The sequence below is a fragment of the Protopterus annectens genome, chromosome 7.part0 (assembly GCF_019279795.1).
Source record: "Protopterus annectens isolate FY-2018-M chromosome 7.part0, PAN1.0, whole genome shotgun sequence".
Taxonomy (NCBI): Eukaryota; Metazoa; Chordata; order Ceratodontiformes; family Protopteridae; genus Protopterus; species Protopterus annectens.
In genome coordinates, this window is record NC_056739.1 from 469056386 (window position 1) to 469128474 (window position 72089).

A 72089-nucleotide genomic window follows, 5' to 3' on the forward strand; every position below is an offset into this window, starting at 1 on the left:
AAGGCTCAAAACACAAACCTACCTCCATAGGTATCAGAAGGGATAAGAACCTAGATGTAATGCTACCCAATGCCAGAAGTCTAAACAGCAAGATGCATGCAGTCTAAACTCACCCAGTATGGAGAATGTTGATATCTGTGCTGTAACAGAAAACTGGGTCAAGGCTCACAACAACACCCTAGCACTACCAGGTTACACCTCATACTGTGCTGCACAGCCTCAAAACATGTAACAAGCTACAAAAGGAGGGTGACTAGCAATAATTGTCAAGGATAACCACACACCCATGTTGGTACCACAACAAGAAACAGCATGGACTAGCCATGGTCAAGTAACAGTGGCTAAAACTGCCTCCCAGTTTATAGCCTGCTACAGACTACCGTCCCAACACCAGGAACTGCACCTGGCCTATGTTGGAATACATGAATATATCAAGTCCTCCAAACCACATTATATTGGGTGACTGATACCCAGACATAGACTGGGAGCATTATACTAGCTCCAACACTGTAGGACAAAAGTTCATAGAATCCATAAACCAAAATGCCCAGGAACAACGTACCACTCCCACAAGAGGGGTAAGCATACTGGATGTGATAATCAGCAACATGGGTACTGGATGGCAAGATGAGAAGTGTATTGCTCACTGGTAAGACCAGACCATAGAGTAATCACACTGGATATACACATCCTGACCACAGTCCCTGGCCAGAAAACCACAGTGAAAAACATGTGTAAAGCAAAAGCTGCACTCCTCCAAACTGATGTGGAATCCATTAAAGGCCCTGTGCAGGTGCAAAATATAGGCCACACCTCAGAACCTGTTATACAGGCATTCCATGAACACAGCCAGGAATGCTTGGATTATGCAATCCTAAATTAAAACAAGACACAATGCCATACACGCAGGCATCTGGCATGGTGGACTCCAGCCATTACCAAACCATGCAAGAGAATGAGGAAGCTACTACATGATACAGCAAACATAAAAAAAGAAGTAATCACTGATCAGTAGTATGGCAATGAAATATGTCCACACATACAATCCACTAAGGCCAGCTACAACAAGTTGAATCTGTGAATCTTGAGGCAATGTTACACCTGCCCCAAGTACACAGACAACCCTCAACTACCCCCAAGAAATACAAATATATGTGAGAGAGCAACCATTTATCCAAACTGGAGGTTGAGCTCCCTCAACTCAGTACTCCCAAAACTAGTCAGGAGGAGAAGGTAACCACACACACCACAAACCCAGTCCCACATAGACCTATCAGAACTGCAAACCAAAGACATAAACACAGAAAAACATTCCCGGAGGCCCGAATTACAAACACACCACACCAACAGAGGACTCCAAAGCAGACACCCAATCAAACAACCTCCAAACATAGCACATGCAACACATAGTACACAAAGCTGGTGGGCCAAACAGTCACAGGCCAGAAGGAGAAACAACATGCCTGATACAGTTGTAATAGGTGACTCCATAGTGAGACACGCTGCTGTCCCGCACACCAGACTGAACAAGGGAAAGGGTACAGTAAGCTGCCTGTAGGCTGCTACAATACGCCACATAACACAAGTATGCAGGTCACCCCAAAGCAAGTAGAAATATGATGCAGTCATAGTCCATGCTGGTGTGAATGACCTGAGATGTACCTCCCCGGACTACATGAAAAGAGACATAGATGAGCTCTCTGATTATGTAGTCCAGGCCGGTATGACACTGACCATTTGCAGCATCCTACCCTCACCAAGAATGATGCCACAGTACAAACACAGAATGATCAGTTATAACAAGTGGCACAATTACTGGTGTCATTCCAAGGGGATCCAAGGTCTGTCTGCTTGGGATGTCATGCTTGACAAGCCACGCAGCTGTTCCAGGGATGGCTTGCACCTGTTACCCCTGGGCGTCTGGATATTGGATAAGGCTTTTGCCACCTCCATAGAGCCTTTCGTAGGCAAGGCTGAAAAGACTAACCCACCACCCTAGAAAACATAAGTGGAAAGAAACATAAGGGTACTGCTGACCAATGCCAGATGTGTAAACCTCAATATGCATGCTCCCAAGGCCCTCCGCAGTATGGAGAACATTGATGTCTGTGCAGTGACAGAAACCTACTGCAAGCCTCCTGACAGCACACCAGCACTACCAGGTTATACCACATATCATGCGTTATGGCCCCAAAACCTGGAACAAAACATAAAAGGAGGGTGAGTATCCATATTCAGCACAGACACCCATACGTCCAGGTAACTGACAATGCACAAGGCATTGGAGTCCACCCATGTGCAACTAACTGTAGGCAAGATGCTACAGACCACACTCTCACACACAGGAACCCCACCCAACTGTCCTGAAGACACTGGACAGTATGAATGTCCCACCAAATACCAAACAAGGTACTCACAAATTATCACATAGGTGGTAAACCATTATGTATGGAAGGAGTAATCAGGGACCTAGGGACACAAGTGGACAGTAACCTGTTATGTGACACTCACATTGCCAATGTGGCTAGGAAGACTGTCTATATTGGACACCGTATTATGAAAGGATTCACATCTATGTCAACAGAGGTCATTATGCCCCTATACTGTTCTCTTATCAGACCCATAATCTAGTACAATGCTTCATTTGGGATGTACCTTACCTGACACCTGCAGCAGTTAGAAAGACCTCAAAGGTACCTCACCAAGAGGATAAAGGGTCTCAAATATATGTCATATGCTGCCTGGATGTAGACACCCCAGCTGAATGCAGTCACATACTGCCTACACAGAGGCATTGTATGTCTGTTGTACAAGGCCATGTCCAACACAGGAGTAATGGACATGCTCCACCCCATAAAACTCAAAGCCATCAGAGCTGTGAGAGTGAGAGATGTCAACCTCAACACATAATGAAATAGGATGTGCTGGAGGGACAGATACATAACCCAGAGGCTCCCCACACTCTGGAACAGAATCCCACTCCATGTTAGGCAGAGCCCCTCAGTGACACTCTTCAACAGGAATCTTGCCAAGTGGATGGATGATCGTAGATTTACACTGGGGGTCTTCACTGTGTCACGTCCAGACAGAGGCACAGCAAAGCAAATCATAAATGGCCATAATATTCACATAGCAAGGGGTGGCGAAAGCCACACACCCTCTGGCTAGGCTTACAAATGCCCTAGGGTGGATAGCCTAGTATGAACCTATGGACCTATGAAGATACAAATTGTACAGGACACTAAGGATAATCCCAAGGCTTCCTCAACTGATGGTAGGAACCGTGTTGGGAATTCACAGATATGCTCTGAATCACACAAATATTACAAACAACATACCAAACACACACACATATTGCCAACATACATCCTGACAGGTGCAGTGCAACCCCCAGAATGCAAAATATCTACCCCAGCAGACTGCTGGCCCCCTGACATTGCAGATGCTGAGGTAACAGACAGCATCTACAAAGCAAAACACACAGCAGCAATGGTATGAGATGGTGTCCTGGGCTGAGTCCAACATGGACTCCAAGAAGAATGGAATGCCAAATCACACTACTGCTCAATGTCAGCCTTACCACAGGATATGTACCCAAAGAGCAGTGTACAACAACAGTGGTCATTCTCAACAAAGGTGTTGCCTGAATGGATACTGAAAACTACCACCCCAGAATCCTGAGAAGCTTGGTCTGCACAGCTATGGAAAGGATCAGCATGTACCGCAGACATAAAGATATTGGGGACCTACTGACACCGGACCCTACCCAGTGTGGCTTTCTTAAGTGCAGATCCTGCCCCTAAACATGTTTGACTCATTTGAAGCAGTCATTAAGGTCATTGATGAGGGCAATGTGGTCCACACAGCATAGCTGGACCTTGCAAAGGCTTCCATACAATACCCTACGTGTTCATTATAGATATGCTCACCAGCTTAAATATAAACCCCTATGTCAGTAGAGGGGTTGCAAACCAGACCAAGGACAGAACTGACATGGTCAGACATGCTGCAGCCATGTCAGACTGCAAACCAGATATAACTGGCGTCCCACAAGGCTTGGTCCTGGGACCTCCCTCGTTTGGTATATATGTCCCATAGGTACAGGTCAACATGGAAGGACTGTGTCTGAACATGTTTGCAGAGGACTACAAACTGCCCACCATATCTGACCCTCCAGCTGACACAAGCATCCCACAAAAGGGCCACATAGAAACAGACAACTGGTGCCATAGCCATGTCAGCAAGCTAATTGCAGAAAAGTGTATAGTCAACCCCCGTGGATATACAGTAAGTGCCCACCAATTACCACATAGGTGTTAACCCATTACGTACTTAACATGTAATGAGAGACCTGGGGACACAAGGTGATAGATATCCTGCATTGGACAAACATGTGGCTGTAGTGTTTACAGAAACATACCATATACCCACCTAATCATGAAGGTTGTCAGATCTAGATAAGGGGAGGTCATTGTGGCTCTGCAGTCATCCTTCATCAGTGTTACAATTGACTACAATAGCCCCTGTGGGATGTAACTCAGCAGACACCTCCATCATCTGTAAAGTCCCCAACAGTACCTCACCAGGAGTATCAAAGAGCTTGAACAGATGCCATGTGTTGCCTGATTAAACAAACTGCAGCTACACACACTGCCATACTGCCCACCCAGAGGCAAGCTGTGCCTGATGTATAAAGCCATGTCCAAGCTGGAATCAATGAACATGCTGCACCTTGTACAATCTGAATGGCAGTGAGCTATGCACATGAGAGACCTGAACCCCAGCACTGACAAACATAGGACAAGCTGTACTGCATGATCCATAACACAGAAGCCACCCCCACTCATGAGTAAACTCCCAGTACAGGTTATCCATAGAGTCACTCATCGATTCTCCTCAAGAGGAATATTGATGAGTGGATGGGAGATGGTAGGTTTACCCTGGGTATCACTGTTATGTCACAGGTAGACAGAGGCACAGTATACTAACCATGACATATGTCATGGCAAACTCCACTTACAATGTGTGTCGAAGGACAAACACACTCTCCGACTAGCATTAGAAATGGCCTAGGGCACATCGCTAGTGTTTGCAAATGTACACCTATGTTGTGGAATACACTACCAATGTTGGACAAGCCTGGTTTAAGTAGTTCATGTCTGAACATAATGCAACATGGTCAGATGTGCACAACTGGCCCCTAACCAGGCTGTTGTGCTCACTATGGAAATGTAAAGCAGTGATAGGACTAAAGCCCAGGATACTGTCCACCACAGTGAAAGTACTGAACCAGTACACTATACGGTACTACAGTGTTAGGTTAGTATGAAAGGATGTTGACAACTGTATGCAAAGTCTCCCATGCAAACTCTGCAGGCACAGTATAATCCCTGTTGTGTTCACACACAAAGCAGTTGGACAGTAACTACACAACATGACACACAACACACAACCATAAACGGGAGATATTTGTTGAAGTTCACACTCATCCACAAATGTGGTGGGCTGCATAGTTCAACATATGGAAAGCTCACACTGGGCATGCTTGCACACTTTGATAAATGAGACATATGTCAGACAACATGCCATGGGAAGGCTGAACTGGGCATGCTCACACACTAAGGCCAAATCTCAGTTTAGCAGTTGGCCACACATATCTGGTATTTGTACGTGTTATTCCAGGAACCAACCACATTACAGCAATCTGCCCAGTGCACACAGTTAAATGACTACAGAGACATACGTGATATAGTGGATCCCTCCCATATGCAAACATCTTCCACAAATACACAAGTTGTTCATACAAACAGGGAATGCTATGGCAATAAAGACCTGCAAACAGTCTATCAGCAACAAATAATGTGCATCTGACAATTAAACATATGGGTGTAGAGGTCAACACTAGGCTGTTTGCCCTAGGGAATGACAGCTTAGCCAGAGTGTGCTTGGCATCTGCCTCCCCAGTACAGTAGGCTACTGTGCCACTGTAAAGTAGGTCACATAAGGCACCGTGTGAGGCTAGTGTGCTGTGCCTCTGTCAAGCAGAGACACAGTGGAGATCCCACGGTTTGAATTTGCTAAGCCACAGCCATGTTGTTGGTGTGTGCTGGAAAAGGGTTGCTGAGGACCTCTAACAGTAAGTGGGCATCAATAACAGACTGAAAGGAGCCTTATCTGCATTGTCTGGACAATTTCACTGTCAACACTGTATCGTGATGATTATGAGGGATTGAAGTGTCGTGCCGGTACTGTTCAGAGATGTCCTCCCTCTGTGGGCTACTGCTCTGCAATGTATTAGCTCACTCTGTCTGTTGGACAGCTCATATATGGCTGGTGTACATCTGACAGGTGTCCTGTTGTGGAGCAGTCATGGGTATATTTGGGATAGCATGATCAATGCAAACCTTCCACATGCTCATAGAATGCAATTGTCAAGGATTATGCAGAGTGGCCTGTATACTCCCCCAGCATGGGTCCTTTGAAGTCTTCCACCCCAGTCTTCATAAGTGTAAAGTCTGCTTTTGATAAATACAGTTTGTTTGCAGTGACAACCTTGCCTGGGGGTGGGGTGGGATATGGATGGCCAGTGAAAGGTGGGTATGGTCAGATATCAACAATGGTGGTCTACCTCTGGTGTGGAACAGTGAGTAACCATGTTGTAGATGGTCAGGTGCAATATGTATTCCCCCTTGTGGCTGTGGTGAGTGGTTCTGCCATAGCACATGGACTCACAAATTGTAGTGGCTGTAGGGTAATGTTGTAGAGGCCTGAGTAGTTTCCACACACAATATGCCTGTACCTGACGTTAACAACTGGAATGATGTATGTGAACACCTGCATATCTTGGCACTGTTCCCAGGGAAGCAAAGTGTGTGTCCTGGATGTGGGAGGGGTGGTCAGGACTGGTTGTGTTGTGTGTTACAGGTCCTGTGGTCACGAAGCATGGTATAAAACATAACCTGCCAGTGCAATGTGCATATCTGACCCTGACGTAGGTGGCTGCAAATGCATATATATGCTATCCCCCACCTGACAGGTAGTACTAGATGTACATACCTCTGTAGAAATAATGATGTCAGCACCCTATAAATACTGCAGGTGCAGAATAGCTGCCCAGTAATTCGGATAGTGCACTCTACTACTGTGTCTCCCTCAAGTGTCAAAATGTAGTTAGGTAGGGGTTTGAATCTTGTAAATGCTCAGTGTGTGTGGGTGAGTGGGGTTGGTGTGTGTGCAAGTCTGTGTGAGGGAAATGTCCCTTTTGGCAACTGGAAAAACACACTACAGGATGGACATTCCCCTTTCGAAACACTGATGATGTCAGCACCCTATAAGTACAGCAGGAGAAGGGAAACCTTCCAGTGATGCGAATAGCGCACTCTGCTAATGCGTCCGTCTCGAGTGTCATAACAGAGTTAGGTAGGGGTTTGAATCCTGCACATGCTTAGTATGTCTGGAAGGGGTTAGTGTGTGTGCAAGTCTGTATGAACGAAATGTCCCTTTTGGCAACTAGGAGAACACACTACAGGATGCACATTCCCCTTTCTAAACACTGATGATGTCAGCACCCTATAAGTACAGCAGGAGAAGCCAAGCCTCCCAGTAATGCGAATAGCGCGCTGTGCTAATGCGTCTGTCTCAATTGTCAGAACATCATTAGGTAGGGGTTTGAATCCTGCAAATGCTCAGTATGTGTGGAGAGATTAGTGTGTGTGCACGTCTGTATGAAAGAAATGTCCCTTTTGGCAACTAGGAGAACACACTACAGGATGCACATTCCCCTTTCTAAACACTGATGATGTCAGCACCCTATAAGTACAGCAGGAGAAGAGAAACCTCCCAGAAATGCGAATAGCGTGCTCTGCTAATGTGTTTGTCTCAAGTCTCATAACATAGTTAGATAGGGGTTTGAATCCTGCAAATGCTCAGTATGTGTGAAGTGGGTTAGTGTGTGTACAAGTCTGTATGCAAAAAAACGTCCCTTTTGGCAACTAGGTGAACACACTACAGGATGCACATTCCCCTTTCTAAACACTGATGATGTCAGCACCCTATAAGTACAGCAGGAGAAGAGAAACCCCCCAGTAATGCAAATAGCATGCTCTGCTAATATATCCATCTTGAGTGTCGTAACATAGCTAGATAGGAGTTTGAATTCTGCAAATGCTCAATATGTGTGGAGGGGGTTAGTGTGTGTGCAAGTTTGTATGAAAGAAATGTCCCTTTTGGCAACTAGGAGAACACACTACAGGATGCACATTCCCCTTTCTAAACACTGATGATGTCAGCACCCTATAAGTACAGCAGGAGAAGGGAAACCTCCCAGTAATGCAAATAGCGCGCTCTGCTAATGTGTCTGTCTCAAGTGTCATAACATAGGTAGGTGCTTGAATCCTGCAAGTGCTCAATATGTGTAGAGGGGGTTAGTGTGTGTGCAAGTCTGTATGAAAGAAATGTCCCTTTTGGCAATTAGGAGAACACACTACAGGATGCACATTCCCCTTTCTAAACACTGATGATGTCAGCACCCTATAAGTACAGCAGGAGAAAGGAAACCTCCCAGTAATGCAAATAGCATGCTCTGCTAATGCATCCGTCTCGAGTGTCATAACATAGGTAGACGTTTGAATCCTGCAAATGCTCAATATGTGTGGAGGGGGTTAGTGTGGATGCAAGTCTGTATGAAAGAAATTTCCCTTTTGGCAACTAGGAGAACACACTACAGGATGTACATTCCCCTTTCTAAACACTGATGATGTCAGCACCCTATAAGTACAGCAGGAGAAGAAAAGCCTCCCAGTAATGCGAATAGCGTGCTCCGCTAATGCGTCCGTCTTCAGTGGCATAACATAGTTAGATAGGGATTTGAATCCTGCAAGTGTATGTGGAAGTAGTGTGTTTGCAATTACATGTGTGAGAGAACAGGCCCTTTTGCCAACCAGTACAACACACCAGCTGCTGCATATTCCAATCTCTACACAGAGATGATGTCAGCACCCTACAAGTACAGCGGAAGAGGGCAAATCTCCCAGTAATGCAAATAGCACGCTCTGCTACTGCGTCTCTCACTACTGTCATAGCACAGTTAGTTATGGCTTTGGATTCCAGACATGCCACGTGTGTTTTTGTCACACAGAATGCCCATGTGTGTGGGTTGTTGTTCACAATAATGCATGACATCGATTAAACCAGTAATGGCAATGGACACAGATGATATATGTGTGTGCCAAATACACATATGTACCTGTGACCTTCAATAGTTACCATGTCTGACGCCTGCCACGTGAATACATGGTATTTGCACTAGATAACATTATGACTGTGGTCTTCTGTGCGGGTGCTGCATGTGGTATGTGTATATACAGTGTGATATGTAGATGGTATCAACCTAGCAGTGAGGGATACACATCTGGTCTGGGGCATATAGTCTACATGTTGTTGATGAACAGGTGCTGCATGTTTTCACCTGTTGTGGGAGTGGTAACAAGTTGTTCCATAGCAATGCAGTGACTACATGCTAGGAACCTTTCAGCTAGGGTGTTGTAGCTACAGTAATTCATCAGCATTCAGTAATACATCAGCATTCCTGGTGAGGGTATGATGCCAACCAAGGTCAAGGTCATACCAGCCTGTGCCACATGCTCAGAGAGCCCTTCCATGTTCCCTATCATGTAGTCCAGGGAGGTACATCACAGGTCAGCCATAGTGGCATGGACAATGACTGAGTCATATGTGTCCATGCCTCTGACTGACCTGTATGCTTGTGTTATGTGGTGGACCATAGTGCCCCACGGGCATATCACTGTGATCTTCACCTTGTCCAGCCTGGTGAGCATGACCTCACTGTACCAGACAATAAAGGTACCTAACACAACTGTAGCAGGTGTGTTGTCTAGCCGTACAGGCTGTGACTGTGTGGCACACAGGATTTGTGTGCTATGCGTTATGCATGATGTGTTCTGGCATAACGTATGCCTGTGTGCCAGCTGCAGAGGTGTCTGCCACTCAGGCAGGATGCTATTCTTAGGCTCCACGAATGGCCCAGTGTGTTCACGTGCTTGTATTGCTGTCAGTGTAGGTCTACATCAGACTGGTATTGTAGTCACTGTAGTATTTCATGCCACCTGACAGGTTATGCCAGTACTGGGTTCAGAGTGCTTACTCCCCAGTTTGGCTATGTGTTCCATCTCATACATGTGTTGTACTTCCATGTGTAGGGGAGAGGGTTGACTGTGTACATGTGGCAGCTGTGACATTGCCACATGATCCACATATTCCACAACTGTACCACAGAGGTGACTGACAACTGACCTTTGCACATGCTACCATAGTATTGTGATTGCCATGGTGATTAACAGCACATAGGGTCAATGGGGAACAAGGTACATAGGTTCATAGGTTCATACTAGGCTATCTGCCCTAGGGCATTTATAAACCTAGCCAGAATGTGTTTGGCTGTCGCCATCCATTGTAAATTTATCTTGCTATGCCCTTTTTCGAGGTTAGTATACTGTGCCTCTGTCTAACAGTGACACAGAAGTGATACCCGGGGTAAACCTACGATGTCCCATCCACCCATCAAGATTCCTTTTGAAGAGAGTCAATGAGGGGCTCTGCCTAACCTGGACTGGGATTTTATTCCAGAGTGAAGGGAGCCTCTGGGTTATGAATCTGTCCCTCCAGCATGTCCTATTTATTTCAGTGCTGAGGTTCAAGTCTCTCAAGCATGTAGCTCGATGGGATTTCGATATTCTGAGGTGCAGCATACCCATTAATTCCGGGTTTGACATGGCTTTATACATCAGGCACAGATCGCCTCTGAACAGGCAGTATGCCACTGAGTAGAGCTGGAGTTTCCTTAACCGGGCAGCATATGGCATCTGTTTGAGTCCTTTGATCCTCTTGGTGAGGTACTTTTGGGGTCTTTCCAGTTGCTGCAGGTGTCTGGTAAGGTACATCCCAACAGGGGCATTGTACTCAATTATGGGCCTGATGAGGGATGAGTAAAGAGGCACGATGTCCTCCCCTGATCTAGATGTGAATCCCTTCATGATGAGGTGGGCTATATAAAATGTTTTTCTAACCACTTTGGCCACGTGGCTGTCAAATGAGAGATTGCTATCAACTTGGGTCCCCAGGTCCTTAATTACTTCTTCTGTACTTAATGGATTACCACCTGTGTGGTACTTTGTGGGCACTTTGTTTTTGCCAAAGGGTATGACTATACACTTTTTGGCATTCAGCTTGAGGCCATGGCTCTGGCACAAGTTGTCTGTTTCTATGAGGCCCTTTTGGAGGATGCTTGTGTCGGCTGGAGAGTCGATTATGGCGGCCAGTTTGCAGTCATCTGCGAATTTGGTCAGCCACAGTCCTTCCATGTTGGCCTGTACCTCCGATAAATATATACTGAACAAGAGAGGTCCCAGGACTGAGCCTTGTGGGACACCACTTGTAACTGGTTTGGAGTCTGGCATGGCTCCAGCAATTCTAACCATGTGGGTTCTGTCCTTGAGCCAGTGTGCAATCCATCTAGTGACATAGGGGTTTATATTTAAGCTGGTGAGCTTCTCTAGAATGCCCGAGTGGGGTATTGTATCGAAGGCTTTTGTGAGGTCCAGGTAGGCTGTGTGGACTACCTTCCCCTCATCAATAGCCTTGGTGACTGTTTCAAAGAAATCAACCAGGTTTGAGAGGCAGGATCTGCCCTTAACAAAGCCAAACTGGGTATGATCCAGTGTCTGTAGGTCCCCAATATCTTTATTTATGAAGTCCATGATGATTCTTTCCATAGCTTTGCAGACCAAGCTAGTCAGGCTTATGGGGCGATAGTGTCCAGGATCCATTGAGGCACCACCTTTCTGTAGAGGGACCACTGTTGTTGTATGCCACTCTTTGGCCACATATCCTGTAGTAAGGCTGGGATTGAACAGTAGTTTTATGTTTGGGTGTAGCTCTTCTCGGAGTTCATGTAGGACACAGGCCGGGACACTGTCTGGTCCCATTGATGCAGTGTTTATTGCTTTGGAGAGGGCGGCTCTTACCTGAGCATCTGAGATGTCAGGGGGGCAGCACTCTGCTGGGATAAATATTTGCCCTTTCAGTGTGGAGGGGGGGGGGGAAGTTTGAGCTGAACCTGTCAGCTAGGATGTTGGCAATGTCTGTGGGTTTGGTGTTTCTTTTGACATTTTGGACTACCTCTGAGCATATCTGGGAATTACCACCCAGGTTCCTAACATAACTAAAGAAAGTCTTGTGATTATCCTTAGTGTCCTGTGCAATTTTCTCTCGAAGCTGGCCTTAGACAATCTTATGAGTGCCCGTAGTTTTTTGCTAATACTGATCAGTGATGCCTTCCCTTTTTGGGATTTTGCTCTATCATTTAGTAGCTTCCTCCTTCTATTGTATAGTTTGTTTATGGCTGGGGTCCACCAGACAGGACGTCTGCCTTTGGAGGATTGGGTCTTGGTTTTATTCGGGATCACATGATCCATGCATTCCTGAAGGTGTCCATAGAATGCTTTAATAGAGGAATCTGCGGTCTGGTCCATATTTTCCACAGGCCCGGGGGCTTTGAAGGTTTCCACCTCAGATTTGAGGAGTGCGAATTTGCTTTAGAGAAGTTGTTCACTGTGGTTTTCTGGGCAGGGGGTGGGATCGGGATGTGAATATTCAGTGAGATTAGTTTATGGTCTGATCTTACCAGTGAGGGATACACTTCTGGTCTGAAGCATAGAGTCCCCATGTTGGTGATGGTCAGGTCCAGTATGTTTTCCCTTCTTGTGGGAGTGGTAACAAGTTGTTCCATAGCATTTGAGTTCATATATTCTATGAATCTTTGGGCTAGGGTGTTGGAGCTAGAGTCATGCTCCCAGTCTATGTTTGGGTAGTTGAAGTCACCCAATATAATGGTGTTTGGAGAGACCTTCATATATTCCACTGTTCTCAGGAAGGCTGAGTGTGGTTCTTGGGTTTGGGAGAGTGGTCTGTAGCAGGCTATAACCTGGAAGGCAGTTTTACCCATTGTTAGTTGCACATGGATAGTCTCTGATGCTTGGTGCTTTGCCACCAACCTGGAGGTGTGGGTATCTTTGATGAATATCAATACTCCCCCTCCTTTTGTGGTTCGGTCCAAGTTTTGGGGCTGAAAAGCATGGTATGAGGTATAACCTGGTAGTGCTGGGGTGCTCTCAGTAACCCTGAACCAGGTATCTGTTACTGCACAGATATCGATGTTCTCCATGCTAAGGAGAGTTTCGAGTGCATGCATCTTGAGGTTTAGACTTCTGGCGTTGAGTAGCATTACTCTTAGTTTCTTATCCCTTGTGATACCTATGAAGGTGGGTTTGTCATTTGAGCCTTGCCTAACAAAGGCACTATGGGGGTAGCAAGAGCCTTTGCCAATATCCGAAAGCCCAGGGGTGACAGGTGCAAGCCGTCCCTAGCAAAGCAGGTGGTTCAACAGAAGATGAGTATGTGAGGGTGTAGTGCCTGTGATTAGTTAGCAGTGGCATATATGACTGCTCACGTGGACAAATGCCAGGTAAGTCATATGCAATGTGTCACAGGCAACGTACATGTGAACAGGACAAACAGTGATGTTCTGTCAAGTGAGACATGGACATACATATAGTAAGCTATGCAGATGTCACTAGGAGTCCACAGAAGCTCTGTAACTATGCATTGCAGGTGGGATCAGTATTCCAGGGTAATTGCAAGCAAACATGCATGCAAACAAAGCTACAGTAAGCAGGGCTGCTTGTAGTCCATTGTACAACAAACAAGCTGTACCACTTCCAGTAGGTAACACTGCAAATATGCAGGCACTATGCACATGTACATGGAAATACACAGGTCAGATGGCTAGGGTCTAGTCTCAGTGCACACAAGTGTACAGACCATGTACCGTCAGGATGTACAATAACTGGATGGAAACCCATGTGCTCATGCCTGCAGTAATACACATGTCAAATAACAGACACTGAGCCTTCACTCAGTGGTTCCATACTTAGTAGGATGTATGCTACCTGGCCTGCCACCACAGTATCCCTGACATGTATGGGGACTCTCCCTCCTGTGACAGTTAGTTTTGTGTGTTGGGGCTGTCTAGCATGGTATGAGATGTGAGCTTGCAGTGCTAGGGTGCTCCTGTGTGTCCTGTACCAGTTGTGTCGTACTGCACACATATCAACATCCTTAAACATCCGCATTGCAGAGTCCAGTGTGGGCAACATGCCACTTGCAGTTTACATGTCCATCATTGCATATTAATACTTTCATTACCTTATCCCTTGTGCTAGCTATGTATGTAGCCTTCTGTTGACATCCTTACCACCAGTATGCCAACATGTGCAGATGATACACTATGGTACTTACCATGGGTGTAGACAACAGTACATGACAATCATACCCTTACTGCATCAGGCATGCTGTGATATACCCACAATTATTTCAGCACACAGTACTGTTAACAACATGATACTATTACTACATGTCTATGTAGTCACCCTGTGCATCAGCAACATGTTAACCTGTACCTGCACTGATGTTACAGATTGCAGGAGGTGGCACAGTTTCATCATATGCACAGGGTGTGAACTTGGTATGCCTGAGTCAGCCACCGATACCACCAATTGACATGTATGTGTATGTGTGTTGGTGAGGGACAGCAGTACAAGGTGGGGCAGTGTTGATGCAGTGTGTGCATGTATGCGGTAGCCCTAGGTGTTATCAATTCGCATGTGTGTATGGATGCACACAGTTCCACCTCATGGCTGCCATATACTGGTGTTTGTGGACAGCCACAGACTGTACCTGCCAGGTCATACAGATCAGTGTCTCTGGCCACGGACACGGTACCTGTGCCTTGCAGGGGTGCTACGGACCCTATCTGGTACCAACCCAGACTGGGCACTGTCATCAGAAGCAGGTGTTCATTGACTGGACACATATCCCTGTCGGGCCCAGCCAGAGCCACGTGCACGTGGTCTCCTGGGGTGGTCTGATGACAGCACAGACCCAGTATTGCTGGGGCTGCTGCTGGCACTATGTGGGTGGCCGTGGCCCTGTTGTCATCCGCGATGACTGCCAGCTGCTGCTGTTGCTGGCATACGCCCATGTCGACGCCTCAACCATCCACCATCGCCCTGGCTCATGGACATGTAGTTGTGGAACCAGTCTAATATGTCCCCACAACGTCTGTCTATGACATCGGTGAAATTAAGGATGGCAGCCGCAATGTCACGCATACTGTCAGTCATGGCTGTGCGACATGTTGTCAGCTCCCTCAGACCCTGTCTGGTGTACCATTCCATACGTGACTGTGCCTGCATGACAGCCCGAAACATAGCTGAGGTTGTAAGACCTCTGTGGGCACGTCTGACAGGGGCAGTACGCCCATGGATGCTCCCACGAGAACCCCTGGACATCTGTCTGTGTGGTACCATCTCAGGGCCATGCCCATGGCTGCTGTGTGGGGAGGCATGTGCCACAGATACCACATTACCCTGGTCAATGCCCACTGTATGCTGTCCATCACCTAGGGACATTGGTGACAAAGGGTGTATTGGCAGGATAACTGTGCGCATTGATGGGGTTGACAGCTGTGTACTGTCAATCGGCTGACCAATGATGGACCCTGGCATACCTTCCTGTGCCATTACACAGATGTCATCATTATCAGTACCCATGGAACCTGATTCAGGTTCCCTGCTGCATGACACCAGAGCAGCACCAGAACCTGTGGGAGGGAAACAGGAAACACAGTTTACAATGTCTACACAATATTACCAGTGATGCACACATCCACACATTAACAGGTCCACACATGCACATGTGCACACATGCACACATGCACACATGCACAGGTGCACACATGCACACATGCACACATGCACAGGTGCACACATGCACACATGCACACATGCACAGGTGCACACGTGCACACATGCACACATGCGTGCGTGCACACATGCACACATGCACACATGCACACATGTGCACGTGCACACATGCACACATGCACACGTGCACACATGTACACATGTACACATGCACACATGCACACCCGCACATGCACACATGCACACGTGCACACATGCACACATGCACACATGCACACATGCACACATGATCAGGTGCACACATGCACACATGCACAAATTTGCATACGCGCACATGCACACATGCACACATGCACACATGCACAGGTGCACACATGCACACATGCACATATGCACACATGCACACATGCACACGTGCAAACGTACACATGCACACAGTTGCACACAGTTGTATACTACTCAGTATGCGAGATATCAACACACAGACACAGACACACCTGCATGCATACACAGAGCACTACTAAGTGAGCCTAATATTACTATTACTATCAAGACTATTAAAGGTATTGTTAATACACACTCACCAGCATGGATAGGCTGCATTGCTGTTACACCGGAGGGACCTGCAGAAGTGAGAAAACTAATGTCAGTGGGCACAACTGTGCCATTGTTACTGAGTATGATACAGGTCAGTAGTACAACAGTCACCTTTCACAGGTCAGCTGCTGATATTGAGGATATCACACTTGCACATTAAATACTATGATGACAGCTACAAACCAAGGACACACCTCACACATGCATTAACTACCAGTGTACACAACAGTCAACTATACATATGGCATATTACCTGCACGCTCATAGTCTTGCTGCTGCGTGGCTCCAGCCTCCATCATAATCCATGTCTGCTGCTGTTGTTGTTGTTGGTGGACTGGAGCCACTACACTCATGAGTAGTCCCTCCAGTCTGGTGAGTAGGGGATGTGTAGCCATCCCACCACCTGTGGCGACCTGTTGCCTGTGGATATCCGATGCATGCTGACAGACATTTCTGATTAAATCACTGCAGTGATGTTGTACCTGCTCATATGTCCTATTATGAGTGCCTATGTCATTTACCCGATGGACCAGGTCTTGCCACAGTGCAGCCCTCTCCTGCTGATTCTGGCTAGTGTGGGAAAAGAGTACTGCATAATCCTGCACCAGGCTCTGGTGTATCTCCTCATCCTCAGCTGCGGAGTAAGCTGGATTTCGTGGGTGAGCCATGTTCCTGAAAAAGGAAATAACATGATATCAGCAATATATGTCAGCAGAATTTGGCGCACATATTACACATGCTACTCGACTGTTATGATACGACATATCTCACATATATAGCATCTGTCTGTCTATTGGTGGATACACATGTAAATGGCCAGGTATCAGTGCTCAGCCAGCAACTGTGCAACAGTACCTGGCACACTCCATACGACATACTACCAAACCCCAGCAGTCAGAACACTGATTCAGGTCCAGAGCACCTCCTCACTCTGGGGGTTTGTATCTAGGTACTGTATGGGCTACATCATCAACTACTGTGAGCTGACCACAAACTAATTGCCCTGGATATACATATCCCACCTCCACCACCAGCACAAACGACTATAGTGAATAACATTGCAAATGCAAACTTTACACTTTGTAACAGTGACATGGTATCCTTTCAGCCCACTGAGCCAGTGGAAGACACAACCCACAATGCTGACCCCTTCACAAATGCTTTCTACGGACATCTCCGTAAATGCATGGATCATGCAATCCCATATATGACCAAGACACTCTCCACAAAGGGACAGCATCCTGTCTGGTGGACCCCAGCCATAGACAGATTGTATTACAAAAGATGGAAGCTACTGCAAGACAGAGCATAATTCCATAAAGGGAAGGCATGTCTGAGCATCACTAGTAAGGATCTATTTTCCCTCATACAAACATCCATGGGCAACTTTGAGAGGGAAATGAAGAGGAACACTACAGATAACCACAAGGCCCTCTTCAGTTATGTTAGCAACCTGGTCAGAATCCCTCCACTATGCTCATAGTTAGTACACAACAACAAATAATTCACTGAAACCACAGATATTGACAACATTGTGGCAGACAGGTTCAGTGCAGGTTTCACCCCTTCCTCTCCCCCAAAATAAGACATAGTTATCCCAGCTGACTGTAACCTCCCTGTCATCACAGATGTCCAGGTGAGAGTCACCCTCAGGAAAGCAGAATACACAACATGAATGGGACCTGATGGTATCCCCAGTTGCATGCTACATGAACTCCGACAGGAGCTAAACACACACATAGAAGTGCTATGTAACACTAGCCTGACTACAGGATATGTACCTGTACACTGGCGCACAGCAGCAGTGGTTCCACTCCACGAAGGAGGCACCTCAACATGCCAATACAATACAACACAATACAATACATTACAATACAATACTATACAATATGCTATTGCCCCTGGGACTACAGCAGCATACTGTTCTGCTACCCTGACCATTGTGACACATGTGGTGTGATGGTACCTGCTGCTGTCAAACAGTTACACAGGGTGACCCATATGGCATATTACCTATCTGACTAACATTCAGCATGGGTATGTGTGACATGTACTCATGGGGAGTCTTGCTTCTTAACACTGTGTGGTTTATTGCAGGGTATGTCTTATCTGTGGGTAGGAACCTTTACCTCCACATGTGCTCTCTATTGCAGTGGCACGGACGACACACAACAGTCATTTAGGTTGTGGATGCTGTGAGGTGTTACTATGGTTGTTGGACATCTGTCATGGGTGTGACTTAAGTATGTAAATCCAGGAGTGGTAACCTCTATGTGGGTAGTATGTGTGTACTCTGTGGTGTTGTCAGTCACTGTGCATTGGTAATGTGTTTGAGTGCATTGTCACAGTGCTGTACATGTCACTGTGTCATTCTCCATATCTGTAGCTGTCATGTGAGGTACATACCATAGCAGCCATTATGTGGTGTGGAGGGGTACACTGACCTACGTGTCCATAGCTGACACACCATGTCTGCTGACACATACCATGTGCAGGTATTCCAGGAATAGTGTGCCACTGTGAATATCATTGGGGGGACTATTGTACACATTTATGACCCTGTTCACCCCTGACACATGCAGTGGTGGGCAGCCAATCACATATCTGGTGGTTACTGGTGTAGGTGATTTGAAATGGGGTATGGTACTCCAGTTTTGACACTGGTGTTCACTCCATGCCTTTGTCACCAGGCACCTGTTGCAATACATCTGTACACATGTGCCTCACTCAGAATATATATACATCTCTCTCTCTCTCTCTCTCTCTCTCTATATATATATATATATATATATATATATATATGTATATAGATATATCTATATGTATATAGATATATCTATATGTATATATATATATATATATATATACATATATGTGTCTGTATACATATACACATATATATATATATATTGATGTACCTATATTGCTATAGATATGGAGAGGGGGGTGTGTGACAGAGAGGGGGTGAGAGTGACAGAGGGGGTGGGACAGGGGGTGTTGAGGTCGTCATATACAGTCATACCTGTAGATAGTCAGATCTGTCTGTCTATGTATATGTATCTACATATATCTATATCTGTATGTGTGTATTACATATATATGTTTGTACATATTTTATCTATCGACATCTGTCTATGTATTCCTACATCTCTATGCATGTATACATATATGCATATTATATATATATATATATATATATATATATATATATATATATATATACATACATATTTTGACATACATACGTATCCATATGATAGATAGGTATATCAACATGTTTGTTTACCATACTTATACACACACTAACATATTGCTAAACATACATAACTGTGAAACCTACTTTGTACATTGCACTACAACCTACATTCAACCTACATTGATATGTGCACATAGATGCTCTCACATACAAATGTATGTACAGCCTTCACTGATAGTTGCTGTATGTCCCCTGCCCTTTGCACATCTTCATATACATATGGATACAGACCAATGACACATATGGAGGGTTCACAGTATGTAGACCTTTATAGTATTACTTTACATTACCTGTGTTTGTCACAGCTGCTTGTGTTGCCGTCTGGTTTTGTGTCCTGCTGTTCTACTTGCCAGTTGTCAGCTTTCAGGTGGCTGTTGCTGACCAGTTTTGTTTGTGTATGTTTAATTTTGTTTTTCTATGTCTCTCTCTCTCTCTCTCTCTGTCTCTCACTTCCTCCTCAGGGTGCAATGAAAGTATTGCATGTGTGGACTGGGAGTACAGCATGCTTTTGTAGGTATCTGCATATGTCCATGTGATGGCCTCTGCACCAATTGTTATCCAGCATTTACTAATTGCATGCAGCCATTTGTGTACTGATTGCAGTTCACACTGTGATTTCAGAACAGTGCTATAAAAAGGTATGTGAGATAGGCGTAGCCCTTTCAGATTTTAAGGGCAGGGACCATGCTGGTATGCTGTGGACAATGTTCTGTGAGTGTAAAGGTTGGTATCTCTCTCATATTTCCGGCTGTGTTGTAGATTAACATTTCTCCATTAATTTCTCCAGTTTCCTGTACTAACTGTGTATGTACACTGACACCTACGACTACTACTACTTTTAATGTGTGTGTGTGTGTATGTGTGCTTTCCTGTGGGACATGTGGTCTAACTGGTATATAGCAGTGGCTCTTGCACTTTGTTGCTATGGCTTCAGTATTTGCCCTTTACAGTCACTACTTGTATGCCTGCTAGGTGTCCTGACTGTAGTGTGCTGCTGTGGCTTTCCTATTTTCCATGTACATTCACACCTTGGAATGCTTGCTATATCTGCTAGGGTGTTACAGCATGCAGTGTGGTCTGGCCATGGTGTGGGCCTTGACATCTATTAGGGTATTTGAGTATGCTGCTGAGCAGGCCCCAGAAACTCTCAGGTGCATCTGTTATCTGCCTCATGGAATGGTACATATCAGTGGGGTACACCCATTAAATTGTCTGGTATGCTGCAGTTGTGACTGTGGGATAGCATGAGCATATGTATTACTACACTATTTCTGCCATGCAAGTGGTGCATACTTTCAGGACTTCATAGTTACCATTGCATGTGTTGTAACACCTTTCTGCCTACTGTTTGTACATTTCACATGGAGTCTGTGGGACATCCCTGTAACTCAGTCACTTTTGCTATGTCTAGGCTCTTAACTATTCAAATATGGTGGTGTCAGACCTCTCATGTGTACAAATATTTGCAGGTTGTCCACATTTCTGCCTCATATTTTGGTCAATATCTCATGCACAGCTTTTTCTGGCAAATCACTCTGGGCTCAAGTCAGAATATAGTGACAAACATTTAAGTTTCAGACTTCATACCCTTCCAAACATCCCACAAAATGCAGAACCTGTTACTCTCTGAACTAAGTTTGTTGTAACATTATTTGTAATGTGTCCCTGGTTTTGGCCCTTTGCTCCACATATTTTATTACTTGGTCTGGATGTGTTCCTGTAACAGGTTGTGGGGTATGGGCAATGATTATCCTGCTGTGAGTCTGTGTGTGACTTGCAAGGTGCTACAGTGACATTATTACCTACTAGCTACCAACTAGCATGGCTGTTTCTGTTCACACACTACTATTATAGATATCCACTAGATTTGACAGTAAATATACATGACATGCTTTGTGTACTACACATCCTATATTCCCTTTACATTCATTCCTACTATTACATGATATATTTATTTTAGCACAATGTTCTTGTAAAACAGTCATGGCTTAGTGGTAAGTCGTGTAGACTACTGTCTGTAAGGTCCTGGGTTCGGGACTGACAGTGGGATTTTATTTTGCTTTTGAACTGACTACAGGACCTGTCAATCAGAGTGACTAAGGCACTTTTATGCAGTTGTAACTGGGTTAGCGCTGGTTTGCGCGGAGCTCCCGCATGCGCACTGGCATTCAGCTCCACGCACACCCGCTTACAACCGCTTAAACGTGCTTACTCTTGCGCACACCCACGCTATTTTCTTTGAAAGAAATGAAAATGGGGAGACAGGAAAGTGGTGAAAAAGGGGTCACAAAGAGGGTAAGACAGTAGGGAAACAAGCTCGGGTTTTGCAGGAGGGATGTAGGTAAGGCCCATAGCTGCCCATTTCTTCATCAGCAACAGCTGTGCATATGTGTGTAATTTGGTGTGACATTTGAAACCTTCCACCCTTGAGAGAGTTGTCAGGACAACAATAATACTTGTTGTACAGCCAATTGTAATTGATAGTTTCCATGTCCAGCAGACATATGTGCGGAATGGGCAGCTATGTATGGGGCGTAATTTTTTTGTGGGTACAGAGTGCCCTTTTTTTTTTTTTTTTTTCAGGTGAGAATGGTATGTCAGGTGAAGGAAGTCAGTATAGCTGGGGAGGTAGGTTGGGTAGGTCAACAGACAAGATAAACAAGATGCATACAGGGGCAGTGTATGACACGTGTGGGGGGGGTTACACAATTGACGGGGACAGATGTTTGGATATCCAGAGCCCATGAGCCCACAGATGGCAATAGTGGAACTGATATCCCCACCCATGGGCAGTTGCCACTGTTCCTTCACTGCCCAGGACGGGGCTGTGCTGGGGGCTGTGTAGGCCAGGCAACAGGCATGCCCGTAAGTTGTGCCACCTGTGCCTCAAGCTGGCGTAGGGGCCCAAGAACAGAGTCCCAGATCTCCCTACGCACCACAGTTCGGACGCTACAGAGGGTGAGTGGTGGTTCTCCTCCGGCCACACTTGCAGAGGGGGGACGGGCCCCATCCCCTGCAGCGCTTCCACCCGCGGGTGGCACAGGGCCACCGGAGGAGGGTCCAGACTGGGCAGTAGTGCAAGGTGCACTCGCCAGCTGAGGTGGGAGAGGTGGGTCCGCTGGAACCCACCTTCCCTGTCGTCCTATGTTTTGCATTATGTCATGACAGTTTGGGTTAGTAACATACAATACCATTCGCAATTAGTTGTAACAGCATGCATTAGTATTCCCATTAACCAAACACCCAGATATTCACACCATTGAACAGCGAGCATAACACATGCATAATTTGAACAGCAATACACAGTCCAACAACATGCAGGGTTGATTGATGGCAACAGGCCATCAGGTTTGGATGTATGAACAGGGCAGATGCATCAACATACATGCAAATATTTATGACCCAACAGGACAAATGTCCAGGGGTGTTAATTGTGATTGCACATACCAATTTCACGTGGAATGGATTATATGTGGTTATAGGGTGGGGTGAAGAAAATATTATTAACACCTTCGAATACCAATACATATGCTGTACATTTCTAATAGCTACAGATATATACACACTACTGTTCTAACTACAGTTTCCTATATGATAACTACTTCAATTTGGTGATAGGACTGTTACTGCTACATCAATATACATTTTATTGTTATTCATAGACGTTCATATCTGGCTTTGTTCAGCTACATCATCCTGCTACATTTGCTTTATATAGCTATATACAACTGTGGATGTTTGATATTTCAGACAATCATAATATCTGCATATTGCAGACTGAGAGCAACATATCCAGATTTTGGGATGCACATTACAGCTGCAGCAACACTTTGAACACATTTTGCAGTTTGGTTCTACTTGTCACATTCATTTCATTCTGCGGTATACTACAGTATACTTTATTCAGGGGTTATTACTACTTTATTGGTGGATTCATAACTCTTTCTCACACTCTCTCACTTGTTTTCATTTTACTATTCAGGATGGTACTTACTTCTAGGCTTTATTGACATGTTTTATCTGTAGTTATTACAATCCTTTCCAGCAGTCTCACTTCTTTCATGTTTCAGTATTTCAACAGGGATATATTTCACATGTGATTTGCTCATCTTCTGCAACTGTACTTTTCAGCCTGCTGCAGGTTGTGTACTATTATATTACAGGTGGGGCATCTTTATTTCAGACTTTATTTCAGACATTTTCATTTTTCTGTTTGGATTACAGACTGCAACACACTTTTGTAATCAAGCAATACAAACACTTTTACACTGTTACTTGCACATTTTATTACTTAGTGACTACACTGCACTTTTTTGCTAACTGTCATACTTTTATATTTCTTTACAGTTACTGGGAGTGGATTACTGACCTGCCTGGTGGTGCAACCGCACCAGCCTATCGCCATAGGCTCTGCGGTTCACAGAACGGACACCTGCAGCTGTAATATAAATTAAATAATATTGGAATACACATTTCCATAATATCAGCTAATTTAATTTCTTACATACATAATTAAATGTAACTTAGTAGTGGGGCGTTGGGCATTTGCCGGGCCTCCTGGATCCAAAGGTTCAATTGGTCCTGCTTGCGTCTCTTCAGGTCCGCATGGTGGTGACGGACCTGCTCACCAGTCCTTGGAATCCCTGTGGCACTGGTGAGATCATGAGCCAACCGGTCCCACGCCTCAGCCCTATATGCTCCCCACAGGACCTGGCCCTGCATGAGTTGGGCCTCATGACTGTGGACTAGGAGCCAGACCATGTATCTGGACTCCTCAACGCCCCACCTCTGTGCTCGAAAGCAACTACCCTCACCTACTCCTGACATTCTGGCTGCAAGTTAGTTCTACAATCGTTTATGCTGTGTATTCCTGCCTATGGGGCTTATATATGCTGTTTTTCCCGCACTTATCTGTGATTGGCCATTTTGGAATTGTATCAACTTCACAAAACCTGCTTTGTCATGCTCCACTTTCTATTCATTCCTATATATTTGCTATTACTGCACTTCTAAATACAGTTCTCATGGCTTAGTGGTTCAGTCCCTTGACTATGGTGCATGGTATCCTGGGTTCGAACCTGGTCACTGCTTTTTATATTTTATGACTGTCTAGACAGGCTAGGGGGTGTGTCTGTGTAAAAGCAGTTTTGTTACAGCTTGCTCAACGTTACCCGTTGGTTAGCTTGTTAGCGCGGTGCGCAGCTCCGCACAAACGGGTTACGCTGGTTTATATCTCATTTGGCTGTCAGCACACATATTACGCTCAGCTCAGCTAGGGGCACACAGTTTCAGCGTGTTAAAACACGGCTCACCTACGGACACTCATTTTGCACCTGTTGAACCATTGCTCACCTACGGGCACTCATTTTGCACCTGTTAAGCCACTGCTCACCTACGGGCAGATGCACTCACCTTGTTAAACTGTAGCTCAGCTATAGGCACATCTGGCATTTTTTATTGTTTTGGTATCTCACATTTATTCAAAATAAATGGACTATTTCATTACATTTTACATAAAATATGATTTTATATGTGTACATATTTGTCAGGGACTTGTTTCGTGCTTATTTTACTAAAAATAAAAATTGATGGTGTGGGGGCTCAAACCATGGATGCCTGCTCTTCAGCCAACGTCTCTACTGTTACGCTATTGCTTCTTGGCTTATTTTACATATTTAGTTCTTATATGCTTTTCCACTGACTGCTAACTGTGGCTAAGCTACGGGCATGCCCGCGCAAACGAGCGCACTCACGAGCAAACATCTTTACGATTTAAAAAAAATATAACACATGTTCATTTATATATTTTATGTTCATAGTCTGTGGGGGCATGTGTTGTGTTGTGTTTATTCACATTTCCATGGCCTCTGTCGTGGGTGTTTACTTTGGGCACTTTTACTCTTCTGGGGGCGTGTCCGCTTGCAGGGCTCGGCCTATGGACACGCCCCCTACTGTCTTCCACGGACCGTGTTAGCCTTAGGTGTGATTCAGCATGCCCTCATGCATATGTATGACATGCTGAGGTCACACCGTTTAACTGCAGCCTCCGTGTAAGCCATGTATCTCTTACACGGAGGCTTCGTGAATCCTGCCCATGGTTTTAAATATACTTTTTTGTCAAACACAGTTTCTACATTGTACTAGATTTAACTGGTTTTACAAGCTAATACTGAAAATATGTTCTTTTTCAAGAATATATGTTTTTTACTTCTTATTTCTTAGACATGCTATGGGAGCTTTAACTTCTGAAAATATACATACTCTTGAATGTTTAGTTTCTCCTAATGTTGTCAGAGTATTTATATGTTATAACTGTTCTTGCATAATTTTCTTGGTTGTTTTAGCTCATTATTCATCAGTTACTTTTTCTATAACCTCAAAAGGTTCTTGGCACCTTGCATATAATTTGTTTTTAGCAGGGAGTATTAACACAGGTACTTTATCTCTTGGTTTGGACTTTTTACCACAACCATTTTTATTAAATACACTGTGTTGTGTTTCTTGTGTTCTCACCATACATTCTCTTCCTACAGGCATTATAATTCCTAACCTTCCTGTAGATCTGTAAAGTGTGCTATCATCCATTCAAAAAGGTGTTTTCCTCCTCCCCAGTTTCTTTTTTATATCTAACAAGCTTCAGAAATGTGTTTCATGCAATAGCTAAACTGTTTGAATTTGGTTGATTTTTTGAGGTACCTCTTGTACAGCAAAGAAAAGATAAAGGAGCAGCTGATTCCAGTTTCTCCATCCACTTGTATAAACTTTCATAACACAGATTTTAAAGATTTATTAAAGCTCTCACTCAATCCATCTGTTTGACTGTAGTATAAAGATGTCCTGTTTCATTTTAAAAAAGGCAGAGTTCATGTGAGATGAATGAGGTGACCTGGTCACAAAGCATTTCTTGCAGAATTCATACCTTGAAAAAGTAATATTAGTTCATTTGTTATGGCCTATGAATTCACTCAGGAAATTCTGATACATAATATTGGCTAGAATGTACTGACGACCTTTACTCAGTTTTAGAAATGAGCCTTCAATGTCATTTATTTGTTCAAAAGGGGCATCCACAAAGGGTATTAAATGGTCTTTAAGCCTTCATTAGACCTTGATAGTAAAATATAACTAAAACTCGTATATTTTGTATTATTCATACCTAAATCACCACACAAAATGTGGCTATGTGTTAACTTTAATACAACTGTTCTAAAAAGACTTGGAAATAATAACATGCTCAATATATGTTCTTTACTTTGAGCTACTCTATATAGCATGCTGTTTCCAGCTTACAGTGGGGGCTATTTTTTTTCCTTCATCTCCCTGTCTGCCCTTTCCATAAGCCCTCAAGCTCTTCTTAGTGTATTATCTTCCTGCTGGGCCTTTTTGAAACTGACATGGCTTACCTGTATGTCGTCTATATCAGCATTACTTTCAACAGTGTCTTGATGTGAAGCAGAGGACTTAAACTTGGCCTCTTCTCATGTAAATACAGGTACAGTTTCCCCCTTTCCTCTCATTAATCCACTAAAATGTATCTCACAAAATTAATTTTCTTACAGCAGTGTTAATGGTAGTTCCCTTTCTCTCCTTCAGTATTTTTCATATATCTTTACCTTTGAGTCCGGCTTCTGTTTCTGACCATCTCTGTGCTTTGATGTTACAAGCATAGAGCTCTCTTCAGGCTCTCCTTTCTCATTTTTAGTATAAGATTCACAGGTTTCATCTTCAGTTTCTACACCTGCTTCCCATAGTGTAGCCTTAACTACAGGACCTGAGTTACCACAAAGGGACTAACTCAGAATAGTTAACCAACTATCAGCCTATAGCAATACTCTCACCTCACTCCAAAATACTGGAGAGTGTATACACACTCAAGTTATGGACTACCTCATGACCCACAACCTTCTCACAATCACCCAACATGGCTTCAGGCCCTACCACAGCACCACAACAGCCTTTATGTCATTTACTCATACAGTGAACAACCATAGAAATAATGGCAACTATGTCTCTGCCATCTTCCTTGACCTCTCCAAGACATTTGATATGGTTAACTACAACAAACTCATTAAATCCCTCTCAGAACTGAATCTTAGCAAACCCACCTTAACCTGGTTTAAAAGTTATTTAACAAATAGACAGCAAGCAGTACAGTGGAGGCAAGAACTCTCTCCATTATTACCAGTCACACTGGATGTTTCCCAAGGCTCCATCCTTAGTCCTTTACTTTTCTCTGTCTTCACTAACAACCTCCATACCTCTACTCAACATGCCTCAGTCATCCAATAGGCTGATGACTCAACATTAATCTCTTTCTCTCCTTCCCTCCAAGCACGTCAATTAAAAGCACAGGTTTCTTTCCTTTTCACAGAAGAATGGCTTTCTAACTCTCAACTAATACTAAACCCCAATAAAGCCAAACTTCTCATATTCGGGCTGACTACTCACACCACCCCCATACCCCCATTAACTATCATTTCTAACAACAAAACTACTATCTCCCCTGTCACTCACACCAAATTTCTAGGAGTTAAAATAGACTGCAACTTGAAATTTGATACTCACATTTCACTCACTATAAAGAAAGTACACAAAAGACTAGGGGGATTATACAGAAACAAATAATTCCTCACAGATAGCACCAGGTCTAAGATAGCACATACATGTCTTACCTCTACACTTCCATATACCTCCCCAGTCCTCACCTATATTAGAAAATCAGATATAACTAAACTTGATGTATGCTATAACAAAACTGTAAAGTTTGTCACCAATAGCTCACATCTCACACTCCACTGCTCAGTCCTTAAACAACTCAACATGTTTGAACTTCCTCATCTTCTCCTCTACCACCAACTTATACTAACCCATAAAATTCTTTCTACCCCTGAGAAAACCCTTGCATTGCAAAACATAATACAAGCCTACTCTAGTACTAGGGTCATATGCTCCAATAACAAATCTCTCCTTCAAGTTACTAAAGCCAACAACTCCGCAGGTGTCTCCCTTTACTCAAACTTTATAGCCAAAAACCGGAACACTCTGCCCACTCATATAGCAGCCACTAAATCCTTAACTCAGTTTAAAAAATCCCTAAAAACACACCTTCAAGACAATTGGATTTGTAACTGTGTCACCCCTGGCTAGTCCAACTCCATCTTCTGCTTGTTCACCTAGGGTAGCTCTCCTCCTTTATTACCGGCAGTAAACTTTACTTTGTCATGCAAGCATCACTCCTGTTACATCTCTCTTCCTCTCAAAACTTTCTTCTATTTTAAGTATAGTCACTTGTTGTAAACTTCATATTACTGGTGTTATTTGATTGTATAGTTTAAGGTGTTATGAACTTTTGTACCTGTATAGTGTTCTTTATTCATCCTAACCATGGTTGTACATTTAAAACCTTTTTATCCTAATGTGATTAGATGTAAAATGTTATAGTGCTATGATTCTTAATTCATCCTAACAATAGTTGTTTCTACATGTTTAAAGCATTTTTATCTTAATGTGATTAGATGTAAAATGTTATAGTGCTATGATTCTGTACCTGTGAAATTGTACTTTATTAATATGTGCTATATGTAGAACTTTTTTTCCTGGGTATCCGCTGAAAAAGGACTGTGTCCAGTCAGACTTTCCTGGTAAACAAATGTAAAATTAAATAAAATCAATCAATCAATCAATAAATAGTAGAGACTTTTGGTAAGATTATTTTTTTCTTTTAGCATCTACATTGACTTCCTTCATTATTTTAAAAACAGAAGATTTATCTGACCCTTCTAGCCCAGAACCAAATCATACCTCTTTTTGTATCTTCTAGTTCCACACCCTTTCAGTACTGGTGTTATATATTTCTTTTTTCTGTATCTTTTTCATTCTTCTGCTCACGGATCATTAAGCCTCACCTGTGGCTCATGGACACATTTGCCTTCCCACAGTGAGTATCATCCCCAGATCTGCCAGAGCAAGAGCCATTATGAGAGACTGTCATCCAGGCAGATGTTGGGAAGGCAGTTGTGCTCTTGCTGGCTCCTCACAATGACAACCTTTTTCTGTTATGCTATTAACACCTCTTTTGATGGTGATGTGCACAACAGCATCACTACAGGTACTGCCAATACACCCACCACATCTGTGCATGTATGCTCCTTCACGTGCAAGACAGGAGTTACAGTCACTGGCTTGTGCAAGCATGGTGTATATCCCTCCCTAAAATGCCTCTGTTTTTGATAGTCATGAGATCTCCATCCCACACCTTAATGGCAGGCAAAGCTGACAGGGAACCACCTACCTCCTGCCAGGACAGGCAGCACCCACTTTTCCTGCCGGCACAGTTAGTCATCTGGGACACTAATCAAACTCAGGTCACCTGGGTAGTAGTCAGGACTTTATCCTTTGACACCACCTGCCTGACTTTACTGGTGATATGCATTTCTAGCAATTTATTTTTTGAAGCTTTTCCCTTCATAACTTCCATAGCTATTTAAAGTGGAGAAATCTTGACCAGTTATCACATCTTTCATTAAATTAGGTACAAGATCTGCAATGTGCCATACTTTACCTAAGATGGTCTGTATTTTATAATTGTATTATAGGCATTCCATCTTGTCTCCATGTACACTTATCAGTTACATTTTCTGCTTAGGTAATGTCTTATGTTTACACATATATTGTGATTTAACTAATGTAATCAGGCTTCCAGAGTCAAGAATCCCTGAATTTCTTTTCCTTCAACCACAATATTACATTTCAGAAGTTCAAAAACTGAACAGTGACTGAAAGTAGATTCTATGCTGACCAGCAATTCATAAATTAACATTATCACATTTCATAGACTCATACTTCAGTGGCATGTTTTACAATTTTTTGGCTAGTATTAACAATTTTATAATCCGTTCATTGTTGCCATTAACTGGGAAGTACTGGGCTATATGCCATTTTCAAAAGCATTTTAAAAAATAAACTCGGATGATGACAATTTTCTCTTGATTTTAGTCAAAGCAACATACCCTTTGACCTTTGCATGTGCAAACCTAACTTTGTTAAATCAGCTTGGAAACACTTTTTGCTACATATCTACCTACACAGATGACTTAGAATCACTTTTGTATACCTATTTTCTGAAATTAATTGGAGGTGCCCATTTAAAATTTGTTCAGTCAAGATTTCTACATTTTTAATTATATTGCTCATACAAGGATCTAACCACATATTTAAAATATGTCGCATGTCAGCCATTTGAGACCTTACTGGTTTATCCATAGTAAATATCCAGTTTTAAGGAAGACTGCATTTCAGATGAAGCTCCAGCTCTTGCCAAACCTACACATATTGTTTTAGGAAGTCCTCATTTACATGTGATGACAGAGTCCTCATTCATTCTGCTTGAGGCTACTATTCTCATTTTGCATATCTTTCAAAGACTGTGCTTCCACATCATCTTCATTGCTGAGTTTCTTTCTAGGTCCACTGGCTTTTGGGATACCAGAGAGGTGGACTGCTGTTTCATGAGTGTGTCACTCTACTGCAGTGCACTATTCAGGTGATTATCAGTATTGGCATTCTGAGACAGAGTACAGTAAGGGCACTTTTAGGTATCTTAAAAAGATAGTTTTCCAAAAACAAAACTTTTCTCTCTGTCTGGCCGCAGCAAGCCATGGAAACATTCCCTGGACACCATCTTGCAGAATTAGCAAGTATTTTTTTTAATCAGGGATTAACAAAAATGGAGTAATCTGAAATGGAGAATAACAGAACAGACTTAATTCAATAACTGCTCTTACAAAACACAAGTCCACTTTCAAAGGTACTGTTTCATAAACTATGGCCTATGTTTATCACATGTAGCTTCATTATTTGGAATCCAAAAACACTTATAACAGGTGTCAGTTTTCTCTTGATCCTACAGGGAGGAGAAATTTCAGTCTTTAACACTTGCAAGATAACATCCAACTCCAAACCTTGCACTCCAGCTACAGTTTTTAGCTTTGTTACTCCTTCAGACTTAACATCTCTTGAGATTCCCTGATAGGTTCATAGGTGTTAATGACCAGAAGGGCCTTTTTAAGCCTAGCCATGCATCCCAAATCTCTGACAAGTTCTGACACCATTGATAAGTGTATGCATGGGCCTGGGAAATAAACCATTTACAGGTTACCTCTTTGCATTAGAAACATAGGTGCCAAACTAGGGATGAATTTCTGGTTTCCCATCCAATTGTCCAAGTTGCACTTGAATTGGTTAGGGAGGAACTCTGCTTCACATGGATGGGGAGCTTGTTCCATAGACAGGGTAGTCTCTGGGATACATACCTATCTCTCCAGCAGGTTCTATTTATATCACAAGCAAGGTTTAAGTATTTAGAACAAGTAATTCTGGTACTGATTGTTTTGTGGATATGCAGGAGGTCCATCAGAGTGGGGTCTGACAATGACCTGTAGGCCAGGCATAGATCTCCTTTCTTGACGCATGACCCAGGAAAACAGGAATCTTATTCTTTCTCCATTATATTTATCAAAAGCACCTGTTCCATGTTGAAACTGTCCTGCCAGCTCTGCTCTTCATTAAGCTCAGCAGTCACTACTCTGCCTCAACAAACAAACTCATACAATGTTTTCCATGCATTTTATAAAATGCTGTTTCTTCGACAAATGCAGGGAGGTGGTTTAATGTCAATGGTATGGATAGTCCAGTGTTGGAAATGTTGATGGTATTTAATGTCGAGACAGGTAAATGGGGTTGGAGGGGTGAGAGCATCTGTGTGTGTGCGTGTGTGTGTGTGTGTGTGTGTGTGTGTGTGTGTGTGTGTGTGTGTGTGTGTGTGTGTGTGTGTGTGTGTGTGTGTGTGTGTGTGTGTGTGTGTGTGTGTGTGTGTGTGTGTGTCTGTATGAGTTAGGGTTAGGGTCGGGGATAAGTGAAGGATAGGTGTTGTATGTTTGTGTGGGAGTTTGTTTAGCTTAGGGTTAGGGTCAGGGTTAGGGGATATATGTAGTGTTGCTTGTGTGTGCTTGTGAATGTTTGTATGCCTGTGTGTGGCTTCTGTAGTGGCAGTGCCATGGGAAGGGTTTTATGAAGGTAAGGTGTAGAATTAGGGTATAGGAAAGGGGCAGCATTAGGGTTAGGGTTAGCATCCATTACTATGGAGTTTTTTGTCAGTACATTCAGTTTAATATTAAAGCAGTTCAATCATACACAATAGCACCATATATACATATACATGTATATGTGTGTGTGTGTGTGTGTGTGTGTGTGTGTGTGTGTGTGCACGCGTGTGTGTATAAATATATATATATATATATATATATATATATATATATATATATATATATATATATATAGGTCTACCTGATAACGCCAAAACTGCAAAACGCCGATGACGAGAACACCGGCACTGGAAGATCAACAATGGAGATGATCGACAGTTGAAAATCCCAACGATGAGAACACCGACATGTTAAGGTAAGTGTGGGGTTAGGTTTAGGGGCAGATTAAGTGAGTTAGGGTTAGGGCGTGGGTTAGGTGAGTGTGCGATAGTGGCAGACCTTAGGGTTAGGGTTTGGGTTAAGGTTAGTGCATAGATAGTTGTGTATGTAAGGTTTAGTGTAGGTTTGTAAGGTTTTTGGTGTGCTTGTGTTGTGTGTGTGCTTTTTGGACAGGGGATTTGTTTTGTTTGTTGATTGTCTGGATTGTGGTTTGTCGGGCATGTGAAGTTTCGTGTTTTTGAACTTTCGGTTTTGTGGTGTCGGTGATTTCGTTGTTGGTGTTTTAGCGTGTCTGTGTTATCAGGTAGACCTATATATATATATATATATATATATATATATATATATATATATATATAGTACAGTTTTTAAGAAGCAGAAACAAATTATTTCTCAAAACTTGGTTGGAACACAAAATCAGCATGGGGAGTTGGCCTCCCACACCCATGTTCTGCTAAATCATCAAAATAGCCCTTCTAAATCTAGCCATCATAAGAATTAGCATCATCATCTTCTTGATGCTAATTCCTTCAGCGTCTAACCAAAATTTCAGTATAAGCTTTAATTCAAATAGTTGTGCCCTTACTGTCTTCCTTCTGGAGAAAGCCCTTTCATTAATCTTAAGGGCTTGAATCTCTAACGTACATTTAGTTTTGGATAACAAGTGTTTTTTTGTTTTCACTGTATCAAAATTACTCCAGTCTGTGTTGCACCTGTCTCTATAGGGATGGATGGAACACCTGTGTTATGCATGCTGACAGGATACAGGCTCAGCTGGCACATTTGCCAACCTTGCTGGTTGGCAATGTCTTCAAATGTCACTAAATATGCTTAAGTCTTCAGCATTGCTAGAAGACTTAATCAGGGCATGGCCCTCAGTTGTCCAATTGACTGGATTTATGATACAACCCCTTCTGCGCTGGTAGCTTACAATTACAGTAATTGTTCTGTGGTGGTCATCATGTAGTCTTGAAACACAAACATAGTTCTGAGTTGGCTCAAGGTCTTGAAACACAAACATAGTTCTGAGTTGACTCAAGGAACTCCTTGATGTCAGGAATTCTTGGCAATTACAATGCACAATCCTTCTCACTGGTTATAGGGAATTCACTACACTGGCTGCAAAAGATGAAATTAGAACTTCTAATTATAGTGAGAAGTTTAAGCTGATCGCATTCAAAATTGGATGCAAAGTTTTTAAGCAGGCATATTAATAATATTTTCCAAACCATGATGCATGTTATTATGTACAGCACAAAATATACCACCTTGAATAAAAAAAAATATTTATAGGTGAAATGTAACCCACAGAGCAATGAACAGCAATACACATTTCAGTAGCTGATTTAGTGACAGTGCTCATTTCAGATACTTTATTTTCAGGGATGGCAGTTCTCAAAAGTTCACCTTCCAGAGAAACATTATGAATAAAACAAAAAAGAATCTCTGAGTACAAGTCTCTTTCAGAAAAAAATGACTCTCAGAACAAAAGTCTGTCTTCTTGGGAAAACATGAGTTAACATGAATTCTCTTAGCACCAGAGTTTTCACGTTGAAACAATTTAAGACTTTACTAGTACTCCTCTGGTTCTGGTAATTCCAGTACTGTATCACTGGGACTTTCATTTGCTTCCTAATGACTTTCATGAATGATCAAGTAAATTCTCCAACTCAAAGCTAACTGTTCTGGTCATGGTCTGTCCCTCCATTCATGAAATACTTCCAGATTCCATTGGATTCTAAAAAACAAATCCCTTTTGCCATAGTCAGCTTTTTCTAGCCTTAACAAAACACAAGGGCTCAGCTGCTCTCCTTTATTTGGCTCTCAGGTATTGCATAGGTTCAAATGTACTTACTAGGCTACTGATTTTTAAGGATCTTAAGAAACTTAGCCCTGCATTCATATGGCAATGATTAGCCTTTATATTTTGCAAAATGAATCTTCAGAGGGGCTGCACAAGTGTATACATATTTCTCCTATCCATGAGGCCTATTTGAGCAAAACCAGGGCTGAATTTGTACCTACTCATTCATTTGTCCAAGTCACATTTGAATGGCATAAAAGATGTACTGTGGTTTACATGGAGGGGAATCCAGTGCTGTAAATATAGTATTTTCTATGATACATATATATATATATATATATCCCCTCTAGCAAGTTCTGATAATCTTACCAAAAATTGAGGTTCCGTAAGCAGGTGCTTCTGACACCACTGGACTTCTGAATGTGTAATAGGTTTGACAGAACAGGGCCTGCTGAGGGTGTATATGAGTGACACTGATTACCTGTTGGCAGCCTGTATAATACCAAGGATACAGACAATGCTTTGTGGTTTGCATGATTTTTATGATTTAAGGCCTTCATTTTTTAGGGAGAAAGCATTGCAGTCATTCCAGCTATGACAAGTATTTGGAAAGGTACATACCAAAAAGAGCATTACACCTGATCTGCCTGAGTGTTGAGTACAGAGCAGCAAATTATGTTCCTGGATCTGGATGTCATAATCTTCAATATAAGCATTGTAATGAAAAAGGACTTCAGGGCAATTTAGTGGATACATGGTGATATAGGACAGTTCATTAGTAGATAAGTGGTGATCAAGGGACAGTTCATTGTTGACATAGGTCTTCATATCTCTAACTATGTGATCTGAATTAGATTGCATATTTCTTGGCATTTAGGTTTAGCCCATGATTTTGGCACCATCTATTTGTTTGTGCAGACCCACTTGTAGCTTGATGTTATTCTCTGGAAAGTTTACTATGGCCACAATCCCTTAACATTATCCTTGAATTTGAAAAGTAAATTCCAAATAGAAGTGTCACAAGGACTGAACCCTGTGGTACTCCATTAGTGACAGGTCTTTTGGAAGAGGTAGAGTGGCTCACATTATTTCTTGTGTCTTATTTGTAAGATAATTTGCTATCCAGGGGTTAACATTTAGCTGGGGAAGATTTTCAAATGGTGTCAAACTGCTTTAGAAGGTCTTGGTAGGTAGTGTGAATTGATTTGCCCTCATCCATTCCTCAGTGATTTTTTAAAGAAGTAAACCAGATTAATTAGGTAGGACCTGCCCATGTGGAATCTGAACTCACTTATATCACTATTTAATAGTTCCATAAATATCCTTTCCACAGGCTTACAGGTGATGGTGGTCAGGCTTAGGGGATCTGTAATTACTTGGTCTGTTGCATTGCGACCTTTGTGAAAAGGAATAATTGTTTCTGTCCTTCATTTCTCTCTCACACAGCCAGTTTTGAGGCTAATGTTGAATAGCTTCTGTAGGGGGTCTAATAAGTCATGTTTCAGAATAGCCACTTGGCAACCTGGTATGTCATATGGCCCTAGAGACAGTGTTCTTGCCCTTAGATAGTGCCTTGAGAATTTTTTCTTAGACGACTGGAGGTGAGGGTTAGATATTGGTATTTGATCTTAAGAATACTGGATGGGGAGGGGTGACGTTGGAGCTGATTTGTCCACTAGTAGATTAGCTGTATCCTATGGGTATGAGTACATTACTATTGGCTCTGTCCAGTACTGGGCATTGTCTCTGTGATTTATAACATAGTTAAAGAAAACTTTGAAGTTATCTTTCATCTGGGTGACTATTTTTACCTCATGTCTGACTTTGGCTGGTTTGATCAGAATCCAGGGTTCCTTTTCTAGCTTAGCAAAAGCATTTTTGGCTTCTTAAGAGTTAGATTTGTTTTTGAGTGCAATTATTTTTTTCTTTTATTATGGATTCTGTTTATATTAGGGTTCTACCACAGAGGTTTATTTTTGAATGTTGCATTGTATTTATTTCTAAGGGGGACAGATACATCTATGCAACTATTTACACATATATAGAACATGAAATAAAGGATTCTGCATATGCAGTGGGGTCAACAAGATGTAAGGAGCTTTTGAATTCAGTCTCATAATCACTCGTTTAAGTAGATTAGTTTTTGCATTGTCTCTGAATGATGTGGTTTTGGATTATACTTCTGGCTTCAGTGTTAAGGTGAATGTAACTGTATTATGATCCAGTTTGACCATAGAGGAAGATTACAATACTGTGGGAACTAAGATGTCCCATAGTGGTAAGGCCCAAGTCCAAGGTTTTATCTCCCCTTGTTTGAGGGTGGACTAAATGGTCCAGGGCGTTTCTATTTATGAAGACCAGAAATATCTGGGCATAGATATATGAGGATGGATAAGTATCCCAGTTGATGGGATAGTTAAAGTCTCTTAGGAGAGTGGTGTTTGGCTTAATAGACAGGGACTCCACACAGGTTAGGTAGGAGGTATGAGCAGAGGGGGACAGAGTTGGTTCTGTAATTAGCTATGATTTGATAAAGGGTTTTGTTTATAGTAAGCTGTACAGGTAGGAGTTCCAAGTTGTTGTCTTGCCTAATGAGATTGGTGGTAATTTTTTTTTTCAAGAATGTAGAGACACCTTCACTTTTATTGCTAATGTGCTAGGCTTGTATGAGAGATTGGCCTTGACATCCTCCACTGATGGAGTGCTTTTACTGGTATTGAACCAGGTCTCTGTGATGATGCATATATCTGCATATTCTATGATAAGTAGTGCTTGCACAGTGTGGAGTTTTTGTGTAAAGGTTCTTAGCATTGAGCAGTGATACTATAATGCTGTCCTAATTCTATTTGGTTATGTTGGAAGTTATTTAAGACTGACTTTGCCTAAAAAAGGCACGATGGGGTAGACATTGGTTTTAACTAATATATGGAAGCTTTGGGGGGAGGTGGGGAGCAGGCTATCCCTGACAAAATAGTTTCAATTACTTACCATCTCTTTCTAGGCTGATTTCTATTGTATCCCCTTAGAATGACACCAAACTCTAAGCTACTTGTTGAAGTCAATTATCTTTTGATCATATCATGGTATCATTATTGATGATGGAAGAATACTAATGAAGCCATGTTTATACCTGCCTCAGACACCATATATTTAGAGAGCTCCATCATGTCTCTCTTCTTATAGTCCAGGAAGGTATGTCTCAAATCATTTACATCCACATGTACAATGACTGTATCATAAGTGTACCTGTAGTGCAGGGGGTTGAGTGCTTGTGTGATATGGTGAATCCTGGCTCCTGACAGACAATTGACTGTGACCATGTGTTTATTCAGTATGCTGAGTGGTGCATAGATGTCTTTCAATATGGAGTCATTTATGATGAGGATATTGGTATATGTGGTGGTTTGCCTTATGGGCATTTGGGCTGAGTCTGGGTGACTCATAGATGCATGTTTTGTAGGGGGGATGCTGCCTGTGATGTGTGTTTGTGAGGTTGTTGATTATACATTTAGGAAACCTCTGTGGTTTAAGTAAGTTATTTCTAACAGCCTCAGCATATGTAAGTCTATGTGCTTGGTCTGTGTTGTATTAACTTATTTTTTGTGGTGCTGTAAACCTTATTATTTGTAGTGTCTTAATGAAAGAGCCCTGCCCCCAATAACATTGTGTAACTACATCTCTCACACACTATATCAGATTTGTTTAAGTAGTAGGCACTTGCCAATGAACGTACATTGCCTCAGGATGCCCATTTCAACCAAGCTAACTACAGAGACAAACCAAACTAATATTTTAAAACCACAATTCAGGAGGTGCTTTCATCTTTCCATACACAAGACTTCATCAGGCTGAATTAAAAAGTTACACTTCATTCATTAAATACTGAAACTTTTCATCACATGACATTTTTTAATTCAATGTCTTAACCCATTCCTTTTCATATAGGCTACAAAATCTTCCCTGTTATTAAGCCCAGGGGGATAACAGGCATTCAACTTCACCTGCCAAGTGTATTCCAACCATCCAAGCTCATCATTAGCATTCAACTTTATCTCATAGTCAGCAATATTTCCCAAGACCACAAATTTAAAATTGATTTTACAACCCCACATTTTATAATGTTTACCCAAAGCATTGGTTTCATTGCCAGTCTCCACAGCTCTTTTGTGCTCATACATTCTCTTGAATAGCTCCCTACTGGTACGACCAACATAGAGTGCATCACAAGACTGACATAAAATTAAATATACAACAAATTTTGATTTGCAAGTATAAACATTGTTTATATATATCTTAACCTTATTCATAACAATTTCTCTTACTCCTTCATAAATTAAATCACAAAGACTGCATGCCAAACACTTCTCCATCCATAACAGAGAAGATTTTGTAGTCTATTTGAAAAGGAAAGGGTTTAGACATTGAATTTAAAAATGTCATGTGATGAAAAGTTTCAGTATTTAATGAATGAAGTGTAACTTTTTAATTCAGTCTGATGAAGTCTTGTGTATGGAAGACAAAAGTGCTTACTGTTAAACACTTGGGTTTCGGACCAGTTGTTTTGCACTGAGAGGGTTTGTGGTCTGCACTGTAGTGGCAGAACAGGTAGCTTACATCCTTCTAGGTTGGGAACTGCTGATTGAGGGCTCAGTGTCTGTTATTCTAAAAGTGTATTAATTCTGGTTTAAGCACTTGGGCTTTCAGGCCAGCTATTTTACATTAAGAGGGTTCGTGGTCTGCACTCTTGTGGGAGGAGAGGCTGGACTCTGCCCTTCTGAGCTGGGAATTTCTGGTTAAAGGCTTATAGTGCATGCATATCTGAACTGCTTCTTACTGAAGTTGGTGCGCCTTGTTTGCTGTGGCATAGACTGGATTCGGGCCTGCTGGATCTAGCTTTGTTTGTGTAACTTGAGCACTAATCCAGGCATTCTCTAAAGTATTCAATTGTATTTATTACTGCTTGGTAGTAACTTGATTAAAGTGTAGCTATCATTCTAAGTCTTTTGGATTAAGCACTTGGGCTTCAGACCAGTTGTTTTACATTAGGAAGGTTTGTGGCATGCACTGTGGTGGCAGGACAGGTAGCTTTCATCCTTCTAAGTTGGGAACTGCTGATTGAGAGCCCAGTGTCTGTTATTCTTAAAGTGTATCAGTTCTGGTTTAAGCACTTGGGCTTCAGGCCAGTTATTTTATATTAAGAAGGTTCGTGGTCTGCACTCTTGTGGGAGAAGAGGCTGGACTCTGCCCTTCTGAGCTGGGAATTTCTGGTTAAAGGTTTATAGTGCCTGAATATTTGAACTGTATCTTATTGAAATTGGTACACTTTGTTTGCTGTAGCATAGACTAGATCCAGGCCTGCTGAATCCAGCTTTGTTTATATGCTTGTTGTTTGTTTGCTTGTTATTTCCCTGGAACGCTAATTCCACCTAATACGCGGCTTCTCAGCGCTTCTGTGGATCACTAGTGATATCTGCATTGCTTACTGTACTTATTTCCTTGTTTCACTTGAAAGAAAGTTACTGTTTGTCGTTTTTGCATTTAAGTTACCTGTAACACATTGCACTTAAGTTACCTGGCACTTGCTCACTAAAGAAATTATATAAGTCAGCACTAAAAACTAAAAGCACTACACCCTCACTCCCCACTGGCCCTTGTTTTCAATTATAAAGGAATTCCCAATATTATTCTAGCATGTCCAAAGGTCAGTTGTCAATCTCCTCTCTGGTCCAGCTGGTGAATCTGGGAATCTTGAGGCAATGTTACAACTGCCTCATGTACATAGACAACCCTCTCCTCCTCCCAACAAATTCCAACACATGTGAGAGATGCAACCATATAGCCAAACTGGAGGCTAAGCTCTCTCAACTCAGTACTGGCATAACCAGTCAGGAGGAGAAGGAAACCACACTCACTACAATTCCAGTCTCACATAGACCTACCATGACAGCAAACCAAACACATAATCACACAAAAACATACTTGGAGGCTCTAAATAAAGATCTGCCTAAGCAGCAGAGACCTCCAAAGCAGATACCCAAGCAACCGCTACCCCAAAACAAAACATGTGCAACACATATCTCACAAAGCCAGTGTGCCAAACAGTCACAGCCCTTAAGACTAAACAACACACCTGATACACTTGTAATAGGTGACTCTATCATCAGGCACACTGACGTCCCGCTCACCAGGCTGAACAAGGAGAGGGTCATGGTGAGCAGCCTGTCGGGCGTTAGGATCCGCCACATAACACAAGCACTCAGGTCACTCCAAGGCAAGTACAAATATGACTCAATCATTGTCCATGCTGGTGTGAATGACCTGAGACGTACCTCCCTGGACTACATGAAAAGAGACATAGAGGAGCTCTCTGAGCATGTAGCTCAGGCCGGTATGACCCTGACCTTGAGTAGCATCTTACCCTCACCAAGAATGATGCCACAATATGAAAACAAGATGATCAATTTCAACAATTGGCTTAAGTACTGGTGTCATTCAAAGGTGATCCAATGCCTGTCAGCTTGGGATGATATGCTCGACAAGCCATGATGCTTCGCTAGGGACGGCTTGCACCTGTCACCCCTGGGCTTTTGGATATTGGCAAAGGCTCATGCTACCCCCATAGTGCCTTTTTAGGCAAGGCTCAAAAGACAAACCCACCTCCATAGGTATCACAAGGGATAAGAAACTTAGAGTAATGCTAAAGTCTAAACCTCAAGATGCACGCACTCGAAACTCTCCTTAGCATGGAGAACTTCGATATCTATGCAGTAACAGAAACCTGGTTCAGGGCTCCCGAGAGCACCCCAGCACTACCAGGTTATACCTCATACCATGCTTTTCGGCCCCAAAGCTTGGACCGAACTACAAATGGAGGGGGAGTATCGATATTCATCAAAGATACCCATGCCTCCAGGTTGGTGGCAAAGCACGAAGCATCAGAGACTATCCATGTGCAACTAACAGTGGGTAAAACTGCCTTCCAGTTTATAGCCTGCTACAGACCGCCCTCCCAAACCCAGGAACCCCACTCGGCCTTGCTAAGAACACTGGAAAATATGAAGGTCTCTCCAAACACCATTATATTGGGCGACTTCAACTACCCAAACATAGACTGGGAGCATTACTCTAGCTCCAACACCCTAGCCCAAAGGTTCCTAGAATTTATAAACTCAAATGCTATGGAACAACTTGTTACCACTCCCACAAGAGGGGAAAACATACTGGACCTGATCATCACCAACATGGGGACTCTATGCTCCAGACCAGAAGTGTATCCCTCACTGGTAAGATCAGACCATAAACTAATCTCACTGGATATTCACATCCTGACCCCACCCCCTGCCCAGAAAACCACAGTGAAAAACTTCTCTAAAGCAAATTTCACACTCCTCAAAACCGAGGTGGAATCCTTCAAAGCCCCGGGCCTGTGGAAAATATGGCCCAGACCGCAGAATCCTTTATAAATGCATTCTATGAACACCTTCAGGAATGCATGGATCATGCGATCCCAAATAAAACCAAGACCCAATCCTCCAAAGGCAGACATCCTGTCTGGTGGACCCCAGCCATAAACAAACTATACAATAGAAGGAGGAAGCTACTAAATGATAGAGCAAAATCCCAAAAAGGGAAGGCATCACTGATCAGTATTAGCAAAAAACTACGGGCACTCATAAAATTGTCTAAGGCCAGCTTCGAGAGAAAAATTGCACAGGACACTAAGGATAATCACAAGGCTTTCCTTAGTTATGTTAGGAACCTGGGTGGTAATTCCCAGATATGCTCAGAATTAGTCCAAAATGACAAAAAATACACCGAACCCATGGACATTGCCAACATCCTAGCTGATAGGTTCAGCGCAAACTTCTCCCCCCCACCCACCAAAAGGGCAAATATCTATCCCAGCAGAGTGCTGCCCCCCTGACATCTCAGATGCTCAGGTAAGAGCCGCCCTCTCCAAAGCAAAAAACACAGCATCAATGGGACCAGATGGTGTCCCGGGCTGTGTCCTACATGAACTCCAAGAAGAGCTAAACCCAAACATAAAACTACTGTTCAATCTCAGCCTTACTACAGGATATGTGCCCAAAGAGTGGCGTACAGCAACAGTGGTCCCTCTCCATAAAGGTGGTGCCTCAACGGATCCTGGAAACTATCGCCCCATAAGCCTGACTAGCTTGGTCTGCAAAGCTATGGAAAGGATCATCATGGACCTCATAAATAAAGATATTTGGGACCTACAGACACTGGATCCTACCCAGTTTGGCTTTGTTAAGGGCAGATCCTGCCTCTTAAACCTGGTTGATTTCTTTGAAACAGTCACCAAGGCCATTGACGAGCGGAAGGTGGTCCACACAGCCTACCTGGACCTCGCAAAAGCCTTCGATACAATACCCCACTCGGGCATTATAGATAAGCTCACCAGCTTAAATATAAACCCCTATGTCACTAGATGGATTGCAAACTGGCTCAAGGACAGAACCCACATGGTTAGAATTTCTGGAGCCATGTCAGACTCCAAACCAGTTACAAGTGGTGTCCCACAAGGCTCAGTCCTGGGACCTCTCTTGTTCGGTATATATTTCTCGGAGGTACAGGCCAACATGGAAGGACTGTGGCTGACCAAGTTTGCAGATGACTACAAACTGGGCGCCATAATCGACTCTCCAGCCAACACAAGCATCCTCCAAAAGGGCCTCATAGAAACAGACAACTGGTGCCAGAGCCATGGCCCCAAGCTAAATGCCAAAAAGTGTATAGTCATCCCCTTTGGCAAAAGCAAAGTGCCCACAAATTACCACATAGGTGGTAATCCATTAAGTACAGAAGATGTAATTAGGGACCTGGGGACCCAAGTTGATAGCAATCTCTCATTTGACAACCATGTGGCCAAAGTGGTTAGAAAAACATTATATATAGTCCACCTAATCATGAAGGGATTCACATCTAGATCAGGGGAGGTCATCATGCCTCTTTACTCATCCCTCATCAGGCCCATAATTGAGTACAATGCCCCTTTTGGGATGTACCTTACCAGACACCTGCAGCAACTGGAAAGACCCCAAAAGTACCTCAACAAGAGGATCAAAGGGCTCAAACAGATGCCATATGCTGCCTGGTTAAAGAAACTCCAGCTCTACTCAGTGGCATACCGCCTGTTCAGAGGCGATCTGTGCCTGACGTATAAAGCCATGTCCAACCCAGAATTAATGGACATGCTGCACCTCAGAAAATCCAAATCCCATCGAGCTACGCGCTCGAGAAACTTGAACCTCAGCACTGAAATAAATAGGACATGCTGGAGGGACAGATTCATAACCCAGAGGCTCCCTTCACTCTGGAATAAAATCCCAGTCCAGGTTAGGCAGAGTCCCTCATTGACTCTCTTCAAGAGGAATCTTGATGAGTGGATGGGAGATCGTAGGTTTACCCCGGGTATCACTTCTGTGTCACTGTTAGACAGAGGCACAGTATACTAACCTCAAAAAAGGGCATAGCAAAATAAATTTAAAATGGGTGGCGAAAGCCAAACACATTCTGGCTAGGCTTATAAATGCCCTAGGGCAGATAGCCTAGTGTGAACCTATGAACCTATGAATTGCGGTATTAAAGTATTAGTTTGGTTTATCATCAAGTTTTGTTATTTTTAGTTTTTTGGTTTAAACATTTTTAGCTAACTACAGAGACAGTTGGAAAGTGCAGATTAATGGTTCCAAATTCTTACTGATGTAGGCTGAAGGGGAGCAGTGCCTAGCCAATTAGAAATTGCTTATCTGGAATGCTGTCTGTCTAATACAAACAATACAAGTTTTTGCACAAAGATGAACTAGCATCTTCATGCAACTACTGACTATTGTGTACCTTCAGAATTTTTGGAGTATGTTATATAGAGAAAGTTATGGTTCTAAGTCCCTCCATTTCTACAGTGCACTGCTAAAAAGACCACACAATGGGAAGCGCCTTGCAAGCAAAGACAACTTATGATAGCAGAGAAAAAATAAAAAAATCCAAATGAGCTGACTAACTAGTAGCAACTCAGCACAATACAAGGCTCAAGAAGCAAGTAGAGGCCTAGAAATAACTTAGTTCCTCCTCTGCTTTCACAAAAGTGTAAACTAATGCTATTCTGACAGCAATCACAATAACTGCCAAAAAATATGTGCAGTGTTATTTCAGTAACTAAATAAGAAATGCAAAAGTACTTATCCTAGGAGATTCTAGGCTGGTAGTCAAATTCTGTATAAAACAATGGTTGTTCTGACTGAATAAGTACAAGTCCATACAAATGCAGGCAACTTATATTAGTAGAGAAATTAAAAAAAATTTAAACAACCCCACTGTCCAGTAACAAATCACTATAATTCAAGGTTCTACAAGTGAACAGGGGCATAGAAATGACTTGCTTCTTCCTCTATTCTTATGAGAGTTTATACCAAACCAGTTTTGATTCAGATTCTAATAAATGCATATATACTATATTACGGCTGCTAAATAAGTAGTAATGAAATGAATTTGCCAGATGGGTCTTTATACTGGAGCAATAGAATGAACAGATTTTAAAATAAATCTGAATAGGAGAGTAAACTTTGTAGGAAGTGCAATAAACTGATAAATAATATAACCCACAGGAGATTGTAGACGCCCAACAGCATAAAAGTCAAAATAATATGGTAGAATAAAAATCGCTGTTGTGGAGTCAAACCAGAGCGGAAAAGTCAGCAAAAATAGCAATATAGTCCATCTATTCAGACCTTTTGGTCTGAATAGATGGACTATATTGCTATTTTTGCTGACTTTTCCGCTCTGGTTTGACTCCACAACAGCGATTTTTATTCTACCATATTATTTTGTAGGAAGTGCACTGTGTACTGTGCAAGCAGAAAGATAAGAAAACAGCATAAGGGAGGAATCTCCCAGTTTGATCTACTAGTTCCCCACATTTCAGGCAGATGAGATGCAAATGAGAGAAGTTTTCAGAGGCAATTTATAGTAAGGGAAGTTAACTGAAGAGCAGTACTGGTTGCTTGGGTAGGCACTTAGCATTATGGCTCTAGGGAATACAGTGGGAGGAGAAATTAAATTGATTACACAACTGACACTTTTGTGCTTATTAACAATAGCTATGTAGGATGAGAAGGAGGGGTTTCATAGTGTCAAATTACCATACAGGACAGAAGACAGATCAACATAAGACACTTTCTCAATATACATACATACTGGCCCAGTGGAATGCGCTGTTTCTGAGAGGGTGCAGTAATATTGTAGAGTGGAGAAATTACACAAAATTAATAGATACTGTTACAACAACATACACATGCATGTGCACACACATATACGTGTGTGTGTGTGTATGTGTGTGTGTGTGTGTGTGTGTGTGTGTGTGTGTGTGTGTGTGTGTGTATTTGTCTGTGTGTGTGTGTGTGTGTGTGTGTGTGTGTGTATTTGTGTGTGTGTGTGTGTGTGTGTGTGTGTGTGTGTGTGTGTGTGTGTGTGTGTGTGTGTGTGTGTGTGTGTGTGTGTGTGTGTGTGTGTGTGTGTGTGTGTGTGTGTATATATATATATTATATATATAATATGCGCACACATGCGCACACACACACACACGCGTGTGTGTGTATTTTTTATTTATATTTATAGACAATCTGATGCAACTAAAAATGCAAGTTGCTTAATGAAAGATATTTTAAAACAATTCAAATCAGTATTTACTAGTGAAAAATTAGCTATCAGATGCTGCATGCTGTTTGGTTAAAGTTTTATTTGTCAACAGGCTGCATAACAGGAGGTTCTCACCCTACAGTTAGACCTTGTCTATCTCTTATGTTTTTGGAATGCAGTTTTCTTTCTTGACAATCTAAGATTGATTACAAAAGGATGATATCACTTTATCTAATTAACAAGCTTGATCTTTAGAAAATAGCTATAATATTTGAAATATCTAATAACGTTTAAGGGGGAATGTTAAAATGTGAGCACCCATTTCAGAAGTGAATAAGCTACAGGAATGAATATAGAATGTGAGCACCCATTTCAGAAGTGAATAAGCTACAGGAATGAATAATGAATAAAAACTTAAAAGTGATAAATACACTAAATGAAAAATGGCAGATATCAATACCTGACAGATTAGCAGCACAGCAATAGAGGAACAGATTCAGAATAAGATAGTGGAAGTGCTAGCTGCAAGCAAGTGTAACAGACAGATTGATGATTTATATTAACTGTTATGTAGCCCAAAGGAGCAAATAAGTGTAAATAAATGTTTGAGTATGATTATAAAGGGCTAGAAGAAGTTCACTGCTATTACAAAGCATTAGATATAATTTCCTTGAGAAAATATGTATACAGTTTGTATGTTGCTTCTTTTTTCAGTAAGGCGGGGATTTTGTATGTCACTTTAATGAAAATAACAAATTAGGTTTAGTTGAGACAATATTACATAAAAATGTATGACGCAACAAAAATTATACAAATAGGCCACTTCATAGTCTATAACAGAAAAAGAAAAAATATATGAATTTTAATTCTTTATTATTTCACAATTTGTTTTATTAATTTGGAACATTATTATAGCAATAACTCACGCCTGGGTGTGGGTAATGCTGGATTTACCCACTGTTGGCGTGGTTTGGTCACGAGAGTGAAGCCCGAGGGACCAAACAAAGCCAACCGTGGGTAAATCCAGCATTACCCACACCCAGAAGTGGGTTATTGCTATTATACCATGACATTATTTAAGAAAAGAAACTATTACTTTTCTTAAATAATGGCATAGTATAATGCCTGTTTACTGCCCTTCCGCAGATGTCTGGCATCTGCGGCAGTTCTGATGTACTGCACGCCTGCGCAGTACATCAGAGCTGTGAGCAAAACGGAGAAAGCAAGATCTCCGTTGCTTTTTACTGTTTTCGCTATGTTAAATGGGTTTAACATAGCGAGACAGCTTTAAAATAAGCAACGGAGATGTCCGTTGCTTATTTTAAAACTGTCTCGCTATGTTAAACCCATTTAACATAGCGAAACAGTAAAAAGCAACGGAGATCTTGCTTTCTCTGTTGCTTTTTTAAAACCTGTCTCTCTATGTTAAATGGGTTTAGCATAGCGAGACAGCTTTAAAATAAGCAACGGAGATCTCCATTGCTTATTTCAAAGCTGTCTCGCTATGTTAAACCCATTTAACATAGCGAGACAGTGTTTTAAAAGTAGAGTTATACTAATGGATAAAAGTCCGGGCGACCGGACCTTTTTCCATTAGTATAACTCGATTTACAATGTGCACGCTAGCCAATCAGCGTGCACGTTTTGGGGGGGTCATGGTATAATGGGTTGTAAAAAACAAGGCAAGGTGCTGATTTGTATTTACAATAGTAGATGCATAGATAATAAATAATATTACAAGAAATACATTTGTCATACAGAGCATGACATTTTTGTAAAGAAAAATGGAGTGAGGGTATTTTTGTTGGAATAGAAGGAGAGTGAAAGAAAGGGTTTTTAATATTAATTAAAAAGGGAATTGGAATAAAGACCGAAGGAAAAAAATGTAGTATCAGTAAGGATGATTTATGATGGCGAGAGTGGCATCAGAATAAACACTGAGGATCAAAGAATAGGTAGGGAAAACTTTAGTGGTGAAAAGTTGATATCAGGATGCAAGAATTACATGAACTGCAGTATATATTCCACTAAAAACATTGAGATGAGATATAAAGAATATAATATGAGATGTGATAACATTTAATCAAGGATGTATGGTATTTGCTAGAGACCGGGACACTATTGGATATAAGGAATATGTCTCTGGAGGGCCAAGATATCATACAATACTGGTTAAGGGCAGATACCTAGAGAAATATGTGCATATATTTCAGCTCATTGATATAATGAAAAATAAGACAAACTACTTATTTTAGTGAAATACAGTTCTCAGCAAGATTAAATAAATGTTAAATATTGAAAAAATACTGTAGTTAGTGCAAACCATGAAAACAACCAGTGATAATGCCAAACCATGCACCTCTTCAAACTTAGTTCTGTAAGCAAGTGAGAGGTTGTTCTGAAAAACATTATCATTTTCCAATATTTCTTCTTTAACGATTGTGTAGCTCAGACTAAATAAACTGTTATAAATTAGATTTGAATCTAAGAATAAAAGAACATGTAAAGCACTGGGATAGTTTTAAAATGATGATTACAAATGTGATTGCAATGAAAGCAAATGGGATATAGAAAGGGGTCAACATGTATCTAGAGGGCTTAAAAATAAGAGATTTATAGAAGCAAAAAAGAGTAAGTGGAACATGTCAGGTTGAGGAGAAACTGAAATAAACTAGAATATCCATGCAAGGGTACTTAGAAAATATGAATGAACATAGAGAAATGTTTCTAAAATAATTCTTCTTTGATAACACTTGAATAAGCAAATTGCTGGCTCAATATCTGAGGCAATAGAAGGTTTAAAGGATGAAAACTATAAGTGGGAATTATGAGGGTCATAGGGTAGAGGTGTACCCATCAAGTAAATATCTTTGATTCAAGACATGGAATATATGCCCAAATCTAATATGCAAAGCCATGAAAGAATTATCATGGAAATAATGAAGAATGGCATAGTAAACCTCCAGACACAGGACCCAACCCAATTTAGTTCTGTCAAGGACAGGTCATGCCTACTGGTGGACTTCTTTGTGAAAGTCACCAAAGCAATGGATGAGGGCAAAATGGTTCATACTGCCAACCTTCAGGTGACCAAAGCATTTGACACAATACCCCACTTGGGCATTGCTGACAAATTCAGGAGGTTAGGTACAAACCCTTAAGTCACCCGGTGAATAGTCAACTGGATCACAGATAGGACCCAGGAACTTAGAACTAGGAAGACCACCTCTACAAAGAAGTCAGTCACAAGCAGAGTCCCTCAGGGATCAGTCTGGGACCGCTCCTTTTTGGTATTTACTTCTCTGAAGTCTAGGCCAATGTCAATGGCCTCTGGCTGCCTAAATTTGCAGATGATTGTAAATTAAGAGGTGTCATTGAATCCCACGCTGGCCCAAATGTTCTCCATGAAGGGGCTGACACAGACAAACAACTGGTGTCAGAGCCATGGACTAAAACTAAATGGCAAGAAATGCAAAATAGTATTTTTCGGGAAGTCATCCACCCCTGGCAACTATTATATTGACAACGTGCCACTCAGAGTTGACCCAGTAGTCAGGGACACATGATGGTCATCATTCTATGTTGCACAACTTATAAACAAAGGTATGACAACTAGGTCCAAGGAAGTCATTGTTCCACTATATTCGGCATTCATCAGACCTATCAATGAGTGCAGTCCCCCTTTGGTATGTACCCAATCCGGCACATCCAACAATTGGAACATCCACAGAGGTCCCTCATTAAAAGAATGCAGAGCATAAGCAACATGTCCTGTACAGGCTGCCTCAAGACCATATCCCTGTATTCTGTCTCTTAAAGGGTGTTGAGAGGAGATCTATGCCTGGCATGCAAGGCATTGTCAGACCACACTCTGATGGACCTCCTGCATATCTGCAAGACAAACAGCACCAGAATTACCCATTCTAAAAACTTAAACCTTGCCTTGATATAAATAAGCCCTGCTGGAGAGACAGGTATATATCCCAGAGACCACCCTATCTCTGGAACAGGCCCCCCATCCATGTGAAGCAGAATTCCTCCCTAACCCAATTCAAGTGTAACTTGGACATTAGAATGGAGAACAGGAAATTAATATCTAGTTTGGCACCTATGTCTCTAATGGACAAAGGCAATCTGTAAATATTTCATCTCCCAGGCCAGTGTTTGTAAATGTCTAATCTCCCAAGCCCTTGCTTACACTTATCAATGGTACCAGAACTTATCAGAGATTTGGCATGGATTGACTAGGCTTAAAGTGCCCCTTGTAGTTGTTAGCCTAGTAAACACCAATGAACCTATAAACATGAATGGCATAATGCGTGATGAGGCAACTACAGGACCACATATGAGCATTTAGACAGATTTAGGAAAGGAATATAACAAGTAGTCTTATAAATATATAAAACTATTATATATGCCTTTAATTTTAAGGAAATTAGCTTGTGAAAAAAATAGAAGCATGGCAATATGCTATACTATATAAATAGAAGAAAATATTATGAGCATTTGGAAAAGATAGAAGAAATAGCTATGATTTTGTGAACAGATGGTAAAAAAAAACATGGAATAATAAAATGGGATAAAGCTAGATAAATCAGGTTTCTGAACTCATATCAACTTGCATGTAAAGGACTTTTGTTAGAGTTGAAGGGACGCATGTGGAGGACAGAGAATACATTTCTTAAATCACAAACAATAGATTTTATAATTGAGACCAGAATGGAAATGGCAGAAAAGAAAAGACTAATAAGTAGATTATATAAGGCAATATTATATTTTTGATGCCAATATAGTATAACATTATATCTGAAGTAGGAGAATTCATTTGTCAGCAACCTGTGGGTATGGATCCGATATCGGATCCGAACCGGCATGGTTTATCCAGCCCCAGCTGATGGCCACACTCGGTGCGTTCGATGCCTTGGGGTTGGACACCTCACTTCAGGGTGTTCAATCTGTGCAGGGTTCAACCCCAGGGCATTGAAGGAGCAGAGGTCGAAGCTGGTCTTGGCGGGACTCTTGCCCCCAGACTCGGCTTCGGCCCCTGCCCCCTTGGTGGTCACTGCTTCGGCAGTCCCTGCCTTGCCTGCTCCCCCTCCTCCACCCGGGACTCAAACTCCCGCCAAAGGGTCGGAGGAGAGGGAAGCCAGGAAAAAGGACTGGAGAGAGAAGCACCACAAGCGGCGGGCCGAGACCTCCGTTTCGGCCCCACCAGCTAAGCGGGCTTCTCCTCCGGCCTCTCTGGCTGCTGGCTCTCCCCCTCCTCAGTTCAGGTCCCCGTGCTTTTCACCGGAGCCTGAGGATGAGGAGACCCGACCTCCTTCGAGGCTATCGAGGCGGCACTCAAGGCCTACCTCGGTAGCCTCATCGAGGTCTACTTACAGCCTCTCCAATGCTGATCTGGACCGAATGATGCGAAGGTTCATCCAGGCCCAGATGCAGATGGGAGTGCTCCTGCCTTCCCCCCCTCTGGGGGGGAGCTCGACCCCATTTTTTAAGCCCATTGCTCCTTCTCCGACCCACTACCCGGGTTCGGAGCGCTCGGAGCCGGGCAGCCTCGGAGCTGGGGGTGGGTCGGCGTCGACAGTACTGGGTACTTCGGATCCGACCCTGCCCTCGAGTCTGTCGGATCTGACCTCTCGGAGCCTTGGCCCGAGCTTCGGATATGAGGGACTCAGTGTGCCTTCGGCGCCATCCTTGTCGGAGCACACTGGACCCTCGGATCCGAGGGGCTCGGTGCCGGCTCCGATCCGCTCATCGGATCTGAGGGGGAGCCAACTTTCAGATCCTATTGTCGAGGCTGGCTCCAGGGGGAGCCGACTTTCAGATCCTATTGTCGAGGCTGGCTCCCCCTCGGCTTTTGATGTAATGGAGAGGGCTCTGTTGAGGGCATCCGGACCCCCGGCCCTTGCTTCGGCTCTGTCCCGCACTCCATCTGCTCTGGGCCAGGCTTCCATCACCCGGCCAATGGGACAGCCCGCTTCACTACCCCAAGCAGTTCCTGTGGTTCTGGATATTGCTGGTGAGGGCTCCTCGGACAGCCCCCCCGAGGAAGCACCCCGCAAGCATTCATGTAAGAGGAGGCACATAGACTCCCCCGAGTCTTTAACCAAAGACACTGATTTGGAGGAAGGGGAAGGCTCCCCAAGATCACCCCCTGAGGATGTCTCCTTCGGAGACATCATGGAAATGTTACGGATTAGAGGTGGGTGGTCTGCCCCAAAGTCTTCCTCAGATGAGTCAGTGTTCTTGGAGGCATTTGAAGCGGGCCCGTCTACCTCTTGGGTGTCCCCCCCTGCCGACCCCCTGGTGGACCTTATTACCACCAGGGCGTGGAGGGACCTGGACACCGTGGAGCCAATCCCTAAGAGGCCCGACAGGATCCTCAGCCCCCCTGCTGACCATGCCCACTGGAGCAAGGGACCCCTGGTAGATGCCATGTTGTCGGCAGCAGCCACTAAGAGGGAACTTGCCCAGGAGAGTCCCTCAGTCCATCCCCCGAGCAAGGAGTCTCGGATGATGGACCATTTGGGGAAGTGAATCTTTAGTTCAGCGACCTTCTCAGTGAGGGCGCTCAACTATTTGGCACACGTCATTAGGATGCAGCGTGATCTTATCAAGGAATATGCTGCATCCCCCCCCAGAGTCCATATCGAAGGAGGACAAACTTATACACTCCACCCGTATGGCCACTCTTCATTTTGTGAGTAACACCTCTATGCGGTTACTTTCCCACGCTACCGAGGGAGCCACTAGAGCTGCGGGAGCGGGCCTAGTCACAAGATGGCAGGCCTGGCTCCGCCACTGTGATTTTACGGAGCCCTTCAAGGTGTCATTCGTGAACACCCCCTTTGACGGTTCTGCCCTTTTTGGCAAGACGGTTCGCGACACCTTGGTTCAGAGCGAGAAGGACGGGAAGACGCTGTCTGCCTTCGGTGTCCGCTTCTCTGTTCTCCAGAGGTCCTACTCTAGGAACCAAAAGGGCCAGAAGAAGATATGGTTCCGAAAGTCGCAGCACTCCCAACCCGCTCTGGACAACCAGTCCTTCCGCAGCAGAGGAGGACAGGGAGGACGCCGCCCTAGGGGCAGAGGGCTCCCAGGAACTTTGGGTCCAGGGAACCTTTCTCTGAACGGCCCATGCAGCAACCCTGAGGGGTTGCCCGACTGCTCTACTCTGGAGGCAGTTGGGGGACGTTTCTCGGAGCACCTAGTGGCATGGGAGTCCATTACATTGGACCGCTGGGTACTCCGGATTATATCCAGAGGTTACAAGATCCCCTTTCTTCATGTCCCAAAGTTAAAAATCCTCCCCGATGTTCCACCCGATCAGAGGGAGGCCGCTTCAGCAGAAATTGGCCATCTGCTGAGAAAAACAGCCATCCAGCCCGTCCCCCAGACCAGATCGGATCAGGGTTCTACTCCAGGTTCTTTTTAGTGCCAAAAAAGACGGGGGACCTAAGACCCATTCTAGACCTGCCCCTATTGAACCTGTCAGTTCCCAAAGAGAAGTTCCGGATGGTCACTTTGCAATCCATCCTCCCCCTTCTAGGGGAGAATCACTGGATGTGCTGTATAGACCTCAAGGACGCGTACTACCACATTCTGATGGACAGACCATCCAGGAGGTTTCTTCGCTTCCGGCTGGGAGCCAGTCACTACCAGTTCAGGGTCCTTCCCTTTGGTCTCACCACAGCCCCCAGGGTGTTCACCAAAGTATTAGCAGTGGTTGCGGCCCACCTGAGGCTTCAGGGGGTGCAGGTCTTTCCGTACCTAGGCGACTGGCTTCTCACCGCCCCAACAAGGCATCTACTCTCTTTGGCAAGAGACTCCTTTCTTCGTCTAGCTCCCTGGCTAGGCATCACGGTAAACATAGAAAAGTCCAACCTGGTCCCTACTCAAATAATAGAATTTATAGGAGCCAGGTTAGACACGAGAAATTTAAGAGCCTTTCTCACAACCGACAGAGTTTGGAATCTGCGACTCCAGGTGCAGGCCATCCTTCACTCCAGCTCAACACCTGCGGAATTGATCCTGAGGGCGCTAGGATCTATGGCGGCAGCGATTACTCTTCTTCCGCTCGCCCGCTTGAACATGCGGGTACTTCAATGGACACTTCAGGTGCAATGGTCATTTCTCTCCCTCCCCCTGTATCATCCCATTGCAATCAGCACGGCTTGCAAGCGGTCTCTCTTGTGGTGTCTCCATTCTCCGGACCTCCACAGGGGCCGCCCCTTTTGTGCATCTCCCCCTCTCGCCACGGTGACCACGGACACTTCCCGCCTCGGGTGGGGGGGGGCATTTTGCGGGCCGGACGGTCCAAGGCACGTGGAGCGATTCAGAGACCTCCCTGCATATCAATGTTCTGGAAATGAGGGCGGTGCTCTTGGCGTTGCAAGCACTTCAAGCCCTCCTTCCCCTGGGAACAATTGCGATTCAATCAGACATGTCGGTGGTCTGGTACATCAACAAACAGGGGGGAACCAGGTCTTACCCTTTATGTCGAGAAGCCATGAGAGTGTGGGAATGGGCGATCTCCACCAACCGCTTTCTCGCCATAGCGCATATTCGGGTCGGACCAACATCCTAGCGGACAAGCTCAGTCGCACCATTCTCTCCCGTGCAGTGGTCTCTCAATTCTCAAGTAGCGAAACGTATCTTCGCACAGTGGGGGACTCCCTGTTGCGATCTCTTTGCTTCTCCCTTAAACGCCAAGTGCGACAGTTTTTTTGCTCTAATCCCCCCTCCAGGAGATTCTCCAAGAGACGCTCTGGTGCATGCGTGGCCTCCCAGTCTTCTTTACGCATACCCCCCTCTACCTCTGATGCTACAAGTACTTCAGAAAGCCTCTCGGTTGGGGTGCAGAATGATCCTCATTGCCCCGTTTTGGCCTCGACAGATCTGGTTCCCTTACCTAAGGTCTCATTCAGTGAATCCACCTTGGATTCTAGATCCCATTCCGGATCTGATATCACACCCATCGAACCTACCAACTCCGAACCTGGACAACCTGAAGTTGACTGCTTGGCTGCTCCAGTTCCACTCCTAATCAGGACTCCCGGTATCTCGTCCCCAGTTAAGGCCATTCTGGTAGCGGCCCACAACAAGCCCTCTACCAGAAAAATTTACCGCAGTAAATGGAAGCGTTTCTCCATTTGGGCAGAGCAGGAAGGCCTAGATCCTTTCACTGTTCCCCTTCCTTTGGTTCTAGATTTCCTTACTACTCTTTTTAATGATGGCGCCAGTAGTTCCACGGTCAAAGTTCAGCTGGCAGCCATATCTCATTACCATGTTGGACACGATTCAGGGTCTCTTATGTCGGCTAAGTTATGCAAAACCTTCCTAAAAGGCACCTTTTTGCTCAGACCCCCTGTCAAAGAAACGGTTCCCCCGTGGGATCTTTCCTTGGTACTTCAGGCCTTGACTGCTCCCCCCTTCGAACCTGTGGCCACAGTCGATCTTAAATTCTTGTCCTTTAAGACTGCTTTTTTGGTAGCCATTACTTCGGCTAAGAGAGTTTCTGAGCTTCAGGCCCTGTCCATGAAACCGCCTTATTTGATTTTTCATCCGGACCGGGTGTGCCTCAGGATCAATCCCTCCTTTCTTCCTAAAGTAGCTTCGGAAGCTAACATTAATCAGTCCATCAACCTCCCTGTTTTCTTGCCTAAGTATCAAAACAAAGGCGAATACAAGCTGCATTCCTTGGATGTTCACAGGCAGCTTCGTTTTTACCTTCATAGGGCAGCTGGTAATAGGCAATCAGACCGGTTGTTCATTTCTTTTGCCAAATTCAATCTGGGTAAACCAATTTCCAAAGTTTCTTTGTCACGCTGGATTTCTCAGTGTATTCTGTTGGCGTACCAAGCCTCTGGGAGGCCTGCACCGAAGGGAGTCAATGCTTATTCGACCCGGTCTGTCTCTACTTCAGCGGCCTTTAAGTTTAGGGTTCCTCTGGATGACATTTGTTCAGCAGCCACTTGGGCTTCATCTCATACCTTTATTACTCATTACAAGCTGGACGTCACTTCTAGAGGTAGAGCATCCTTTGGCTCCGCGGTGCTCCGGAATATCCTTCCATGATGGCCACCCAAGATTCAGGTAGCTGGGGACTCTGTCCCACAGGTTGCTGACAAATGAATTCTCCAACTTCAGATTTAGAAGTTATGTACTTACCATAACATTCCATCTGAGTAGGTGGATTCATTTGTCTGCAACCATCCCGCCCTCCTATCCCCCTGGCCTTGTCAGTTTCCTGCATAGGGTGTGTTACCCTTTAGTTAGGGTAGTTGGTGCAGGGCAAACTCGATCTGAGTTCATGTAGGGAGAGCAGGGCATTATGGGTGAGGGGAGGAGCTAGGAGCTCGGATCCATAGCTGGATAAACCATGCCGGTTCGGATCCGATATCGGATCCATACCCACAGGTTGCAGACAAATGAATCCACCTACTCAGATGGAACGTTATGGTAAGTACATAACTTCTAATTAATCTTTTATGCCATGCTATTTTAGGGATATTATAGGTGATCAGTACAAGGAAATTTGTCTTTATGCAATTAAATTGAGAAAATTTGGAATTTTTGCTTGAAAATGTTTGCACAAATTTTTTCTATACTCCTATGAGACCTGAACAAAGTGTTTCTACAGACCAGAGGTATATGTTGGGATATATTAGCCCACTATTATTTACTGTTTTCATTTTTCCTTGAGTATATTTATTTGATTCATTTTCTCCATTAAACAAATATAAGGTTAATATATATTTCTTTATTTGATGTACACCCATTATTTTTGTATACACTGTTTCCTATTCAGCAGATCTATTAATTTAGACATTTTGAATAGTTTATGTGATAAGTTAACTATATCTACCATTCCCAATTTTAAAAGTTGATAAGAATACTGTTTGAGTGCTGGACGATGAATGTTGAGCAATCACTTTGTTTTTTTCTTGCTTCAGGATTGTTCTCTGATAACATTATGTGGTCTCAGTCTCAGCTGTTACTTTGTCTCCATTTCCATGATTCCTTTTTTGTATTGAACTTCGTAAGAATAGAGTCAGACAAGTATTAAATAAGATAGAAAAAACACAATTTCACCAGCACTTAAGCAGCACTTCTTTATTCAAGCAATGAAGTGAGCCCAGTTGCAAAACATTTCCATGATAAACATGGTGATTCCCCTAGTAGTTTGAAATGTTGTGTGCTTGGTAGGCCTTTCTTGTCTAGAGGGGGTGATTCTGTGGCTAAACTGCTAGAGTTAGAAACTAGGATGATTTTAAAGTTTAAGACTTTAAAGCCCTTTGGTTTGAATCAGGAATTGGGTATTTAATATTTCATTATTTAATATTTTACACTTATTACTTATGTTTGTATTTGGTATTTACTAGTGTATTTATTTATATTTATTTATTATTGTTATTTAATTATATTAATATTGCTACTTTAAATGTTTAATAGATAATTAATTAGCTGATTGAATTATTGACAGCTGTATGATGTGATGGATGTGTATATATATATCTGTTTGAAAATAGAATGCACTGTGATCCATGAAGGTGAATTGCCGAGGTACCAGATCGCTTGAATAAAGAAGTGCTGGTTAAGTGCTGGTGAAATTGTGTTTTTTCTATCTTTCTTATCCTGGTGTTTTTTGAATTGGAGCATTTGCTAGCACTGATACCAGCATTAATATGTTGCAGACAGCTGGGTCTCCTGGGCAGCTTAACTTGCTGGGAGGCATTTATTTTGCTGCTATTGTGAGTGAATGAGAGAAAAAGTTCACTATGATGGATCCTTGGAATGTTGGTGATAATTGTGATTCTGATGGGCGGTTTTTGCAGTTAGAAAGGTTAATGGCCAAGGAAGTTGCTCTTTTTTTGGACACTCGACTACTGGAAAAATATGTAAGCCTCAATTTGACTCCAAGGGGGCTACGTATTGATAGGCTTCCTGCTACTCAGTTTTCGGAAGAAGAAAATGAACTTTTTGAGGAATGGAAGCAAGCTTCTTTAGATTGTACCTTGAACTGACTCCACATTTTGATTAAGCGGAATATAAGAGAGAGTGCATGAGAAGCTGAAAACTGAAATCTAGCACCTACAGGACGAGGTGGTGGAGGAGTCCTGTTATAGGATGCAGATTTCAAAGAATAATGAAAAAACTTCCAAATTAGAGACTGGAATTATTCAGCGTAAGAGGAATAAGCTGTTACATGATCTTAAAGACTATGAGACTGGGATTCTTTTCTCATGGCAGCGTGAGCCAACGCGAAGTAGGTCAAAGGTCAGAAGTGGCAGTCAGAAGCGGCGAAGTACGTCAGTGTCTTCAGTTGAACACAATGTTTCAAAAAATGTAACATTTGCTGTTTCTTCGACTTCTTCAGCTTCGGAGACTGAAGGCATTAATGGTAGTTCAGTTTCTCCTCCCACTGATCATTCCTTTCAGGTCAACAAATCCAGTCGGGGAAGAAATGGCAGAAAGGGAAGAAATCATTTTAAATAATGAAGAGGTGTATGAGTACAATGTACGGACATTACAAATTGTGAATTTGTCTAGTCTCAGCCTTACTAATGATATGAAGGCTGTTTTGTTAAAAGGCAGTAAATTTGTACCCACATGTTATCTCTCTTTTGCTGATTTATATTTAGAGTTAAAGGCATTTAGTAGAAAATTGTTTTTGAAAGTTTATTTTCATAAAAACGCTGCCAACTCTCTTGAAAATGTTAATTTAAGCAATTCTAATGTTGGTGACGACATTGATGAGGACTTGTTGAATATGTCCTTATATGATTATGATGATGCTGAAATTTTCAGTGTGGATGGGATAGTGGATAGTTTGAGCTGTTATCAGATTGGATATGGAAAATTACTGTTACCCCATTTAACAACTGATAAACAATTTGTGCCTATTATTAACGTGCCTGCCATTTCTTTATTCATAAGGATTTTGTTTAAGGAAATTTCTATAGCACTTTTTGAATTTTTGGGGAAAATGAAGTACTATAATCTGAGCAAAAATGAATGGCTTGCTTTACAGAGTCTTAGAAAACAGAAGACTGACTTTATATTCAAATGTGCTGATAAAGGTGGTAATTGGGATATATTGAACAAACAAAAATATTGTGAGATGGTAGTTGAATTACTGAAAAATGTGGATGAATATAAAAGTTTACTAAGGGACCCTGTAACAGAATATAATGATGAACTTTTGGCTCTATTAGAAAGAGGGGAACGCCTTGGTTTCTTTGACCACAAGGATGTGTGTAAATTACATATTAAGAGGTCTATGACCCCTATTTTATATGCTTTGCCTAAAATACATAAGTGCCTACTTGATCCCCTGGGTAGGCCTATTGTTTCAGGGATGGGCTCCTTTTTAAACAATATTAACATTTTTCTGGATTTTCACTTAAAACACAGTTGAAGAAGGTTGTGGCACATATTTCTAATATTCAGGACTTGATAAATGAATTGTCAAATAGTCAATGGCAAAATGATTTTTATTGGGTGACCATTGATGTAAAATCATTGTATACTAATATCAGTCTCAGATGGGGCTTGGAATCTGTCATGGATATGCTGAGGGATGGGCCTAGGCCCACCTTTTTGATTAATTTGCTTGAGTTTTGTTTAACTCATAATTATTTTTCTTTTAATGATGAATTTTTTCTGCAGTTGAAGGGTACGGCTATGGGGCTGCTTTTGCGCCCTCATATGCCATCATATATATGGGATTTTTTTGAAAAGAAATTTGTTTATCTCACTTTATTTTTTAGGAACAATGTCTTGCTATATAAGCATTTCATAGATAATCTCATTCTTATTTGTAAGGGTAATGTTAATGATTTTTTTGATTTTTTTGAAACTCTTAATATTAATGAGCATGGCTTAACCTTCTCTTATGAGTTAAATAGGGAATGCATTAATTTTTTGGATGTAACCCTATATAGGGTTGGTGAAGCTATTGGCTATAGGCCATATAGAAAACCAACTTCGGTTAACATGTTTTTACATGCCACTAGCATGCATCCTGGACATTTGTTGAATTCTTTACCATATGGTGAATTTAAAAGGACTTATAATCATACTAGTGACATAAATGAAAAAACTTATGAATTGGATAAGGTTTTGTTAAGACTAAGAGAAAGAGGTTATGATGAGGCTCATTTATTGGGATGTAAACAAAAAATACTTGGGAATATTAATGATAGATCACACACATTAGCTATGAATAATAAATCAGAGGGTAGAATGCATGACACAAAGGTTGTTGATGATGATAAGAAGCTTTTTTATGTTACAAGATTTTCTCCATTTTCTAGTGAGTTGATTCAAATAGTGAGGAAATATTGGCATATTGTGAGTGAAGATGAAACTATAGGTCATTTGCTTCCAGAACATATTACTTTTTCCTTTAAGAGGGGGAAAATCTAAAAGAGTTATTAAATCATAATTTTGTTAAGGGGAACAATAACCGTTTGCCTTTTGGCACTTTTCCATGTGGTCATTACAGCATCTGTGATAGAGCTATGAATTTAAATACTATTAATGGCAAGACATTTGTTCCTAGGTTCTTTTTCAACTGCAGATCGACAGGGGTGGTATATATCCTGGGCTGTTCTTGTATTGATGTTTGGTACATAGGACAAACCAAGCGTATGGTTAGGATTCGGGTCCTAGAACATCTTAAAGATATTAGAAATAATAATGAAGTGAGCCCTGTTGCAAAACATTTCCATGATAAACATGGTGATTCCCCTAGTAGTTTGAAATTTTGTGTGCTTGGTAGGCCTTTCTTGTCTAGAGGGGGTGATTCTGTGGCTAAACTTCTAGAGTTAGAAACTAGGATGATTTTAAAGTTTAAGACTTTAAAACCCTTTGGTTTGAATCAGGAATTGGGTATTTAATATTTCATTATTTAATATTTTACACTTATTACTTATGTTTGTATTTAATATTTACTAGTGTATTTATTATATTTATTTATTATTGTTATTTAATTATATTAATATTGGTACCTTAAATGTTTAATAGATAATTAATTAGCTGATTGAATTATTGACAGCTGTATGATGTGATGGATGTGTGTATATATATCTGTTTGAAAATAGAATGCACTGTGATCCATGAAGGCGAATTGCCGAGGTATCAGATCGCTTGAATAAAGAAGTGCTGATTAAGTGCTGGTGAAATTGTATTTTTTCTATCTTTCTTATCCTGGTGTTTTTTGAAGTATTAAATACAATACTTGGTTAGGTTATAAGAGCGTTGTGAATGTATGGATCATGTGCCTCTATAATCAATTTTGATTGGCGGATTAACTAGGAAGTTCAAGAAACCTTTATATATACAGAGAATTGTTTGTAAGCTGAACATAATTGGTTTCTATAGAGTTTTATAAATTTCTTTGTAAATCATGACAGCCTTGTTTAGATGAGTTTTTAAATCTATGAATGTGCCATTGCTGTTTTCTAGCCATCTGTGATGCTTCTCACATGAACATTACTATTCTCTCTGTTTATATAGTAATTTAGACTATTAGTAAAGCAACTAGCTTTAGACACTTGATTACAGAAGAATTTTATTTCTGTTTTGAATACTCGTTTCAGATATTCACTTTTTATGGTTGTTTTATTTGGACTTCCTCAGCCATGTTTGCAGTTTCATACTGTTTTACTTTACTGGATTTTACTATTGCACTATTGGGACAACTTAATTCTTGCAGTACTTGATTTTGTATAGATTGGATAGAATAGTTGTTTGCAATGGGTCTATATTAGTTTGCCCACAATTGCATTGCAATATCAACCATAATTCAACGAAAATCATTTCAGTGATTTGCTGAATTTATTGAGGGCAAGGAAATACTTGCCCTGCAGCACAATGGACCAACAGCTAAGCAAATCAAATCCACCCAGTGGGGGGCTTCACCCTCCCCCACACCCATATACCAACTTGGAGATTGCACTACAGTGGAGAAAAGGGCAAAGTTGTGCTGTAGGGTAAGTATTTCCTTGCCCTTGGTAAATTCAATGAATTGCTGAAATGATTTTCACTGAATTAGGGTAGATGACTAGGTGTTCATTGCAATGCAATTGTGTCGAACTAATATAGACCTATTTGCAATATATGGATTGACATGATTAATGGCAAATTATTCATAGTTAAAGTAAGCACTGATTGCCTGACACGAGGCTAGTTTATTGCTACTATAAACTGTATAAGCAATCAGTACTGAAATAACAAGTGCACCATGCATGGGGATTGCACAGTATGTAAAACTGACAATGCAGTGTATAATAAAATGTTGCTCTTAAAATAAAATAAAATTGTTTTAAAATAAAAATATTTTTTTCACACAAAATGGTCATTTTTACCAATATTAAGCCTCAGAAAACTGAATACTGGCAAAAATGATGCTGTTTAACTTACTAAGTCATATGATTTCAAAAAAAATTGGCTGACATGCTGGGAGACAAAGGTTTGCATGATTTAGAGTAGCATTCAGTCTAAATAAAGAATCAGAGGAAGTCCAGATAACCTTATTATTTATGTTAGGCAAAGAAGTGGAGGTATTATATAGCATATTTTCGATCTCAGAAGAGAAGAGAAGAGGGTTACATATGAGTCAGCAATTACTAAACCAAATGAATATTTTGAGCCAAAAAAAATATTATACATGGAACAAGTGCCCTCACTCTGATATATGCAAGCTAAAGGTGAATGTGCTGAAGCTTTTTTTAAGGAGCTTGTACAAACTAGATGAAAATTATGGATTTAACAGCACTAGCAATTATAAATCAGAGATATAATTATTCCTGGGCTGGCTGATGCAGACGTGTCTCAAATGTTACAATTTGAAGTAAATTTGAATTTAGAAAGAACAATACAAAGTACGAGAGGCAAGATTAGTTAAAAAGAAAAGTGTTTATTTAAACATGACAAATGTATGTGAGGTGAAACAAAGAAATAATGGGACATTTAGAAACAGGTATAATTCTGGCCAGACTAAATGAATGCATGAAAAGCAAAGTGAGTGTGAGCTCGATGAATACCTGAAGTGTGCCAAGTATCAGACTAAGTTGAAGCAGTGTGCTGCACATAGTAGAAGGTGTAAAAGATGTACAAGACTGGACCTTTTCACTGTTGTTAAATTGATTAAAGTGGTTGCTTCTGAAAATAACGTTCAGAAAGTATTTCTTGTATGTTCATTCAGTACTGGGTTTGAAACTGAAAAAGAAAGGTAAGTGAAACTTTCTCTTCAGGGAACTCAAGTGAGTTTCAGGCCTGGTTCAGGGGTCAGTGATAGGTTAAAATCACCTAGAATAATGATATTTTTATATTTGCAGGAAGCTGAGGTGAATAAGGAATTTAAATTTGTTAAGAATGGCTAGAGGAGGAAGATAAGAGACCACTATTAGAAGGTGATTGTTTTTCTAGGAAGGAAGTTTTAGAAACAAGAATTCATTTAGATTCATTTTTCATGGAGGCATTTGCTTAAGCAATGATAGTTTGGTTAAGGTGTTTTTAAAAAGAATGAGTGTGTCCCAGCCATGTCTCCTGTAGTGTCCTGGAGGTATCTGTTGAAGGGGAGCATGTGTGGAAATTGAGGTTTGTTTGTTTGACACAACTGGATAACAAATTACATGATGAAGTCCTGATACCTGTGGATGGAAGTGCTTAACATGTTTTATGCATTTCAATAAAGCCTTTTGCGGTACTCAACTCTGAAGACTTCTTCTTTTGTGATTTTTTTGTTTGAGCCATGTTTCAGTCACAGCTGTGATATTGGGAGAATGGGTTGTAAGGAATGTGTTTATTTGGTCAAGTTTATTGCAGATGCTTTGGACACTAATTCATGCACAGGAGAGGGTGGAGGTATGGGGAAAAGTTTTGGATGTTGTGTGGTGGGAAGGACCTGGAATGGATTCAGCATTGGCTTTGAGTAGGAGTTTGAGAAAGATAGGGGTGAATTTATAGAGGTGATTAGGGAGTTTGAGGTGGGTTTGTTGAGATTTGCTAGGTTTGGAGGAGATGAGTTAAATAAAGTATGTAGTTGAAGTTGTGTGTGATAGGTGGAGAATGGAGTGTGTGAAACAGTGGGTTATGTTTTGGTGTTCAGCTGGGTGATTGTAGGGCTTCATGACAGGATATTGAAGGGAATGTTCAGAGATGGGGGTTAATCAGTCTAGTAGGATAGAGGAGGAGTAATATGGTGAGGTGGGAAGCTTTGTGGAGGGTTGTGGTAGAAGGGAGTTTTGAAAGTAAGACGTAGGCGTCTATGATGTTGGTACAGTACTAGAGAGTGTACATGGGAAGATGAAGTGTTTATGAATGATGCCTTGTTTGTTAGCAGTTTTATTTAAGGGTGAATGGTGATGAAAGTGGATGGAAGTTTAGAGTTGGAATATATCAGATTAAGGTGATTGAAGAAGTGGGTTGTAAGTTTAATGAAGCTGTACATACCTTTAATGGGTGGTCAGACATGGGTGGGAGGAGGGCAGAGACAGGTATATATATATATATAAACTGGGCAGCCCAGGTGATAACTGGGGAATTGGGGGTGGAATGGGAATGAATCAGGGCATACCACCCCCTAACAGAAATCAGTCTTTATTCCTCCCTGCTTAAGGCAAATATGAACTTAAAATCTTTCAAATCTGAAATGAAATAACACCTTGCACACTATGGCTCTGTCTCTGTAGTATTCTAGCTAAGGACAAGTCATCTAAACTTAAGTCCACATTTCTGTCTCCCACTGCAACTTAATCTTCACATTTAACTAACCTACTTATACACCCCAGATCACTTATCTCAGCTAACCTTTCTACAATACTTAAACTCTATTGCATTAACATGTCAACATCTACCTCAGCTTACTAACCACTTCTAATTACTCGTTATAGCCTTCCCACTTACTTGATAATCCATGACCACAACTACCCTACTATTCTATTCCAGAATCCTCCTAAATTATTCAAATTAAAAGATGCGCAACTAATCCATTGCTTGCCTATGAGAAAGTATTACATAAGAACAAACTCATGTGTATATAATTTTGGGTTGTGTCTGCTTCATTGTATAATATTAGATTATTCCACCCTAGTTTTATTATCACACCTGTATACTACTGTTGTACTCATAGTTGTATTTCCCACTGTGTTTTCCATGTTGTCATCTCATTGAATTATCTACTGTACTTTTTATTCTTAATATAAGTAATCACTGTAATTGTGCATAGGTTATCCTTAGGCCTCCACTGAAAAGGGGTTTCATGCCCAGTTGGACTTTCCTGGTAAACAAATGCAATGCATACATACATGCATACATACATACATGCATAAATAAGTAGATAAAACTATGATGGTGTACATGATGGATGCAGGAGATGTAGAAGTCAAACATCCCAAGTACAGTAGTGGTCAGACAAAAAAAAAAAAAAAACTAAGATTACCCCCCCCCGATACTTAAAACAATGCATGTTTACCGTAAACATCAGACACATGTGAAAGGTGAGCTTCTATTTAAACAAGCTAATGAGACTGAATCCCATTGTAGACTGTTGAGTAAATGTCGCCTGGGTAGGTAGGGAAGATGATATTAAACTGCAATCTGACAAGACAAGGAGTAAGGAAGCTTTGAGTCTTTACTGCCTTATTCAAAACATGGAATAGTGTTTCAGTAATAAATATTTACAGGAGAACACCTCTTGAGAGGCTTGCCCAGAAGCAGCCAGAAAATCCTTTTACTTTCTTTAGGTTAAAGCTTGAGCTACTGGTAAAGTAAAAAGGGGGTCAGGACCAACTAGATATGACTTTAACAAGTGTCTTTAAGAAATTTAGAGAGGAGCATTAATGAATTACCTTAGGAAAGGACACAGACTTAGAGGAGTGGAGAATCAATCTAACTGTATCATCAATGGTAGAAAGGTCAATACATTTCTCTCAGTTTTGTGGACAAAATCACTTTACATTTACTCATTGCTTAATATCAGATGCAATATTTGAAATATGTATTGTTTTAAACTGTAACAGGATATAATCTATGCATCAAATTAAATATGTAGCAAAGACTAATAAAAACAATGTTGCCCTTAGAAAACCTGGTTACTTTCATTACCTAACTAAACAAAGAATGAGCTAATAGAATTACTTGGAAAAGCTGGCTATTTGCATTTTAAATACTGGCAGGCCTTGGTCTTACAGTTTAATTTACAGTTGTGGCAGAACTATGACCTGCTGCCAGAGTTGAGCCTTCTTTAGTCATGTATTATTGCATTTTTTCATAAACAGTATTACTGGTTAATTTCTGCATAGTTTGGTGTCTTAAACTATAGTAGAATTACAATAGTGAGAGTATTGTTTTTTTTCTGCTCCAAGACTTGTGCTTCAGTGATAATGCTGTTGTTAATATTCCAGTTTTGCTCCTGCAGTTTTATATTCTGTTTATAATCTATTCGCTTAAAGTTGCATTCCAGTGCCTTTCTGTGCCCTGTTCTTTGTGTCTGCTCCATCCCTCATTGAGACATTAAGCTAAAGTTTTGTAATTCTAACTCATCTGGAGTCATTGACCTATATTTCAGAGAAGTTAGGTTCTAGTGCCTTTCTGTTCCCCTGTTCTTTGTGTCTGGCTCACTTCCCCACTGAGACATTAAGCTAAAGTATCTGAAAGAACTCCAATACTGGTATTATTTGGTTGGACTCCTCTATAGCTAGCTTGCTATGTCCAGCATAGACCTACCCCACCCAGGACCCTTTATGCAAGACATGGAGAGTTGTGGAAAGGCCCAAACTGTGAGTAACAAGCTTTTTATCAAAAAGAAAAGAGGTTAGCAGCGCCCTGTACAGTAGCAAACAAACTAGAAAGCAAATTTTCCCTACATAATGATCTATAAAATTGTATCATGTAAAGCAGTAAATATATTGTGTGAGACAACAAGCTTAGAGCAGCTAGCTGGACATCAAGTAATAATACCAATAGATTTAGTAGGATTTGCTATTGTGTAAACATTAAAGTTAGCAGCAGAATTTAGTACTGTTAAATATAATCTCCAATAAAGCACCCTTATTAGTCTGCACCAACAAAGCACCTGTAATAGCCTTCTAACTCCAATACACCACCCCTTTGTATCTCACCAATCAAAAGGATTAGACAGGATGGATATACAATTTCCTCACTTCCCTGTAGCCAGCTTGGTGGATATGGGCATCTTGAGAAAATGTAGCAATTGTCTCATGTTTACTGACAACCACTTAATCCTTAAACAGACACAGTATGTGGAGGTGTGCTTACAGAATGTCACTGAAGGCTAAACTCTTTCGTACAAGCACACATCACAGTTGTTGAAACCACGCAGAGCACACATGTAGACTAATGTATGCTAAGGCACTTAAAAGCAATCTTCATAAAAAAACAAAGACTGCCTGTTGGCAAAACTATGCCTCAAGAAGCCAAAAGACACTCAGAGAAAACAATACCTAACACCCCACATATAGTCATGCTCAGTGGAGCCCCAAACACTAACTCCCTAAGGCAAGCAAGCAGACTTCCCAGGACTCTTGTCCTAGGGTACTCCATTATAAGACATACTGATGCCCCTTTAACCAGACCATGCAATGATAAAATAACAGTTAGTTGCTTATCTGGTACCAGGATCTGCCAAAAAACACAGGTACTAAAGTAATTACACCACAGGTATATGTATGATTCCATCATAGTCCATGTAGGTGTAAATGACCCAAGATGTACCTCCATAGACAATATGAAGAAAGACATTATGAAGCTCTTAGATTATGTGTCTCAGGATTGTATGAGCACCATGCAGCATATTACCATCACTGACGATGATGCCAGAATATGAGCAATTAATGACTGATTTAAACAACTGGCTGTCTTTCTGGTGTCCTTCTAAAGGAATCCAATATTTGTCAGCTTGGGAGGACATGATTAACAGACCTTGTTGTTTGTCAAGGATAGTCCACCTGTCCTCTCTAGGGTTTTGAATACTGGCTAAAACTTTATCCACACCCTAAAGTACCTTTTAAAGCAATGCCAGATGGCAGAGTCAGACCAACAGACATAACAAAATCAACTCAACTGAGCCTCAAACAAAAAAATAAATAAATAAAAATAAATAAATAAACTACACTCCCTCCAAGCCCCCCCCCCTCACTTGAGAATTTAGACATCGGTGCAGTTACAGAGACAGATTTAAAGCAGAAGAGAGTACCCCCCCACAGTGCAAGGTTTCAGTGCCTTCCACACTTTTAGACCAGTGGCTACACAGACAGAGACAAAAAGTGGAGGTGCCTCGATAAATATCAATAACAAGTATATCTCTAGGTTGGTTAAACAGGATAACGCATTGGAGTTTCTCAGTGTGTATGTCATCATAGATAAAATCCTGTACCATATCCTAGTCAGATACAGGTCACCCTCCATGTCCCAAGAAGCTCACAGTAAATAATTTGACCTAACTTGAGACACCTGCCATCCAACCTAACACCCTATCATGGAAGACTTTAATTACCCCAGTATAAACTTTGAATTCCACACAGCCTCAACTCTACAGGCACAGAGATTCCTAGACTTGGTAAATACAAACACCCTTGACAAAATAGTCAATACACTCACTAGAGGCTCCAACATACTGGATATCATACTCAGAAATATAGGAAAACTCTGCACTCCTCAATGTCTTATCCTACCTGGTAAGGTAATTCACATAATGATAAAAACTTTCTCATCAAACTAAATAAGCAACAAAAACAAACTCAACTGCAGCAACCAAACGAAACTGTAAAACTGTAAAATTCCACAAAGCAGGCAGAAGACAGATCGATATGCAGCTAAATCCAAAAACTTGATGATCCAGCAAGTAATTGTACCAAAAAACTTTATTACAGAGAAAGAGTTAGCGCTTTCACGGTAATACCATACTGCTTCTTCAGACAAACATGAATGGTGACAGAATAACTTATATGCAAATGACATCATCTCAAACAGCTTAATAGCCAATAAAACAAACATTCATGCAGCCACATTCTCAGCTTAAAGGCATATAAGATAGATAATATTTACTAGCATAAAATCTAATAAAAAATAAAAATAATAATAAAAACATTAGCACAAATAAATAAAACATGAAAGATATTCATAAATAAGTAAACAAACAACAATAAACACCCTACAGCCATTTATTCCTTAATACAGGCTTAATGGGGACATGATCATTCAACCCCATAGCTAGGTGTGCCAACAACCTCAAGATCCACTCTAACTCGACCACCTCAGTAGGAGCCACTATATCACCCCCTCGCAGACCTGGGCTGATCACACATAATACCTGGAAGACAGAGTTGTGTTCAGGGCCAGTAGACAAAACATGTTTCACTAAGGCATTAAAATCATATTGCTTCTTCATGCAATACACATGGTCCCAAATTCTTTCTTTTAAACTCTTATTTGTCTTATCGACATAGAATTTATAACAGCACTGACAATGTGCTAAATAAACCACATTCCTGGTGGAGCAATCAGCAGATGCCCTCAACTTCTACAAGCAGCCCATGACAGGGTGCCTAAAGAACCTAGACTCATCTATAAACTGACAAAAATTGCATTTATGACATTTAGATGTACCCATCAAAACTTGGGATCCAGACATAACATGTCTAGGAAAACATAACTGTTGCCTTAAATTACTGTGGTTCTTACATACAAATCTAGGGCCATCTGCTAATATATCAGAACATCTGCTGTAAATATGCCAGTTCCTGGTAACTATATCTTTCGCCATATTTACACCATGGGAAAATTTCAAAACAATGGGAGGACAACAATACTTACGAGCTGATCTAATTGATTGGCTATATAGAGCAGAAAAATACGGACACGCTCTACTCTCACACTCGTTGGTTATTCTGGCACAAGCTTGATTAACTTCAACTTAGGTATAACCCCTGATGACAAACTCTTTCTTCAAATCTGACAAACTTCCTTCAAAGTCAGAAGTAGTACATGACAGCCTCGAGACCCTGAAGGCTTGACCTCTCACAATGTTCCCAAATATATGTTGTGGATGCATACTCCACCTGTGGAGATATGGCGGTCTATAACAGTCCTTCTTATGCATCCTGGTCAGTATTTTGCCATTCTCCAGCCGGATGTTCACATCCAAAAAGTCAACAGTGACTTGGGAACAAGTGAGGGTAAATTTCAAAAAATTACTACTATTATTTAAAGAATGAGAAAAACATGTCAAGCTCTTGCTTGTTGCCTTTCCAACCGATAAACATGTCATCAACAAAATGTCTATATATGGCAATATGACCTCTGTGTTGTCCCAATACATGATGGAATTCCCATTCTGACATCACCAAATTGGCATAAGAATTAGTGCAGCTGGTCCCCATTGCCACGCCAGATTGTTGCCAGTAACATTTATCCTGAAACATAAAGATATTATGTTCAAGGACTAGCTCTAGAAGCATGCACAAGAAGTCAGTATGCTTCATGCCAAATTTATTACTCCTAGCCAAAACTGCCCTGACCATACTAATGTCTTCCTGGTTAGGAATGCTTGCAAAGAGGGATACAACATCTATCATCAGTAAAAATTGAATATCCGACACATCCCCCTCACTGGTCACATTATATAAATCTCTCAAAATGTTTTCAGTATCTTTCGATATAGCTTCACTCATATCAAGAGCTATTCAAAGTTGTTTGTCCATATAAATGGACATAGCCTGAGTCAACCAACCACTCCCAGCTACAGTTGGTCTAAACTGTGGGACTATGTGAGTATAGGGTGTTTTTGGTTCTTGGGTAAGCCATGAATCTGAGGAACAACAGGAAATTCAGTAATAAAATAATCAAATAGTTCCTTGGTAAGCAGACCTAGATTAAATGATTCAAGTAAACAATTATCTATTCTATTCTTCATCACACTCACAATATCAGCTTCCACATTAATATATGTATTAGTATCAGACAGCATCTGATTTATCATATCATAATAATATCTAGAATCTAAAATCAGTACACAGCCGCCTTTGTCTGCTGGGCAGATGGCTATATTTTCATTCTTAATCAAATCATTCAAAGCTTGTTGTTCAAATCTAGTCAGATTATTACAACTTGTCATCTGTATTCTATCAATGACGTGATATATTTTTTTCTCACAAACTGTGAGGAAGACATTAAGTGCTGGTATAAAAGCTGTGTAAAAACACTGGGTTTCCTAAAAAACCTTAAATTCAATATCGTGCCTCTCAGAAATATTAGGTCCATCATCAAAAAACATACATAAAGACAAATTACGTGCAAACAAACATAAATTAATCATACAGTCAACAAAATACCCTTTAGCTGCGGGTATAAATGAAAACCCTTTTGACAATACTGACAATTCATGCTGTGTTAAAACATGTCTGGAAATATTCCAAAATAAGTTG